The sequence below is a fragment of the Chroicocephalus ridibundus genome, chromosome 11 (genome assembly GCF_963924245.1).
Source record: "Chroicocephalus ridibundus chromosome 11, bChrRid1.1, whole genome shotgun sequence".
Classification (NCBI taxonomy): Eukaryota; Metazoa; Chordata; class Aves; order Charadriiformes; family Laridae; genus Chroicocephalus; species Chroicocephalus ridibundus.
The window spans coordinates 1,462,547-1,520,588 of record NC_086294.1 but is presented as its reverse complement, the minus strand read 5'-3'; the positions used below and the strand labels follow the sequence as shown (position 1 = coordinate 1,520,588).

General features: G+C 56.6%; 5 protein-coding genes across 6 annotated transcripts; 3 read left to right on the top strand and 2 right to left on the bottom strand.

The window, feature by feature from the left end:
- Nucleotides 1–3,454: 3,454 nt before the first annotated feature.
- Nucleotides 3,455–9,106, bottom strand: LOC134522166 (protocadherin-10-like). The gene is made up of 4 exons (XM_063349499.1): nucleotides 6,574–9,106; nucleotides 5,322–5,380; nucleotides 5,128–5,216; nucleotides 3,455–4,904 (listed from the first exon to the last, which is right to left on the bottom strand). Exons 1-4 carry the CDS (start codon nucleotides 9,058–9,060, stop codon nucleotides 4,645–4,647), a joined length of 2,895 nt encoding a protein of 964 aa, XP_063205569.1. The 5' UTR covers nucleotides 9,061–9,106; the 3' UTR covers nucleotides 3,455–4,644.
- Nucleotides 9,107–20,056: 10,950 nt separating this feature from the next.
- Nucleotides 20,057–32,411, bottom strand: ZMAT2 (zinc finger matrin-type 2). Its single transcript, XM_063349112.1, has 6 exons — nucleotides 32,321–32,411; nucleotides 29,215–29,308; nucleotides 28,587–28,710; nucleotides 24,769–24,842; nucleotides 22,599–22,744; nucleotides 20,057–20,900 (listed from the first exon to the last, which is right to left on the bottom strand). The coding sequence occupies exons 1-6, from the start codon at nucleotides 32,336–32,338 to the stop codon at nucleotides 20,757–20,759; spliced, it is 600 nt and encodes a 199-aa protein (XP_063205182.1). The 5' UTR covers nucleotides 32,339–32,411; the 3' UTR covers nucleotides 20,057–20,756.
- A 53-nt stretch (nucleotides 32,412–32,464) lies between these two features.
- Nucleotides 32,465–39,219, top strand: LOC134521957 (histidine--tRNA ligase, cytoplasmic-like). Of its 2 annotated transcripts, XM_063349111.1 has the most exons (12): nucleotides 32,467–32,733; nucleotides 32,828–32,947; nucleotides 33,549–33,644; nucleotides 35,281–35,406; nucleotides 35,587–35,694; nucleotides 35,872–35,970; nucleotides 36,281–36,374; nucleotides 36,523–36,650; nucleotides 36,752–36,994; nucleotides 37,779–37,895; nucleotides 38,167–38,313; nucleotides 38,560–39,219. In XM_063349111.1, the coding sequence occupies exons 1-12, from the start codon at nucleotides 32,518–32,520 to the stop codon at nucleotides 38,614–38,616; spliced, it is 1,551 nt and encodes a 516-aa protein (XP_063205181.1). In that variant the 5' UTR covers nucleotides 32,467–32,517; the 3' UTR covers nucleotides 38,617–39,219. The 2 variants fall into 2 exon arrangements, with proteins under 2 accessions (XP_063205178.1, XP_063205181.1); XM_063349108.1 differs by having other exon boundaries at nucleotides 32,465–32,947; nucleotides 35,273–35,406.
- A 136-nt stretch (nucleotides 39,220–39,355) lies between these two features.
- On the top strand, nucleotides 39,356–54,187 carry HARS1 (histidyl-tRNA synthetase 1). Its single transcript, XM_063349241.1, has 13 exons — nucleotides 39,356–39,473; nucleotides 40,687–40,776; nucleotides 42,652–42,771; nucleotides 42,962–43,057; nucleotides 43,593–43,718; nucleotides 45,799–45,906; nucleotides 47,350–47,448; nucleotides 50,045–50,138; nucleotides 50,291–50,418; nucleotides 50,520–50,762; nucleotides 52,009–52,125; nucleotides 52,574–52,720; nucleotides 53,686–54,187. Exons 1-13 carry the CDS (start codon nucleotides 39,396–39,398, stop codon nucleotides 53,743–53,745), a joined length of 1,506 nt encoding a protein of 501 aa, XP_063205311.1. The 5' UTR covers nucleotides 39,356–39,395; the 3' UTR covers nucleotides 53,746–54,187.
- Nucleotides 54,188–54,557: 370 nt separating this feature from the next.
- Nucleotides 54,558–57,809, top strand: DND1 (DND microRNA-mediated repression inhibitor 1). The gene is given in 6 exon segments (XM_063349077.1): nucleotides 54,558–54,659; nucleotides 55,701–55,818; nucleotides 55,940–56,401; nucleotides 57,102–57,590; nucleotides 57,593–57,634; nucleotides 57,637–57,809. Coding segments are annotated over 6 exon segments (1,164 nt in total). The 5' UTR covers nucleotides 54,558–54,647; the 3' UTR covers nucleotides 57,678–57,809.
- The last annotated feature ends 233 nt before the right edge of the window (nucleotides 57,810–58,042 follow it).

Below are 58,042 nucleotides of genomic sequence, written 5' to 3'. Positions count from 1 at the left end.
AAATCATTAGTCAAAATGCAGACTGCACTAGAGGTCATATTTAATTTATTTTCAAAGCCTTCATTCGTGCTTTTTGGTCCAGTATGTCATAAGTTATTCAATACACAAAGGTGTCTACTTATCTCTCACAATAATTAAGCTGATTAAGTCATATTATCACTAACAAGAAGCATTAATTCCACTTGAGTGAATGCTGCAAAGAGAGTCAGTGACATTTCCACCACTTAGATTGAAAACGCATTACAGGCAAACTGGGGAGGCAAAAGCCTCCCTTAGCCCAGGCCCGTTTCTTCATCTGATCTCTGCGGAGGAGTCAGCAACTGATGTTTTCAGAGCAGTAAAAAAAAAAAAAAAAAAAAAAAGTGCAAAGGAGCAGAGAAAATCAGCACGTGACAATCATGCAGACCATTTTTTTCAGTGTGGCAGAGGCTAAATTATTATGACAAAAGCTAAAGGATATTTATTTCTCCAAAACATCCACTGAGATCAAAAAGGAAGCGGGAGGAGGGGAGCCGGCCAAGAACAGCAGGCTGCTCTGTAGGCTGAGTCCAGGGAGATATTTAAGACACTGAGGCAATTTGCAAAGAAATCAGGATGGACCTCGACCCAGTCCTGGCTAAACTGAGGTATGTTAATTCCAGTCGTCTTTCAGTGAGAAGAGAAGAAAAGAAAACAAAGACCTAGCATCTTTGGAGACCGTAATTAACCACTGAGTGCCACAGACTTCAGACTGGATCCAGAACCCTCCAAGGTCAACATGCCGACTCCCACTGCTCCCCATGGATTTTAGCTCTGTCCTGCCGATACCAGCCCCTCTGGGGAGCCGAGACTGCCTGTATCCGTGGCTCTGCCCAGCCTCACCTGGCTGTGTGCAGATTGCTGTGTCCCCGCTAAGGTTTCCTGGGGGCTTCACTGGCTGCTACTTGACTCCACACATGGCAGAGCGGAGTAGAGCTGAGCACCAGTCCCTCTGGGTCCTCTCTCTCTGGCCTCTTTTCCCTTTACCTCTGGATTTATTTTGTCTCGCTGGTAAATGCTTTCAAGTCATTACAGAGATATAAGTGATGTTTCCAACCAAAGAGTCTATTCAGCAACAGCAAGAGCACAAAAACCTCCCCTCTTTGTGCTGGTGCCCAGCAGCACTATGTGCCTGCCTAGCATGCCCCGCAGCATTTTGCAGCCAACTGCACCACATGGCAGCTTTCCCGCTGTTGGAGAAGCAAATCTCAAGCTGGCTGGCAGGTCCCTGAAAGCCAGATTTGCCTCTGGATCTCTGAAAGAGTTGGAACAGATGAGAGGGGTATATAGAGAGCTCTGCTGAGTATCTCTCCAGTGTGCTCCCTGCCCAGTGCATTATCAGAATACAGAAACTGGCTAATGCTCACGAACTGTGCAGGAGTGCAAGCACAGGAAGGGCTGTAAAAATAACTGGTTGGAGGGCAAAGACCTTGCATTTTTAATGACGCCCTGTCCCTGCGGGAGACCTTCAAAGGAGATCTCATCCGTTACGTGGACGATTCTGACCAGGCATGCCCTTTGAAGAAGGGATAGTAGCGTGGTTGAATTAGGTTTCAGCAAGTGCTCTCTCCCCTAAAGCAAGTCCCATTTTATTGTCCTTTTTATCAATATGTTGATTGAAAAGAGAGAACGAAATCAAGCTCTTGCCAATGCAGGACTTCCTTTAACTAAGCAAAAGGAGATCCTCAGGGCACGTGGGGTGTTGGGACCTGGGGTGGGCACTGTGTTGTCCCTCAAATCCCTTTTGGAAGAGGCTTGACCTGTATTATGACACAAACCTAGGGATCAGCAAGAGGAGCAGAAGTGTGCACATATCGATTTCATCTCCTGGGCTGAAGATGGCTGGGAGTAATGGAAAGAAAAGGGAGGCAATTTTCTGAGGGTCAAATGAGCCTTGGTAGCAGAGGTTAAAAAAATACCAAGAAAATGCACTGGAGGGTGACACACTCATGGGGAAGTGGCAAAAGCTGGCCACTGGGTTGCTCAACCCCGTGAATTTCCAAGGACAGGGCTGCAAATTGTCCATTTAAAATGTCTGTGTGTTTTCGGGGCTCGATTTTGAGACTTCCCTTTGGGAAGCCACACCTGGGACTCTAACACAAAGCACCAGCTCCACGCGTTTGTTTAGATCCTGGATACTATGAACCACATGTACTGTGTCCTTTTGCTGTGGGAGCTAAAACACAGCTAACGGCTTGGCCCTGCTGCAGAGGGGCTGTGCCTGAGCCCCTGTGGGCTCGCTGGAGAGGGGCTGCAGTCCTCTCCTAACGCCTGACCAGCACCGCCTGGAAACGGCAGGGAAGATACTGCCAGAGCTAATCCAGGAGAGAGCAATGCTTTCTGCCCCCGCAGAGACTCAGGTCCATCTCATGCTTTTATTACTTCTTGAGGCTGTTATTAATTTTACTGTATCACTTTACGTAATTCTCCCGTTCTTTTGAAGCAGTGAAACAGGCTAATGCTGCACAGGGGTCTCAGGCAGTGGCTGTCTGGGGTTCTTCTTTTACCCTTAACACTCTGCAGAGACCATTGAAGAACGCAGTCGGCAGCATAAAACCCTTTGTCCTACCGTCTAATTGGGACAGGGAATAATATTTCATCTACTGACAGCCAGGCAGATGTGGGCTGGGACTGAAGTCACCAGAAGCAGCCAGGTCCCTTTCATGTCCAAAGCACTGTCCTCCTGGGTCCCTGGCTCCCATGGGCCCCTTTGAGTGTTCCCTGCCCCCTGCTTCCACCAAAGAAGCACGTTACCCGCTTGAGACAAGGACTTTTCTGGGTTAATCCCAAAAGCCGCATTGCAGCCTCCCCAAGCCCGTCACTGAGCAAGCGGGGGGTAAGAGAAGGACAGCCACGGCGTGTGGCTGCCTCAGGACTTCATCCGAAGGTGAACCACTTCCCACATCGAGTCATCCCACCAGCACATACTGGCTTGCCTGTTCCCAGGCAGTTCGTCCCTACGCCCGCACAAGCCCAGGTTATCTCTGCAGCTCCCGAGGCAAGCTGGTGGGTGACGAGCATCCAGGGGAAAGCTTACATGAACCATAGAAAGCAATGCGCAAAGCCAACAATAAGCCGTTACTGCCAGCCCCAGCCCCTCTCCCCAGCAGTTCAAAGCCCTTTATGCCCATGCCTTGGTACAAATGCCTGCGGAGTCTCTGCCCAAGCTGGAGCATGGGGCAGGGAGCTGTGTGACATCTCTGGCCATGACCTCAAAGTGATCCCACGTACAGGGAGGGAGGGAAAGGCACCCTGAGCCCCAAGCATATGGGTGAAGTGAATAAAATGAGCTCTTCTGGGCTGCTCCAGCAACTCAGGAGGCCAGAGGGACACGCATGTCTGCTGAAGCTGAGAGCCCTCCTCCAAGAGCTGAGCATCGATTCCCGCTTTCTTGTGCAGCTCAGGGAGAGCCGGGAGACAGGGTGAGCTATTAAAATACAATTTATTGGTACAAATCAGACATTGTGAAACAAACTCGGTTTAGAAAGAGCTGTCATGTTCTGCACAGATGGATTGGAAATGAACTGTCCCGTGACCGGAGCGATTGGCAATGCTGGCAGACAGACCGGGTGGACAGGTGTAGGGCGAGCAGGGCAGGGGGAGAGACTGTTCTGGGGCTGGAGTCCTGCCCGTGAGGGCTCCTGACAGCCAACTAAAAGTCCTCAAAGAGAAGCAGGGCACAGCGTGAGATGTCTGTCCCATGCAAGTGGGGCTCCCAGTGGAGTGATTCCCCAAGGCGTTCAGGACTTGGGGAAAACAGAGATCCAGGTGAGGGCAGGGGGAGGAGGGAAGAGGACTGTCACCTGTGTCAGGGCCCCTACAATGGCTGGAAACTCTCTTTCCTTCAGATGATGTTGCCTTGGGCTAGAGAGTTACCCAGCAGGGCCTCACCTTGTGCATTTCTGAGCCATCCAATCTGTGTGTGTGCTCCAGCCCATGCTGCTCCCAGAGCAAAGACTGGCTGTGTCCTGGACCCTGGCTGTGTCCTGGACTTTGGGTCTCCAGTCCTGCAAGTGTCACGTCAGGGTTTGAAAGGAAGCACTCACAGTGGTTGGCTTTTGCACTCACTTCCTGGAGAAGCCAGACATCAACGGCTGCTCTGGACATGCAAAACATCCCACTGGATCTCTGGGACAGAGCAATGGGTCACTGCCCCAATATGTAGGGTCAGGCTTGACTGAACCAGGCTTGGTCTGCGTACGTCTACCATGCCTACTGGGACAGAAATACAGGCATGCAGCTCGGTACATTCACACAGCCAGACAAGACAAAGAAGTGACAACGTTTACAGAGATGAATGGTCCCTAAGGGGACGTGGGAATGGATAAACTCAAGGCAGATTTGCTTAAATCTGGTTGTATGGGCCCCCACCAGCACCTGCTGCCAACACAGCTTTGCAGGATGAGGTGAGAGAAATGCCCCCCGCCCCCCTATCCCTATCACTTCTCAGTATCGTGCTCCTTAAATCCTTTCCGCATGCCCTGGTGGGCCACTATCTTAGCAGCCCCACAAAGTCCTGAGTGGTCCATACATGGAGCTGTGTGCTGCGGGGGGGACCTGGCAGCTGAAATAATGCAAGTGATTCCCAGGGCCTTGGGCAGAGCCATCCAGGCCCAGCTCTGGTCATTATTTCAGGTCGTTGTTGATAACCACACTGTCGTGCATGTCAGAGTAAGTTGTCATCTTCTTCCTCTTGCCAAAGGTGGAGAAGCTGTTCTTGTTCTCCCGGCCTAGGAACAGAGGCCCATCTTTGCTGGAAAGCAGAGTAGGGGTGCCGGGGATGTAGACATTGTGCTGATAATCCAGGGCTGGGATGTGCCCTGGGTACAAGGAGCTGTACTGTGGTGTCCAGATGCTGTTGGTGCCTACCGAGGCCTTCTGAAACTCTGGAGGAAAGATGAGTGGGAGAATGGCTCAAGGGAGGTCACATCCATGTCCCAGGGTGCAAGCCCATGGCCGTGTGTCGCCAAACTCCCTTCTGGAGCCTGGACACCCCTTCCACCCGGCAAAACTCTACCACTGCTAGGAGCAGGGCTGTGTCCCCCTACTGCACCTCCACCAAACGACAAGAAGGTCTGGTCCTCCCAGCCCCAGTGCACCGATACTAACCCGAGACAGGGGTCACCAGCGTGCACAGCCTCTCGTGCTCCTTCTGAAGGGCTCTGCGGATTTCCCCCACGTCCTCCAGGCTCTGGGAGCTAAAGAGAAAAGTTGGGTTCAAAACTGCGTTGGAGATAACCTCCCCATCCCCACATCCCCCCTTCCACCCACTCCCTCTGTTCCCACAGGGCCGGATTTGGTACCTCTTTAGAGCAAGTCGCTGCGTGCTTGGAGGCAGCCAGTCCATGTTGGGCTGTTTGATCTGGAAAACACAAGGAAGGGCAAGGCTGGTTATTGGGACTGTTAATCAGCCCAGCCCTGCCAGCACAAGGCTTCAGCAGCCAGGGATGCAGGACCCCGTCTCCTCCTTTGTGGAGAAGCACAGAGCACACTCCCATTTCAAGGAAACTGAGGCAGTTTTGAACCAGCCTGTTCTCTTCTGAACCTTCCCCACCCTCCTGAGACACTGGGATTGTCTGGGGCTTACTCTTCATTCTCTGGGAGTTTAAATGCCCAGGTCTGTCCTTCTGGGGAGAGAGAGGGGCTTTTCCTATTTCCGTTAATTTTAAAAAGCCTTTTTTTTTTTGCAGGTGTGATGGTAACTTAGCCCAGGTTTCAGGCACCAAAGGGTGAGAGGTGCAGAAATTGGCTGCAGACCCAACATCCCAAGGGGGGTTGCAAACAGCTAGGGGAAAATCCCATTAAGGTATTAGAGAAGTGAGTCCAGCGGTGCAAGGAGACGTGCAGGAAGAGCCTCTTGGCAGCGAGTCTTGGGCTCTCCTTGGAAGGGCTGTTTTATTAAAAGTCAGACGTAAGTGGATTAGACGCCTCATCACTCTCCATCCTTGTAATCGCGTTTCGGAAAGAGTCTTTCATCGGGAAAATTAGACGTTCCTCATTTCAATACCTAACAAATGTTGACATCAAAATCCCGCCCTGAAGACCCCACTCCCTCCCCGCTGGCACAGGCTGGTGCGGCACAGCGGCCAGGCCTGGGTGCCAGACATGGGGACACGAGCAGTGCCAGCGGGGTTGGGACCAGCTCTGGGTGCAGCAGTGGGACACCGCGGACCCCCGCCGGCACGGGGAAAAGCGGACCGGCAGCGACGCTCAGGCTGTCCCAGCGTGAATTGCTCACCCACAGAGAGGAGATGCCACCTCCACCATCCCACCCCTCCAGGGCACGGGAGCATCTCCATTGCCTCTAATGGGTGCAAAAGGTGTCAGAAAGGGATTTCCTCTCGCCTCAGCCAAGCCTGACGCTCCCCCAGTAATTAGACACATCGGGAAGCTCGATGGAGAGTTTCCCGCTGCCTGATGGCTCCTAATTCCCGCACTGATCAAAGGCGCCAGTTATTCTCTGCGAAAAGCCGTTTCTCTCACGGCACAGAGGCTGACAAAGGGGGCTGGGGAGACCCTCAAAGCACTAGTAGTCATCGCCAGACATGACATTACCTGCTTGGAGACCTGGAGATGCTGTCCTGGCCGGGACCGCTTCCCAGGGTCCTTCTCGTTGTTCCGGGGCGGGCTGCAGGGTTTGAGGAACATGAAGTCGCTCTGGGCAGACTCAGGACCTAGGCAGACCTTGTAGCAGTAGCCCGGGGGGCCACCCCCGGGCACATCGAGGCAAGTGGCAACCGTGGTCCCTGTGGGGGGCTGCGCCGTCAGGTTGGACGTCTTCAGGCTGTCAGAGGTGGGTCTGGACCCAGGGCAGCAGTGGCAGCGGGGCGGTGAGCAGCCATCGCCTTGGTCGGAGCGGTGCTCTCCACGGCACCGAATGGCTGTGAGGATGAGGATGGCGAGAAGGAAGGTGAAGGAGATGGAGCCCAGGGAGACAAGGAGGTAGAGAGTGACCGGGGAGGATGAGGAGGCCTCTGGGGGGAGGCTGAACTCACTGAAGTCAGAGAGAGTCTGCGGCATGGTCTCCACCACCGAAAGCAGGAGGGACACGGTGGCTGAGAGGGCTGGCTGCCCACCGTCACGTACCTGCACCAACAGCCGCTGCCGGGTTGCATCCTGCTCTAGAAAGGAGCGGAGGGTGCGCAGCTCACCTGTGTCTGGTGCCAAGCTGAAGAGGGTGAAATCAGTGGCCTGGAGGAGCTGGTAGGAGAGGCGTGAGTTTAACCCCGCATCCGCATCCACTGCCGACACCGTGCCCACAAGGTAGCCAGGCCCGGCTGATCGCGGCACCAGCTCGGTGGCCACGGAGCCATTGCGCGGCATGGGGGAAACGATGACTGGAGCGTTGTCGTTCTGGTCCAGCACAAAGATGTGGACGGTGACGTTGGCGCTGAGTGGCGGGAAACCCGCATCCTGTGCTTGCACCTGGATCTGGAAGCTGCGGATCTGCTCATAATCGAGGGAGCGCAGGGCATACATGTGCCCGCTGTCCGAATTGATAGACACGTAGGTGCCCACAGGCATGCCATGGATGTGCCCATCGGCAATGGAGTAGGACAGGTAGGCGTTTTGTTGGCAGTCGGGGTCCAATGCGCTGACGGAGCAGATGGAGGCACCTGGCGCATTGTTCTCCATGACATAGACGCTGTAGGAGGGCTGGAGGAAGCGTGGGGCATTGTCGTTCACATCGGACACCGGGACGGTGAGGGTGCTGCGGGTCAGCAGGGCAGGGGAGCCCATGTCCCGTGCCGTGATGCTTACGTTGTACTCGGATACGACCTCCCGGTCCAGCGCCTGCGTGGTGACTAGCGTGTAGTAGTTGCGGAAGGAGGAACGGAGCTCGAAGGGCACGTCGGGGCCGACCTCGCAGCTCACACGCCCATTGTCCCCAGAGTCCCTGTCCAGAACACTGATGACAGCGATGACGGTGCCTGGTGGGGCATCCTCCAGCACAGGTGTGGACACTGAGGTGAGGGTCACTTCTGGCGCGTTGTCATTCACATCAAGGAGGTGGACAAGCACTCGGCAGTGCACAGCCACAGCCGAGGGCCCACGGTCCTTTGCTTGCACGTAGAGCTCATGGAGGCTTGCCCGCTCATAGTCCAGAGGGCCCTTCAGCAGCACCTGCCCACTCCGGGGCTCTATGTGGAAGAGGTCCCGGACACGTGGTGGCGCATGCCCACTGAAGGAGTACTCGATCTCTCCGTTGGGGCCCTCATCCAGGTCAGTGGCATTGAGCTGGATGACCAGGGTGCCGGCAGGGGCATCCTCAGGAAGGCTCACACCGTACGAGGGCTGGTCAAAGGCAGGCACGTTGTCGTTCGCATCCAGCACGGTGACAAGGATGTGAGCTGTGCCTGAGCGCTCGGGGACACCGCCGTCGAGAGCGGTGAGCAGCACCCGGTGCGCGCGTTGCTGCTCCCGGTCGAGGGCGCGCTCCAGCACCAGCTCTGCAAACTTGCTGGCGTCACTGCGCGTTTGCACCTCGAGCGAAAAGAAACCGTTGGGGCTGAGCCGGTAGGTGTGCACCGAGTTGGTACCCACGTCAGGATCCTGGGCGCTCTCCAGTGGGAAGCGGGCACTGAGCACTGCAGACTCGGCCACCTCCAGCACATACTCTTGCCAGGGGAAGGTGGGCGCATGGTCATTGATGTCCAGTACCTCCACCTCGACACGATAGAGCTCCAGCGGGCTCTCGACGAGGAGCTGCAGGTGGAGCAGGCAGGTCCCCCCGGCCTCGCACACCTCCTCCCGGTCGATCCGCTCGTTCACAAAGAGGATCCCATTCTCCAGGTTCACCTCCAGGTGCTGCCTGGCCCCGGCCCGCGACACGATGCGGAACCGCCGTGCCGACAGGGTGGACACGTCCAGCCCCAGGTCCTCGCCCAGGTTGGCCACGAAGGCTCCGTGCTCCAGCTCCTCGGGCACGGCGTAGCGCAGCTGCCCGCTCGCCGGGCGCGGTGCGGGGGGCCCGGCCAGCAGGAGGAAGAGGAGGGAGCGGAGGAAGAGCTGTCCCCGCCCGCAGCCTGCCTCGGCCCCCATGGCCCCCCAGCCCTCCCGGGGACGCCGGATCCCACTCGCGCCGCCGCGTCCCTCCTCGCCTGTGCTCGCCCCTCGCACTCCCAAAGAGTTTCGGGCTCCCGGGGGCGGCGGGGGAGGGCCCTGCCCGGAGCTGGGGCGGGGGGGGGGGGCGAACCGCGGCCACCGGCGGCCGCTTAACCCCTTCCCCGCTGGCCCCGGGGAGGGAATGCAATCCGGGCCCCCGGTGCCACACCGGAATCGTTCCACCGGAGCCGGGGGCGGCTGGGGAGGGGGCTAGCCCCGGGGAGGTCCCCTTAAACGGCGGTGGGAGCCCGATCGCCGCCGGGGGCACCGATATTACCCCGCAGATGCTGCCCTCGTCCCCGCGGTAGATTAAGAGGAGCCCGGATCGCGGCGGCTGCCAAATCCCCCCGCCGCGTCCCCCGCCGCGCCGGTCCTAACCTTTACCAGATGGTTAAGCCCCTCCAGACTTGATTACATTTCCCTGCACACCGTTTTCCTTGTAATGCGGAGTTTTTAATTACCGGAGCAGGGGGGATTACAGCTCTGGATAAAGCTGAGCCCATCAGCGCGGAGGCACAGAGAGACCCCCCCCCCCGCTCCGCTTCTTCCCTGCCTGCTCCCACCCCCGGCACCCCGCCCGCCCACAGCCCCGCGCCCCTAATCCCGGTCCCCCAGCAGGCACCCCAATGCCAGCCCCCTCGGGCTCGGGGGGCACGATCCCGCCGGAGACCCGAGGACCTGTTTTCCCCCCCCCCGCCCCCTCCACGGAAGCTCCCCCCGCGGGCACAAACTTTCCGCCCCCCGGGGAAAGCGAGGGGGAGGCGGGCGCGGAGCGAGCCTCGGGTCCCCCACCGGCCCCCGGAGGGCGACAGACGGAGCCCCCCGCGCCCCCCCTCCCCCTCGCCTCCCCGCCCCGGTACCGATCACGGTCCCTCCGCTGGTCGATCCGTTCTCTCCGCAGACCCGTCTCCAGCCGCCGCCGTGTCCGGGCAGCTCCGAGCGTCGCCTCCCACCGCCGCCGTCCCCGGGGGCGCTCGGTAACGGGACGGGGCGGCCGCTCCCCCCGCCGCGCCCCGCGGCCGCTTAGGATGCGGATAATCCCCTAACGATCTAGTTAAGGGCTCGGAGGGGCTCGGAGCGGCTTTAGCCGTGCGGTGATATTCCGCCGCCTTTGTCTCTGCCTCCCGGTCCCCGGTGGGAAGGGAACAGCCCCCCCCCCCGCTCCTCCGCTACCCACGGGGGAGGCAGGATCCAGGGGCGACCGGAGGAAGCGGGAGGCGGCGGGGCTTGGAGGGGTTTGGAAAAGGGATTTGGTCCCTGGGAGCGCAGCGCGCCCCACGCGGGACCGGTTTGGGACAGGGGCGAGCGGGTGGCACGGCGGGGCGAGCGGGTGGCAGCAGCGGCGCGGCCAGGTCACGCGTGGCCCCGGGCGGCTCCCGGGTGGAAGCGGGACGGTTGCCGGTAAGTGAAGCCCAGGCTGCATCGGCAGCGCCCATCACGGCCGTCCCGTCCCCCGCACCATCTCCCACGCCAGGGCCACCCCTGGCGCCGTCTTTGTCACCCCCCCGCCCCCGCCGCCCCGATCTGTTTCCTTCTCATCCCACAATTCTCCCCCCTCCACACACGATCTGTGTCCCCCCCGCCAGCCCTGCCTCACCGCCCAGCGCTGCCCGGGGCTGGGACCCCGGCGGTGGCACGGCCAGGGTAGGGTTGCTCCGGGAGCCCCCCCGAGGGTTGCTCAGGCCGGAGGGGGATGTTGGGGGGGGGGACAAGACAGGGACGCTGGACAACGAGATTTTCCGGGGTCTCGTTTCCCGCCCCCCTCCAGTCCTTCCCCGTCTCCGACCAAGCGCGTTCCGGGAAAAATCCTCGGAGCGGCTCTCGCCCTTTTGTTGGATTCAGATTAAAATATTCATTCTCCCCCCTCCCTGGTGCAACATGCTCCCGGCAGGAGCCGTGGCCCCCCCGGCCCCCCTGCCCGGTCCTGCCTGTCCTTTTCCCAGTCTGCTCGGCGATCCGCCCCCCGCAGCTCTCCATCACCCCCTCCTTGGGAGGGGATCCATCCGAGTCCCCCCCATTGCTTTCCTCCCCTAAGAGAGGTCACAGGATAGTCCCATTCTGTTCCTTTTCCTCACTTCCCCAAATGCTGGGGTCCCCCGAGCCCCCACGATTCCAGGGTACCAAGTTAAAAAGTTGGGGGCTTGAGAAAGGGCACGGGCTTGTCCCCAGGATCCCTTTCCTGAATGAAATGGCACAGGCTGGGGGGGAGGCTGAGGATGCTGCAGAGGGATGTGTGATCCAAAAAACAGCTTTTTTTGGGGGGAAGGGGGGGCATAGCAGAGGAGGGTGGACAGCAGAATGGGGGAGATGGCCTGGGGACAGCCCAGCACCCCAGCTAACGCCCAGTAGATTTTAAAGTCTCCCCTTGTGACCCAAGGGAGCATTCAGCTGCCACCGCTGTTCTCACCGGGTAAGGAATCAGGACACGGTTAGAAGCTTGGTTTTGGAAGATGCTGGAAGCTAGGAGAAGCGGGGGCGGGGGGGGGGGGTGTCTCTCTGAGATGTCTTGGCACAGGCGGGCGGGTGGCCGGTTGCCGCAGGTCGGCACTGATGTGGCTTGGCAAGGCCAGCCGGAGAGATCAGGGTGGGATGTTAGCAGGAGACGCCGCAGGTTGAGCCGCCTTGGAAAAGCCACGCAGAGAGAGCAAAGGGGTTTGGGGGGGTTGGGGGGGGAAGGCTGTCACCCAGCTGCCTGCAGGCGCCAAACCTTGCCTGGCCACCACCGTCACTTTGTTTTCCTGCCCGTCGCGTTCTGGGCCAGTAGAAGGGTCTGCAAAAAACGCTGTCCCTGCCAGCCCGGGCGTCCCTTCCCCCAGCTCCCCAAGGCGCCCGTCTGCCCAGCCGTGCATGTGGGTTTGCTGCTCCCTTCTTGCTCCAAGCGAGAGCGGTTATAGTTCCCAGTGCCCAAGAGGGCAACGGTGGTGGGAGGGGGCGGTGTCTCCTGACTGAAGACGAGATCAGCTCCGGCCCCGCGGCTGGTAAATCCTCCCCAGGCTCGTTGTGCAGGGTCAGGAGCTGGGGGCTCGGTCTTTGAAGTCCCAGAGCTCTGTGCAGCGGGATGCCCAGCTCAGCTCCCCTTCCCCGCCGAAGCTTTGACTCCCTGCCTCCCCTTGGGAGGAAAAAAGTGCCCCGAGGTGGGTGGTGGCTGTCTCCGTGTGTTTGTCAGGGCTGGTGGGGCACTCTGCCTGCCTTTGGGTGCTGGGATGAAAACCAGGAAACATGTCCAATCTCCTTTCAGAGGCGCACAGGGATGGAATGAGAAGCTACAGGCATGAGCTGAAGAAGGGAAATTCTTGTTAGGTATTAGGGAAAAAAACAATCTTCACTGTGAGGGTGGTAAAACACTGGCACAGGAACCAGACTCAGGCAGGAACTGCCATTCTTGGAGATCCTCCTGAGAAACCTGATCTACCAGCCCTGCCCTGAGCAGGGACCTCTGGACGTCCCAACTGATCAAAACCATCGTGTGATTCAGAAAGCCCCAATCCGTAGCAGCCCCTCTGAGCAGAGGTGAAGTAGTCACCAAGGTGACAGAGACCGCTGCCCAGAGAGCCATGGTTTCAGGAGAGTGCAGGTCCGATGTTTGTCAAGGAGGCATTTCTTTTCACAGACACCTTGCCCAGAGGTGGGGTATGGAGCAAGGAAGGATGCTGGGGCTCCATTCCCACTGGAAGTCCAAGTCCCTGGGTTCTGTCCTGCAAGGTGCCTGAGTTGCTCAGCACCCTCGTGTTCCCTGGCGGCGGTGCAGGTAGACCTCTCGCACCAGGCAGGTTTGGAGCCAGGGTGCGTCAGTAAAGTTTTCCTGAAGTTCCGGGCGGTTTGTAGGTGAGAAGATGTAGCTGAGGTGGCCAACTCAAGGGCCACTACTGGTAAACTGGATTCTCTTGGCCAGCGACACACAGCAACACATCCCCCAAGGCCTCCTGCTGGGACAGATGGAGGCTGAGGCAAAGGCTCAGCTTCACATGGACCCTCCATAGCTATTATCTACTTTTGAGCATTTTCAGGACACGGGGGTCAGTCTCCGCTCACTTCTGGGTGAGCCAGTTCTGGCTCCCTGCAGGACACAGCTCAGGGAGCCAACGTCTCCGCTCCGGCTTCAGAGAGGCGGGGGGATCTTCTTGCAAGCCCAAGCCTGCAAAGGGAGCTGCTTCCATGGCCGGTGTCTTGTTCCTCTTGAAGGAAGAGACCTTGGAGCCAAATCCGAAGAAGGGCTGTGTTCCCGTTATCCTCAGAGCTGGGACTCGTACTGCCCTGGGCATCCTCCTGGAGGCTCTTCCCTAAAATGTCCTGTGGGGATGTCTCTCCTCTGGGAAGGACTAAGGAGCGGGGGGGGTCTGTGAGGAAAGTAAGGGTGGGCAACGGCGTGATGCTTGCATGGGGGGAGAGCAGAGGCTTTGGGAGAGAGGAGGTACCTGCTCTCAGGCACCAGTGTGACTGATCTGGGAACACCGCACGCAGCGCCGGCGTCTGAACTTTTGAAAGAAGATCAAAAAGCTGATTTAAGGCTTGGAAAAATACCTTACAGGGAGAAGCGTAAGCGAACCTGCCTGAACTCTCCGTGCAAAAAGAAGCTGGAGGAGGTTTGACGGCAGGGCCAGGGAGGCGTCACAAGGAGGAAAAGCTGGGGACAACAGGACAGATAAAGGCATGTGGACCCGCAGCTTGAGCCGGACGGCTTCGTGCTCTGGGCCGTGAGAGGGGATCGAGCTGTCAGACCTGTGGATGGTGTCTCTGCCTCTTGGTGCCTGCAGATCCCTGTGAACAGAAGATGGGGGTTCATCAAGCCCCATTTCCCCAGCATATCTTGATGAAATGGGAAGACTGGCCCTGGGAGAGGGGTTCAGAGTGACCCCCTCCCTCCTCCCGCAGAGAACCGCTGCAGCTCTCCCCTCCATGCGGGTGATCCTACAAGAAATTTGACCTGCTCTTTCCTATGAGAAGAAAGCCCCTGTTGCCACCGGGAAGTATCTTGTCAGCTCCAAAGGGCTCCAGGGAAGGGGTGATAACCTGAACATAACCCCAAAATAACCCTAACAGCTTCCTCGCAGGACTCAGGATCCTATCCCCTCTCCTCTCCTCTCCTCTCCTCTCGTCTCCTCTCCTCTCCTCTCCTCTCCTCTCCTCTCCTCTCCTCTCCTCTCCTCTCCTCTCCTCTCCTCTCCTCTCCTCTCCTCTCCTCTCCTCTCCTCTCCTCTCCTCTCCTCTCCTCTCCTCTCCTCTCCTCTCCTCTCTCTCCTCTCCTCTCCTCTCCTCTCCTCTCCTCTCCTCTCCTCTCCTCTCCTCTCCTCTCCTCTCCTCTCCTCTCCTCTCCTCTCCTCTCCTCTCCTCTCCTCTCCTCTCCTCTCCTCTCCTCTCCTCTCCTCTCCTCTCCTCTCCTCTCCTCTCCTCTCCTCTCCTCTCCTCTCCTCTCCTCTCTCTCCTCTCCTCTCCTCTCCTCTCCTCTCCTCTCCTCTCCTCTCCTCTCCTCTCCTCTCCTCTCCTCTCCTCTCCTCTCCTCTCCTCTCCTCTCCTCTCCTCTCCTCTCCTCTCCTCTCCTCTCCTCTCCTCTCCTCTCCTCTCCTCTCCTCTCCTCTCCTCTCCTCTCCTCTCCTCTCCTCTCCTCTCCCTCTCCCTCTCCCTCTCCCTCTCCCTCTCCCTCTCCTCTCCCTCTCCCTCTCCCTCCTCCTCTCCCTCTCCCTCTCTTCTCTCCTCCATCCTAAATAGCAGCTGGAAACGTTGGAGTTGGGACCCCGAGGAGGAGGCCATGGGGCGGGAGTTGGGGTGGATGGTTCCTCGTCCTCTGCCAACACACATCTTGCCACCAACACCCAAACAACAATGGGTGCCTGCATTTCGCTTTGACGTCCCCGTCCCGGGCTGGGTTGGTGGTTTCAGAAGGGAAAGGTAGAAAAAGGCACGTTCTCCTTTGTCCTCATTTCTGGTTTTTAGCCATCTGCTTCTGTTGAGCCATCCTGGATCTCCAGGGATGCATCTCTGGAGAAGAAATTCCCATTTCCAGTTCTGGACAGATATGGGATGCTCCTGCTTCCTGCTGCGCCCCCCCCGCCCCGGGCCTTCACTTCATTTCTCTGTCCCAGTTCCCAGGCTAGGGACCACCTCTACCATCCCACCCTCCGCCGGGGGCTGCGTGACCCCCTGAGACACCCCCCCAACATCCCCATCTCCTCCGGGAGCTTTGCGGATCCTCCAGGTCTCTCTTTCTCCCTCCCCCACCCCGCCCCCCACCCCCGCTTCCCCCCCAGCCCTACTTCTTTCCTCTCTGTCTGGAGATCAGTCATCGAGGGTGTCGACAAGCACGCACCCGACTCCCCCGGGAGGATGGGGAGCGCTGGAGCTGGGGGTGGTGTTCTGCTGCGAGAAGGCACAGCTGCCATCAGCAGGCGCTTTGATCTGCAGACAATTACAGACGAGTGTAGGACCTCGCTCCGCTCAGCAATAAATAATGGAATTTGTGCGTTGACACAGACAGATTTCCCCCCAAACTGTCAGAGAAGGGGAGACGGAGAGTGAGCGAACGGGGGGCCCGAGCGGCTGGAGGGAAAGGGAGAGGAGCGGGCAGGGGAAGGGCCTGGGGGGAAAACAGGGAGAGGGGGCAAGGGAGGGGAAAAAGGACAAAGTTTGGGAGGCGACGCTGATGGGGGAAGCTGGGCAGGGAGGAGAAGGAGCCTGAGGACACATATTTGTTGAGGGAAGGAAAATCAAGACAGGAACTGTGGGTGGAAGGCGGGGGGAGTGCTGCATACGCAGGAGGCTGGAAGCAGAGGGGGGGGGGAAAAAATAATATCTGAAGGTGGAAAAGAAAGAGAAGGAGGAACAAAGGGATGGCAGTGCCCCCGGGGCTCCCCGGCTGCCTGGCAGATCACACGCTCTCCGAGCAGGGGACCGTATTCCCGCAGCCCCTCCGCAGAGCGGCCCTGACCCCCCCTGGGGCACCCCGCGCACCGGCGGGCGGGGGGGAGGCACGCGCGGGGCGGCGAAACGGTGCCGCTGGTGCGCAGCCACCAGCAGAAATTTGCTCTGAGATCACAAGTCCCCGAAAAAACCTCCCGCGGACGCCCCATCCCCATGCACCCCCCTGTCCCCACACACCCCCCTCCTCCTCCCCGTCTCCCTCAGCCTTCCCCAGCCCGGGGCTGTTTGTTCTCCGGCTGATGATGGTTTTTTAACTTTGCCGGCAAGAAAGAGGTACCTCTCCTTTGGTCAGGAGCCCCATCACCCAGCCTGGCAGAAACCATCCAGCCTTCCAGCAGCCCTCCAGTGGCAGCAGATCCAACCGGGATGGGGGTTCCCACTGGGGCCCTCTCCTTCCTCCCAGTTTGGAGCACTCAAGAGCGTTGTTTGCTCCCTCTTGGCCCCATCTGCGGCCCGACCATGCTCAGCATTGAGAGTGGCCCAACTTGCCAAGGTCTCCCGGCCAAGCACCACCTCGCTGTAGGCGGCCCCCGCTCCCTGCTTGGCCCTTCGTGGAAAATGGGTGTCCAAAAGTTTCCCATCCAAGCTCCGGGTGGGAAGCAAACACCTCCCAGCCTAGGGACCACCCCCCCCACCCCAAGTCTACCTTCCCCTATCCCAGCCTCCCATCCCTTCCTGATCCCTTCTGTGGAAACACCACTCCAACCAGGGGCTGGACCTTTGCCCTTGCACAGTTTGGGGACACACCGTGTCCCCCCGGGTGAGAACAGCAAGACAGTGACAGGTTGGGCCAAGGGTTGACCGATGGGGGTGGCACCTAGGAAACAGGGTGTCCGTAGAGCTGGCGGGGGCAGGAATACCGTCCGCAGGGCTGTGTGGGACGGTGCTGCAGCAGAAGGTCGGCTGATGGGGTGTGGGAGACCGAGGAGCCTCGCAGCCCGTCCCCGGCAGAGTTTGGTGGTCCATCCTCCTGGCACCACGGCACCAGGTCAGAGCAAAGCAGGAGTCGGGGGAGATTCCAGGGATATCGCCCATGGAACCTGTTTAGCTTAATGACGGCAAACGGCGAGAACGGCTGCCTAACTGGGGCAGCGGTAGCTTATGGCCTGAGCAGTGGGAGGACCGGAGCTCCAGCCAAGCTCTTACACCTCTGTTTTGGGAGGGTGGAATGTAAAACTGGCGTAAATCGCTAAAAAGCTGTGTCTTTTCCGGTCAACGTTGCTACTGAAGTGACTGCAGCAGGTAATGATTCAGCTGGCCAAGGCAGAGTAACGCACACAGGCTGGAACCCCTTCTTCTCCAGGATCCCTCTAGGTCCCTGATCCCAGTCATTCTACTTGGGAAGGTGGGAATGCTGGGCTGGATCTGGCTGCTGCTGCTCCGGTCCCGAGCAGGACCTGAAAAGAGGGACGGGAAGGTGGGAGAGCAGGAGAGGGAGGGGTTGAGGGGGTGCACAGCAGCCTCCCCAGGTCCCTCTGAAGGAAGGAAAACGGGGGGAAAAGCAGCTTCACGCTGAGGTTCTGATGCTCAGCCCCTCCATGAGGCTCCAGCCCTCTCTCCCTGGATGAGGCCAGGGAAGAAGACGGCTGGGAGAGAAAAAGCGGTGGGGGCAAGATAGATTCCAGCTTTCTTTAGGGTCTGCTGTGACACCCCAGCGCTTCTCCAAACACTGCCATCAATATTTAACGGGCTGGAGCCACAGTAGCGCGGCTCAGGCTGAGCATGGTCCCCAGCCTGGCTGGGACAGGGGGTGCGCAGGGAGGTCTGATGGAGCCGGAGATGCTCCCCCCAGGTCTTCCCAGCTGCATGCCACGAGGAGCGGCTCCGTGGCCAGGGCAGAGCCTTGAACCCTCTGCCCGGGCGCTGAGAAAAAGCACCAAGCTGCCTCCAGGCACCTCAAAAACACTTTCACGGTGAGACCAGGCAGGAGACCCCAGCCTGGATGTGGGAACCACGAGAAACGCCCCTCCTTACTCCACCAGATCCCAGTTTGAAGCTGTGGAAGAGCTGCGTCCCCTTTTTGGCAAGAGCGAAGCAGGAATCAGCAGGCACAAGGGCAGCCCGTGGGGGGAAGCAGGCAGGGCAGCCGCAGAGCCGGGGCCTCCCTCCCTCTAATTAAAACCCCCAAACCCTGACCCAGGCAAGCAGGTCCAGCACCAGCAGCCTCACAGTTCCACATGGAGATGGAGCGCGCTCAGGAAGAGCCACGGAGCATCGCTGCTCCAGGGCTGGGGGCGTAACACCCCCCAGCAGCGGAGGGAGCAAAGGGTTAACACGGTGGATGCAGGCAATGTTATCTGTCTCTTCTCTAAATATTATTTCCTCCCATGAAACCAGCTTTTCATCCTTGGCTAGAGGCAGCTCCCGCTGCTGGGAATCCAGCAGGAGCTTGTATCTGCGGCCGCACACACCACTGCTCCCAGCAAGCCGCCCAGACAAAGAGCCGCGCTCCCCCGGCGAGAGCAGCCCCAGCGCTGGGAGCTGGGACCGGGCGGCAGCAGCGGCGCAGAGATGCTGGGGCTTCAGCCCAGAGGGTGCAGATGGCCTCGGGCTGGGGTTTGGGTATGGCGGGGCGTGCTACCGAAGAGGAATCTTGTTAATGAAAGGCCTCTCCCGCCCCGCTGGACCGCGGAGGGATTTCCTCCCCCGTCCCCCAGCATGGGGGGCAGCAGGCAGAGGCACAACAGGCTGGGTCGGGCTCCAGGAGGCTGCACGATCCCGGCCGTCTCGCCGGGGAGGTTTTTCGGGGGCTGCCCATTTCACATCTCGCCCCTCGGGTGTGCCGGGATGGACAAGAAACGGTGGGATGCTCCATAGGGAAACCAAGGCAGCAGCCACTGGCTCCAAGGTCACAACCTGGGGAAGAGGGAGGGGGTGCAGGGCAGCCCCCTCCCCAGAAACCCAAACCCAATTCAGGCTGCAGCGAGGGTCTGGTGGCTGCAGAGCTGGTGGCTGGGATAAAATGGCTGCTGTTAAATCTTCTCTGAAACGTCCTAAACTTTTAATGTGTATGAAACCACGGCAACATCCCTTTCGCACCCCGGAGGGCACAAAGGCACAAGCGTCTCCTGTTTCCCATTCAGCCGGAGCCACGTGCCGCAGTCTGAACATCGCTAGGTACGTGGCTGGAATGAAAGTCGCCTTTCCAGCTCGTGTGCTCAGAGAGCGTTCGCCGAAGTCAAAGGATTGCCAAGTTAAAAGGGTCAAACCTCCAAGGACAGTTGTATCTGACTGGCTATATATCATTTCAATAGCATCTTCAACGGGGATTATAATCTGAATTGAAGCGGAAAGACCCGAGGCAATGAAGCTGTCAGCAGTCTAAGATTAAGGAATTAAAACAGCAGCAAAGCATTACAGGATTTGTTCTAGATGTATTAGAAAGAGCAGGCTAAACACGCTGCAGCCTTCCTCGGGTCGGAAATTTCATACGAGTACAGAGAAGGGCAAGAGCAAGGATCTCATCAATATACATAAAAAGAGAGAGGGGAGCGAGACAGAGCTATGAAAACCCAGCCACGCAAAATATAAATCCTAACTGTAGAGGGAAATGAGTCACACACGGTTTGACTGAGGTAAATAAAAGCAGAAATGAAGTGGATTTAGGGGAGGGCAGAGGTGAGAAGACACCGATAGCCAGCAGACAGGAAAAAAAATGGCCCTTAATATACTAAGGCTGGTAAATTCCGCAACGCAGCCCAGCCTGCTCTTGGATCGCCTAATGGAAATGCAGGTCCCCAGTCCTGTCCTCCCTTCCCCTTCCCCTTCCCTTCCCCTCCCATGTTCTTATACCCATCTCCAGAATCACTTTAAAAGGCCAAGGATGCCGGCAACTGCCTGCCTAGGGGAGCTGGCAGCTGAGCCGAGAGGGAGGGGGTGACAAGCCTTGCCTTTGCCTCCACCGAGGTCCCCAGAAGGCCACCACCAGCTCTGCGCCGCTTGGGAGACATCAGCAGCTCTTCTCGGTGGGAGGCAGCAGCTCTCCAAACACAGACGGAATCAAACTCCCACCAAAGGACACATTAAAACGATTCATTTATTTCTGGCAAATTGCACGCGCCTTTCTTTCATTTGCTCTATCCTACACCAGTGGTGGGGAGGAATTTCTCCCCTGCCTTAAAGAGATCAAAGTTATGGGACGAAACACAAAGAAAAGCAGGGAAGTATCCCTTGCAGACAGGGACACAGGAAAGTTTCGGCAACCCAGACCCCACGCAGCCACCAGCTCTGCTCAGCACAAGCCGGGAAGATGCTCAACCCCGCTGGCCATGGCACGTTTCCTTCGGTTACGTGATCCAAAAAGAAACTGCATCACTCCCTGCGTCTCAAACACACAGCCCCGTTGACAACTAGAAGAACTAGGGCCCGGAACAACGATGCCTGGTTGACAATTAGATTAATTCCGAACCAGGCCACCTGTACAGAACTGTTGCATTTTATCGACACAAAAACGTACCCAGCAGAACACTTCCCTGCACGCACAAGGCCATAGAGCAGTGATGAGCAGCCGGATCTGGGACGCAGAAGGAGCTGGGAAGCTAATGACAGGCGGAGCTTGTTCTGCAGCACAGGTAGAGCATGGAATCGCTTTTCGACTCCTCCAGCCAACTTCTATCGGGAGATTTACACACAAGTCCTCAATCAAGTCTTTTACGAGTTATCCAGAGTCCCCTGGGTAAAAACAATCTGTTTCAAGAAAGAGGAGAGTCCAGAGCTGCTCAGTGATTCTTTTTGGTTGAGCCGAAACCAGAGAAACCCATCACAGCTGCCATTTCATCATCCTCTTCAAATGTCAAATCTTCCTCCGCCCGCCTTTTCTTCTCTCTCTGCTTCTCCTTCTTGTAGGCCTTGGCCTTCTCCTCCTGCAGCAAGGGACAGAACAGCAAAATAATTTGAACTTCCTGAGCCAAGCAAGCTTTTGAGATACCGGGCGCTGCACAGTTAACCCAAGTCCTACCGAGAGCACCCCAGTTGTGTCTGAGGAAATAAAGTGGCCACCTGGAAAGAAATCCTGGACCGCAGCCTCCCAGGAGGAGGTTTCCCACTGTCTCCACCCCAAGGGCAGAGTCACACAGAGGATGTAGCCAAAAAGAAGCGTTATTGAAACTCTCTCTTCTGCACAAACGTCAGAAGTTTCATCTGGAAACAACACTGAGACAAGAAGGGGCTGTTTTCAAAGCAGGAGGCCTCTCCCTCGCACGATGCCCTGTTCCAGCGACTGTGGTGCCGAATGTCGCTGCCTGTTGGCTTCCAGCCTGGCAGAGTGACAGCTGCTCACTGGAACAAGAAGCTGAAGCTCTGAGCTGCTCTGGGGGGGGTTTTGGCATCAAAGAGTCTGCGCTGCTCTAATCAAAGTGGTTTGCTCTGCAAGGATCACAAGCCCTGGAACAGCGCCAGGCTTGTACCGGGCGACGCAGAAGCATGGCTTCGGCTCACAACTTAGCAACTGCTCCTGCCATTCCCATCACCGGCCGCTGCCGCTGCGCCGCAGCTACTCGAGACAGCCGTGCCCTGGAGAAAGCTACACCAGGAGGTGCTGCTGATTTCTTTGTGGCCATACGTTGACTGGCAGATTCAACCCACAGCCCTCCCCCGTGCTGCCGGGGCACCTGTCTCCGACCTCCCCCGAACAGATCGAGCTCAGCAGCAGCAAAGCCTGTTGGAGAGCAGAGCATGGGGCTGCTCTCTGCGCACCCTGTGGTGAAGCAAAGCTCAGGGTTTGAGCAGGGAGACTCAAACGGGCAGCAAGTTTTAACGTTTGGTTGTTCTGTGACTGCTGATGGAGGAGAAGCATCCACAGAAGCTCCTCAACTGTCAGAACTTTGTCAGGTTTTCAAAGAAACTTGACATTCGTGTCAGGGAGCTGACACCTAAGCCCAGGTTTCAGAAGAACCTGCTGTCTTTCATTGCCTCCAGGCACATCTCACACCACGGCACACAGCTCACAAAGCCCTTCCGCACTCGGTGAGGCCACACAGAAGCAATGTGTCACATGGAGAAGGAAGCCCTGCAGTCCTAAGAACCATGGAAGATGAGAATCATAGCATCACAGAATAGCAGGTTGGAAGGGACCTCGAGGATCATCTGGTCCAACCTTTCTCGGCAAAAGCACAGTCTAGACAAGTTGGCTGAGCACCTTGTCCAGGTGAATCGTGGAAGTGTCTGGTGTTGAACAATCCACCACTTCCCTGGGGAGATTACTCCAATGGCTGATAAGGGACAAAGACACAGATCTGCTTATCAGAGCACACAAATTCAAACACAACTAATGGGAGACAAAAACCAGGTGCGTTGTCAGGGCTGTGCTGCTCTCAGTGGAATTCGGAAGCATCGTCAGCTATCCTCACGCAGAAAGAGGGGAAAGGGGCTTCCAGGGACAGCAGCAGAAGACTTTTAAAAGAAGCAAACAACAAAGAAACAAAACCCACTCATAGCAGCAGACAAGCAGCCTGTGCTTCCAAGAACAAGGCTTCTGTGGAAAAAGATTAGGAACCAGGGTTGACTTCCTCAGGAGACACGTTTCTGGAGGATTTGCTTCATCAGCCATTGCCCAGACTCACCTCCTCGCGGAGTTCCTTCATCCTCTCCTCAAAGTCATAGTCCTTCTGCTTCTCCTCCATTTTCTTCTTGTTCACCTCAAAGCGTTTCTTCACCTGGTCCAGCGTGGAGCGCTCCACCCGCATGGACATGCCCAGATTTCTCTGGTCTAAAAAGAGGAGAGGAATCGGCCATGTTCAGCGATAACCTTAGCCTTGGAAGATCTGCACATAGCCCTCCGTCCCTGACCCCAATTTAAACACCTCAGCACGGCAGCCTCTTCCTCCCTGTCACCCATCCCCTCAGAGCAGCTTCCAGGGCCAGACTACACCCATGCACAAGACCATATGTCCTCGAGGCTCAGAGCTCCAACCTGACGTAACCGCACTGACTCATGGGCCGCCCATCACTCAAAAGCGCAGGGAGCAGCGTTGTCCCCCGCGCTCCCGAGCGGCAGAGCCTGGCATGGCCCAGCCTTCAGGGACTCCTCTCCACACCAGGTCCCACCATGAACATGCCAGGTAAGCCAGCCTGGGGAGCGTGATGCAGCAGTGCCTCCTCCCCCAAAAGAGACACGTGCTTTCTGGCCTCATCTGGTCCCATGTTCTTACACAGACTGGGATTTCTTATGTTAAAGGGGATGTTTAAGCCCCAAAATAGGGCTTTAGGGGGACACCATAACCTAAATCAGGCAGTGACTACGATGACAGATTACAAGGAGGAGGATGCAGCCTCTTCTTTTAAGGTTCCCTATTAGGATGCTCCTCACCACGTTGGTGTCCTGACGCTTCAGAAAATTTAATCTCGGACCAGCGGAAAGGGTTGGAGTGTTGGAAAAGGGGCTAGAATAAAACTGGCAGGCTGGCATCTCTCAGCTGTGGGAGATGCTAAACAAGACATCAGTGGTTCTCAGTAAGAGATCCTGAGTACACAGGACATTTCTAGCTAAAGCAGAGACATGGAATATTACGCCAGCCTCTGATTCAGTGGCTGTTTAGAGCAGATTCATAGAATCACAGAATGGTTAGAGTTGGAAGGGAACTTAAAGATCATCCAGTGCCACCCCCTGCCCCAGGCAGGGACACCTCCCACCAGACCAGGTTGCTCCAAGCCCCGTCCAACCTGGCCTTGAACCCCTCCAGGGATGGGGCAGCCACAGCTTCTCTGGGTATCCTGGGCCAGGGGCTCACACCCTCACAGTTAAGAATTTTTTCCTAATCTCTAATCTGAGTCTCCCCTCTTTCAGTTTAAAACCATTCCCCCTTGTCCTGTCGCTCCACTCCCTGATCAAGAGTCCCACCCTACCTTTTCTGTAGGCCCCTTTAGGTACTGAAAGACTATTATAAGGTCTCCCTGGAGCCTTCTCTTCTCCAGGCAGAACAACCCCAACTCTCTCAACCTGTCCTCATAGACCTGATTCCCAGGTTTCAGCTCATGAGTAAGCCATGGGTGAAGGGGCCATCCCTGGCAATGTCTCCAACCCACGCTGCCTGATGGATCCAAACAGCCCATTGATTCCAGTAGCCATGCACAGGTTTGTTCCAGGAACGCTGCAGCACTTGGAAGCTCAAACTACGCACCAGGAGGTATGTAAGGGGGCTGCCAGGAGAGCTGTATGGGACAACAGCAGGAGCACATGGCAGCTCTGGGGTCAAACTGACCCACTTCTGCCCGCACTCATCCCCAGCCTCCATCCTTGTGAACTCCAGTCCACACTCTGGAGCTCAGGGACCAGCTAGTTTTGAGTTTCATACTCTACTTCTACAAAGAGAACCTTCTGATCCCAAAATAGTCTAGTCCCATACCTTTTACTTATCTAAGAATTTCTTTCAAATTTCAATGCTGTAAAAAAGCCTATCTCCAGGTGTTCAGAGGAGACATCAGCATTTGCTGACCCTGCAGCACAGACACTCTAAGTGGGGAAAATATGTCCCCCTAACCACGCTAAACCAATCACTATTTCTTCTGGGCTTATTCCATACAAACGGTCCAACACCCCGGAGAAGTGTCAGGAGATAAAGGCAGCACCTCCACAGCTCTCATGAGCAAACGCTGCCTCCCATCCTGATCTCCAAAGCCCACTTCGTGGTCAGCACTCAGACGCTGGTGACGTGCGAAGGGAACAGCCCAGAGCGCTGCAGCAGCCCTCCAACTCAACCAACCCTCCAACAAGGCAGGAAAAATTATCCTTACGTTTTTTGCCATTGATGTGATCCAGGAAGTTAATGGAGTCTTTCACCACGCAGTCGCATACGTTACAGTAATACCTGGCAGGAGACAGAGAAAACATTAATGCCAAAGCATGAGTCAAACCTCATCTCACACAAAAACTATTTGAGACAATCTAAATCTGCATGTCACTTGGGATACGGCTCCTTTCTCCGAGGCACGAGGGAAGCTACTTCCATCACAGAGAGCCCCAGTGAAAAGAAATGTGCAAGGGCATATCTTGGATTGATGGAGCCGCCCCGGATAACACTGGAGGTACCAACCCTTATGCCGACACCACTCCGACAGATGACAGAAACCAAGACATGAGCTAATCTGTAATACATCAGCCTTCCAGTCACAACTAACAGGGTGGGACAGACTCTGTGACACCGCAGGGCTTGGCTGCCCTCCTCCACGGCAGGACACGCAGGTATCCAAGCTGCAGCCTGCTGAAGGCTCTCACCTGGCTGCAGGGGAAGTCCTTCCATCGCCTCGCAGCAGCAACTCCCTGCTTTACACAGCAGTGCTCTGCCCATCTTAAGAGCCGTTGCAAAAACCCAGCCAGGGCTCGCACTTCCATCCCTGGATGCTGTTCTGGGCCGCGCATCCCCCGCAGAGGCAGGGGTGCGGCTCTGTACATTAGGGAATGTTTTGATTGTACAGAGTTAGATTCCAGTGATGATAAGGCCGAGTGTTTATGGGTAAGGATGAAGGGGAAGGCAAATAAGGGAGATCTTGTGCTGGGAGTATGCTATAGAACACCCGGCCAGGATGAGGAGACAGATGAAGTATTCTACAAGTGGCTGGCTGAAGTCTTGCAATCGCCAGCCCTTGTTCTAGTTGGGGACTTCAACCTGCCGGGTATCTGCTGGAAACGTAACACAGCGGAGAGCAGGCAGGCTTGGAGGTTCCTCGAGTGCATGGAATAGAACTTCCTGACACAACTGGTAGGGGAGCCTACCAGGGGAAGTGCCTCGCTAGACCTACTGTTCACAAACAGAGAAGTACTAGGGGGAGATGTGGTGGTCGGAAGCCGTCTTGGGTTTAGTGATCATGAAATGGTCAAGTTTGCAATTCGTAGTGATGTAAGGAGGGGGGTTAGCAAAACCTCCACCTTGGACTTCTGGAGGGCGGACTTTGGCTTGTTCAGAACACTGCTTGAGAGAGTCCCTTGGGAGACAGTCCTGAAGGGCAAAGGGGTCCAGGAAGGCTGGACGCTCTTCTAGAAGGAAATCTTAAAGGCCCAGGAGCAGGCTGTCCCCAAGTGTCGCAAGTCTAAAGGGTGGGGAAAATGGCCAGTCTGGATGAATAAGGAACTTCCGATGGGACTTAGGAATAAAAGGAGGGTTTACTGCCTTTGGAAAAAGGGACAGGCAACTCAGGAGGAGTACAGAGATCTCATTAGGTTGTACAGAGAGAAAATTAGGAAGGCAAAAGCCCAGCTGGAGTTCAACTTGGCCACTAACATTAAGGACGACAAAAAAAGTTTTTATAAATACATCAACAAAAAGAGAGCCAGGGAGAATCTCCATCCCTTACTGGATGCTGGGGGGAAAGTTGCAACCAAGGATGAGGAGAAGGCTGAGATACTTAATGCCGCCTTTGCCTCCGTCTTCAATAGTCAGACCAGCTATCCCCAGGGTGCTCAGCCTCCTGAGCTGGAAGATAAGGATGGAGAGCAGAACAACCCACCCATAATCCAGGAGGAAGTAGTCAATGATCTGCTTCTGCACCTAGACGCGCATAAGTCGATGGGGCCAGATGGGATTCACCCAAGAGTACTCAGGGAGCTGGCCGGGGAGCTCACCAAGCCTCTCTCCATCATTTATCAAAAATCCTGGTCAACAGGGCAGGTACCAGATGACTGGAAGGTGGCTAATGTGATGTCCGTCTACAAGAAGGGTCGGAAGGAGGATCCGCGGAACTACAGGCCTGTCAGCCTGACCTAGATACCAGGAAAGATCATGGAGAGGATCATCTTGAGTGAGCTCTCACGGCAAGTGCAGGGCAGCCAAGGGATCAGGGCCAGCCAGCATGGGTTTAGGAAAGGGAGGTCCTGCTTAACCAACCTGATCTCTTTCTATGACCATGTGATCCGCCTTCTGGACGCAGGGAAGGCTGTGGACGTTGTCTGTCTGGACTTTGGTAAGGCCTTTGTTACCGTCCCCCACAGCATTCTCCTGGAGAAGCTGGCGAATCATGGCATAGAAAGTGTACTCTTTGCTGGGTTAAAAACTGGCTGGATGGCCGTGCCCAGAGTTGTGATTAATGGGGTGAAGTCCTCTCAGTGGCCGGTCACCAGTGGTGTCCCTCAGGGCTCAGTTTTGGGGCCAGTTTTGTTTAATATCTTTATCAATGATCTGGATGAGGGGATTGAGGGCACCCTCAGTAAGTTCGCAGACGACACCAAACTGGGTGGGAGTGTTGATCTGCTTGAAGGTAGGCAGGCTCTACAGAGGGCCCTGGACAGGCTGGATCCATGGGCCAAGGCCAACTGTATGAGGTTTAATAAGGCCAAGTGCCAGGTCCTGCATTTCGGTCACGACAACCCCAAGCAGCGCTACAGGCTTGGGGCAGAGTGGCTGGAAAGCTGCCCAGCAGAAAAGGACCTGGGGGTGTTGGTATACGGCCAGCTTAACATGAGCCAGCAGTGTGCCCAGGTGGCCAAGGTGGCCAACAGCATCCTGGCTTGTATCAGGAACAGCGTGGCCAGCAGGAGCGGGGAAGTCATCGTGCCTCTGTACTCGGCACTGCTGAGGCCTCACCTCGAGTACTGTGTTCAGTTCTGGGCCCCTCTGTACAAGAGGGACATTGAGGTGCTGGAGCGTGTCCAGAGGAGAGCTACCAGGCTGGTGAGGGGTCTGGAGACCAGAGCATATGAGGAGAGGCTGAGGGAGCCGGGCATGTTTAGCTTGGAGAAGAGGAGGTTGAGGGGAGACCTCATTGCCCTCCACAACTACCTGAAAGGAGGGTGGAGAGAGGTGGGTGTTGGCCTCTTCTCCCAGGTGAACAATGACAGGACCAAAGGAAATGGTCTGAAGTTGCGGCAGGGGAGGTTTAGATTAGATATTAGGAAGAATTACTTTACTGCAAGAGTGGTCAGGCACTGGAACAGCCTGCCCAGGGAGGTGGTTGAGTCACCACCCCTAGAGGTATTTAAGAAACATCTAGATGTGGCACTTCAGGGCATGCTCTAGTGGCAGAGATTGTAGGGGTTTTTTTTGTGTGTGTATGGTTGGACTCGATGATCTCACAGGTCTTTTGCAACCATGAAGATTCTATGATTCCATGATCTCCCTGGCACTGCTGGCTGTTAGGCTACGATTGTGAGACACCAACAGCCTTACTCTTATAATGGTACAAACCTAATGCATTCTTCTGGCTTCGGATGTGCTAAGAATCCTTTCAGCCTTTGCCCAAACATGAGCCACACAAACAGTGGCCATACACCATTCCTAAGGACAGGTATCTGGATGTTTTTCCCATTCCCAGTGCACAGATATCCAAATCAGAAACTCAAATCAACAGCAGAGATCTGCCTCAGCTGTTTCTACCGGAGAGCAGAGCAACACTAATAACAACTAACAATGTCCAAAGGGGCTCAGCCTGCTGCGTTACTTCCATACTTTACCCCAGTAGACCCAGTTTCGGTGTAACACAGCGCAGCACCATCGCACCAGGCTCGAAACACGGGAGGAAATCACCACCTGATGCACCGTAAGGGCCCACTGCTGTATCACAGTCCCCTGCTCTCACCAGCACAACTCCAAGACTCCAACAAAACGACGACCACAACCTACCCTCCCATCTCTGACTGAGGGGTAGTTTTGGTGATGACGATGGTTTTCCCCAGCTTCGATTCCAGGTCCACTTTGTAGTCTCGGTGCCGCAGAAGTTCCCTTTTGACGGGCTGAGCTGGTTTGCCTAAAACACATGCAATAAACCAAACTGTTTATCAGAAAAGGTCACGCTCAACATGTTGGATTTCATAATTTCCTTGATGAAGAGGCAGCTGCTGGGACCCTGGGAACTACCCGATTCAGGCAGAAATTGTACCTTTTTTTTTTTTAAATCAGTAAATAATATAAGTTCTTCCTCACGATTCCCTGGTTCCTGTTAGAACCAGTAGATCTGTGAGGTACCTCCATCTCTGATGTGGGTCATACTCTGAGATCTCCTTGTTTCCAGGGGCCGATTGTTCCTCTCCCTCCCCAAAGAACAGGCAGACAGAGGCAAAGGTTCTCAGTAATTACTTTGGTCAAAAAAATCTATTCAGTGGCAAACACAGGAAAAAGGATCGGTGCAAGCCAGCCTTGAACTGCTGCTATTTCCCTTTGGGATTTCACTTCTAGCTGCTCTCTCCCTCTCCAACTCAAAGTGTTTGGGTGACTCGTTGCCAAATGAGCATGGAGTCAGTACACTACGCACCATCTTTCTTTTCTCTCTCTTCCGTGAGCCGCTTCTCTGCGAGTTTCTCATATTCATCTTTGTCCCACTTTCGGCGGAAGTCCAAGTTCTTAGTCTGGGAAGAAAACAAAATGTATTAACGTTTATTATACAGTTTGACTAGCTGTGAGGGGAGACTGGGGAAAGAGGTGGAATCACTCGGCGTGTGCGGCCACAGCTGTAAATTAGGGGCACTACGTTATATCCCCATGTCCTGTTTTCATATCTAGCAATTAAGGACGTAGCTTAAGAGAACAACCCTCAGCACGCCCATATCTACTTCTTCTAGAAGGATATCAAAGCACTGAGAAAAGTAACGACTTTATCATAATAGCTCCTGAGATGATCACCCAGGCTTTCGTTTTGAAAAACCAGACACCGATGGGATTTAAACCGACTGATCTAAGACCTCATAAGCGCCACCTGAGAAACACAGCACAGTCATTAGCACATTACACACAATTCCCAAAGTCAATTACACCTGAGCTGCAAATATCAGATGAGGAAGCCACAAAACACAACACGAGCTGTAAAGAGTTTGATTAAGATGCAGGAGTACGGAAGGCTGTGTAAGCCCACTCTCAGCAGTACGTCGGCGCATTACAGGAATCAAAGCGCCGAGTTTGCTATGAAATCACAGGAACCAGTACCGTTTTTTCAAGTGAGACACGTGTACAAGCAAACCAGAAAAAGCTCTGAAACCCCAACTGTCAAGGTGAGGCGTGGAGATACCAGGGAAGCACCTGTACGAAACGCACCGTGAGCCGCCCTGCTCCTGCAGCTTCACGCTGCGGACAGGCAGGGAAGGGAAGAAACACCTCTGAGGCAGACGGGCCCTTCGGCAGCCCCCCAGAGCACTCTACATGGCAGCGACAGGGTAAGTTGCGTGAAGAGAAGCTGAATTCAGGTGAAGCTGGCACTGAAGAGTACAAAGGCTATTCTTTTCAGGGGGGATTTTTACCTAGTCACCAGCGCTGAGGGCAGAAGTGACTGGACAAGAATCCCTCTTCCATTCCATGTGCTCACCAGACCAGCACAGCCTCTTCCCCCTACGCAGTTAAGGCCCCTGCGCCTGGTGTCGGTCACAGCTTATAACTCGGACACTTCTTTCTTGAGAAGGTAACTCTCATTTGGTTAGAAAACTGCATTTCACTCGGCATGGCAGTGCGAGGCTCTCAGTTTCATATTAAAAGAAAAAAAAAGACTGATGTATTTTAAAATATCTCCGGGAAAGAAGGACCCCCCCTACGCACCCCACCGCCTTCTCCGTTCAGCCAAATCAAGAATCCAATCACAATCCAAAGGAAATAAATCCCATTTGAAGCTATAGCAGCAGCACAGTCATTTAACGTTTTCTCCTCTGGCAATCCTTCAAATGGAACGAACAACCACTGATAGGAATGAAAATGCCTTAGGGAGGCGTAGAAAAATTCTCATTTATTCCCAGAGCTTCTTAAGCACTTTAAGCATGTCATAACAGGTTTTATTAACCACCCTGAGCAAAAGAAAAGAAAATATCATGGAGTGTAAATTAATGTTTGGGGGTATTTTCCAGAATCTAGACTCTCCTGCAAACCAACGCATTATCACAAATCATAGCTGGTGGGAGCCCAGGGAGGAGGCGATTTACTTGCTGCTTCGCTCTCCTGTTGTAATAAAAGGGAAAGAGTCTTTCACAGCTCTTTTACCAATCTCCCTCGTCCAGGCACAGGGAAAGAAATTAAACCCAAATGCGTAACAAGATCTTGGCTAGACATTATCCGAAGAAACTTTTCTTAACTGGCCTGGTGGATGCAAACGTGGCTGCAAGCCCTGAAATCTTTACCTAATGACTACTTTGGGTGACAGAGAGTATTTCCCGAATAAGTAACAACACTTAAAAAACAGAAGCGCCCCACGGTTTCCCATTCCCTCTGCAGACAGGCACCGAATGATCTGCCCAGTACCAACATCAAAGCCTATAAAATAACACAGAAGCCTCAAGTCTGGCTCGACCCAACACGAACGCAACCGCCAGCAGCTGAGAACAAAGCACAGGTCCCATCTCACTCCTGGGCAGACATCCTGCTCCCTGACCTCTCCCAGCACTCCTCGCTTCTCAGCAAGGGGCTTCAACTGAAGGAAAGATCAGCCACAAACGCAGAAAAACACAGCCCCTGCGCTGCTGATGGCTCTCTGGGGTATTACTGGAGGTTTTTAAACTGGTCCGGCTCTCCAGTCAGACTACGCCAATGGCATCCACCTCACTGATGAGATGGGATGCAATCTTGGCATTCCCAACACCAAATCCCGCGGGATCCATAAAGGCAGAAAGACTTCACTGCCACGTTACACAAACTGAGCAACGCCAACAAAATAATCAAGTTACTTGGAGCCTTCCGAAACTCCAGGATTACAGTCACAGAAAGAGCGGTTTCTCCATGAAGGGCAGATGGCAGCAAGCAGCAATTTCAGCAGGACAACGTGAGAGCCGTCCAGAAACAGGTAACCCCTTTCCAGGGGAGCCAAGAAGCCAAGGGGCAGGACAAGATGGACAATGGAAGGAGGGAGCTGCCTCCACCCCTACGGCCCAGCCCCAGGAGGCCCCTGGTATGGGCTGGTCCCCCCGGGGAACTGAAGGCGGGTGGGCATCCCCATCACGGGGGCTGGGGCAGGTTCGGATCTCCTCACACCGCCTGGATGAAAAAGGGGCTCCCATGGGGGAGGCCTGGCCTAGGAAGGGGAGACCGGGGTGAGGTCCACCCCCTTCTAGCCCTGAAGACACCGGGGCCTCTCAGGCGGCCCCAAATCTCCCACCGCCCACACACACAGAGGGCACAGCGCTGTAAAAAGCAGGGATGGGGCCTCCCCGCGGGTCCCGGTCCTCTCAGGCACCCCCGGCCCCGCCACGTCCCCCCTCCGGGGGGTCCCTCACGCCGCGGCCTGGCGTCAGGCCCCGACCGAGGCCCAGCCGCGGCGGGGCGACCCTTCCCGCCGCCCGCCCCTCCGGAACAGCCCCAGCCGCCCCGGCCCTGCCCGGGGCACGGCCCAGGGCCCACCGAGCGAAAGAGAAAGCAACGGGCGCGGCCCCGCCGCCGCCAGCACCTACCCCGCTGCCCGACGCCATGTTGAGGGTGCGGGCGACAAGGGAACGGCAACTGTCGCGCGGTGGGGCCCGGGCCGTAAAGCGAGACAGTCCGCCTGAGCACCACCGAGTGCCCGCCGCGAGGGCCTAGAGCGCCGTGAGGCAGCGGTGCCGGGCGGTCACGTGGAGCCCGTTCGCTTCCGGGTTCCCCGGGACCGGCCATGCTGCGGCTGGGCCCGCTCGCCGCTGCCGCCGGGCGCCTCCTGCCCGCCGGGCCCCGCTTGGGGTCGACGCGCGCCGCCAGGGGCTGGGTGACCCACTCTCGGGCCTGGCCGCCGGGGCCGGGGGGTGACCGCGGCCTCCTGTCCCGGCAGGTACGGGCGGTGACGGGCTCGGCCCACGGCGGCGGTCGGGGCCCGGTTCTGAAGACGCCCAAGGTAACAGCGGGGGAGCGGGGGCGGCGCCGGCGGTTACCGGGCGTTGTTCCCCCGTTGTCCCCGCCGCTGACGGCCGCTCTCCGTCCCGGGGCAGGGCACCCGCGACCACCCCCCGGCTCAGGCGGCGCTCCGGGACCGGCTCCTCGCCGCCGTGGTGGCCTGCTTCAAGCGGCACGGGGCGGCCGCCATCGACACCCCCGTGCTGGAGCTGCGGGTGAGGCGGCGCAGGGGGGGCCGCGGCGGGACCCTCTCTCTCCTTCGTGCGGGCGGTGACCCCCACCGGGGCTGCGGGAGAGCCCCCTCTGCCCCCCCCGCCCCCCGCTGTGGGGCGGTGGGACCCGCTACTCTGCCCCCCGCCCCGTGGGGCTCTGGGACCCCCCTTTGCTTCCCCATGGAGCTGAAGAAGGGGGGCTGGGGGACCCCTCTCTGCCCCCCCGCCATCCCTGGGGCTGTGGGCTCCTTCTCTGCTCCCCCCCGTGGGGCTGTGGGGTCCCCCCTTTTCCTGCGGGACTGGGGAGCACCTCCTTTCCTTGGGGGCAGGTGTGGGGCAGGGCTGGGGGATCCCCCCATGTGGGGCATGGTGGGGGGGGGCAGCCATGATAGTCCCTTGCGGGTCCCCGTTGTGTGGGGGGGACAGGGCTGTGGACCCTTCTTCTGCCCCAGGTTGGAGGGGGATGTGTGTCATGTCCCGTCCATCCTGCCCCACTCTCTGCTCAAGTTGTGGGGCTGAGGGGGGGCCTGGCTCTGTGCTCTATCCCTGCACCTCAGAGCCCGCCCCCCCCGGGTCCTTCTCCAGCCCCTTTGTCTCCCCGCAGGAGACTCTGACAGGGAAGTACGGGGAGGAGGCGAAGCTCATCTACGAGCTGCAGGATCAGGGAGGGGAGCTGCTGGCCCTGCGCTACGACCTGACCGTATCCTGCGCTGCCCTCGCTGAGGGGACGGTGGCACACCGAGGTCACTGCCACCTCCGCCTTGTTGGGTCACCCTTCATCGAATCACAGAATGGTTTGGGTGGGAAGGGACCTGTAAAGGCCACCTGGTCCAACCCCCTGCCATGGGCAGGGACATCTTCAACTAGAGCAGGTTGCTCAGGGCCCCGTCCAACCTGGCCTGGAATGTTTCCAGGGATGGGGCAGCCACAGCTTCTCTGGGCAAGCTGGCCCAGGGGCTCACCGCCCTCATCGTGAAAAAATTATTCCTTATATCTGGTCCAAATCTCCCCTCTTTTAGTTTAAAGTCATTGCCCCTTGTCCTATCACTACATGCCCTTGTCAAAAGTCCCTCCCTATCTTTCCTGGAGCCCCTTTAGGGACTGGAAGGGGCTCGAAGGTCTCCCCGGAGCCTTCTCTTTGCCAGGCTGAACACCCTCAACTCTCTCAGCCTGTCCTCACAGCAGAGGGGCTCCAGCCGTGGGTTCATCTCCGGGGCCTCCTCTGGCCCCAGCCTAACACCTCCGTGTCCTTCTGCTGTTGGTGCCCCAGAGCTGGAGGCAGCACTGCAGGGGGGTCTCCCCTGAGCGGAGCAGAGGGACAGAATCCCCCCCCCCTTCACCCTGCTGCCCACGCTGCTGGGGATCCAGCCCAGGATGCGGGGGGGCTTTCTGGGCTGCCAGTGCACATTGCCAGCTCACGTTGAGCTTCTCATCCACTAAGGCCCCCAAGTTCTTCTCAGCAGGGCTGCTCTGCATCCCTTCATCCCCCAGCCTGGATTTGTTCTTGGGATTGCCCCACCCCACGTGCAGGACTCTGCATTTGGCCTTGTTGAACCGCATGAGGTTTACAAGGGCCCACTCTCAAGCCTGTCCACATCCCTCTGGATGGCATCCCATCCCTCAGCTTGGTGTTGTCCAAGCTGTCTATGTTGTTGATGAAGATATTGAACAGTATGGCCCTGCCCTGCCTGCGGGTCCCATCGCCGTGACAGAAACCCCCTTCCCACCGAGCAGTGGACACCACTGCTGTCATTTGCATGACCCCACCTCAGACCACCCCACAGCCAGTCCAGGAGCTGCAGCAAAGCGGCCATTTTCTTCTGTGGACATGCATCAGTATGCTCCACTGTACTGGTTTTACCTCCTGCTGGTTAACAGTCCCCATGTCTGTGTGCTCCTGTCCTGCCCATCCCACCTTTCCAGTGTCTTTGTAGCTCTTCTGAGAGAGCAGCGGTGTTTGCTGCAGGTACAAAGCAGGTGTCCATCCTGGGCCTTCTCCATCTCCACATCTCACCAAGAAGCTCTCCACTTTAACGTCTCTATGACTCCCATATGTGGAATTGTCTCTGATTGCACCGTGAGAGGGCGAAATGACCTAGCAAAGGTCTGTGTGTGTGAGGCGTTGACATACTGTGGTTCAGAAGAAGGAGATGGAGGTGTCCTGGTGTTGGAAGACCTCAGTGTGGTTTCATCATACTCATCAGCCACAGTTGATGATCTCCCTAGAGATCAGGGAGCAGCTGGCAAAGCGGAAGGGGGACAGGGCGCTTTGAGGTTCAGGTTTCTGCAGCTCGGGGCATCTCCACGTTCCCGTCCTTAACTCCTCAGCCCCCCAGGTGCCCTTTGCTCGCTATTTGGCGATGAACAAGATCACCAACATGAAGCGCTACCATGTCGCTAAGGTCTACAGGCGGGACAACCCGGCCACGACCAGGGGCCGCTACAGGGAGTTCTACCAGTGCGTGAGTGTTGTGGTGGCTGCCGTGCGAGGGGACAAGACTGCTCAGGGTGGGAGGGCAGGGAGGACGTGTGGATTTTACCGGCTGGGTTGCCTTCAGCTGCTGTGGGGCCATGTGTGGTGCCTGGGGGTGCCAAAGCACCTCAGCTGTGCCAGGAGGCTCTGCCGTTTCTTCTGCCCCCAGGATTTTGACATCGCTGGGCAGTTCGACCCGATGATTCCTGACGCCGAGTGCCTGAAGATCGTGCACGAGATTCTGAGTGACCTGCAGCTCGGGGACTTTCTCATTAAGGTGAGATCAGACCTGAGTGGTTTTCACACTTCGGTGCCTTCCCTTCCTGTGGGATTGAGGTGCCGGTGAGAAGACACGAGGAAACACCAATAGCTGCAGCTTCCTGCACCCCTGGGGCAAGAAGAAGTGGTGGCGGGGGGAACTCCCCTGAGCTAAACGAGCCTCTCCCACCCCCAGGTCAATGACAGACGGATTTTGAATGGTGTGTTTGCCGTCTGCGGCATCCCAGAGAGCAAGTTCATAACTACGTGCTCTACTGTGGACAAGCTGGACAAGGTGAGCATTGTGCCCCTGGGGAGGGTGGATGTCTCGGGCTGAGCAGTGTCGTGGCTCTGCTCATCACGGAGAGGTTCACAGCAGCTACACCACCGGTGTTTGTAAAAGATTCGGGGAGCTCTTGTGCATAGTTAAGAATAAAGCCTAGCGTTTCCAGTGGTTTCTGTTAATAATTCCTGGGAGAGACGCGGATCACTAGTGAGATGGCTGACTGCTGTCTTCCTGTGCGTGTTGTGAATACGTGGGCTGGTGGAGACAGTGGGTGATGAGAGTGTCCTGCAGCAGCAGAGGCTCTTGTTTCCCCTCGCAGATACCATGGCAGGACGTGAAGAATGAGATGGTAGGAGAGAAGGGGCTCTCTCCCGAGGCTGCGGATCGCATTGGGGAGTATGTCCAGCTTCACGGTGAGCACTTGGGGGGTCAAGCCTTTAGCCTTGTCCTTCCAGGCCGGGCAGGGCCAGCGATGCAGGGGTGCGAGGCGCACACCCGGCCGGGCCCCTCATCGCGGCTGCTGCTGCACTGGCAGACCTGAGGCATCGCTTATTCCCACAGGTGGCCTGGACCTGATTGAGCGGCTTCTGCAGGACCCCAAGCTGTCCCAGAACAAGCTGGCCAAGGAGGGGCTGGGGGACATGAAGCTGCTGTTTGAATACCTGACCCTGTTTGGCATCACAGGGAAGGTGAGGAGGTGCGGAGGCAGGAGGGGGTGCTGCCTTCGTGGCCGGGCAGCCTGGGCCCCCCGCGAGTGCGCCCAGTGACGGGGTTCCCTCGTGTCCTACAGATCTCTTTCGACCTGAGCCTGGCGCGGGGTCTGGACTATTACACGGGGGTGATCTTTGAGGCTGTCCTGCTGCAGCAGGAGAACGACCACATGGAGGAGCCGGTCAGCGTTGGGAGCGTGGCTGGAGGCGGTCGCTACGACGGGCTGGTGGGGATGTTTGATCCCAAGGGACGGAAGGTGCCCTGTGTGGGGGTCAGCATTGGGATCGAGCGGATCTTCTCCATCCTAGAGCAGAGGGCGAAGGTAGGTGGTGCATGGCATGGGAAAGGGCTCTAAGAAGCCATCTATTGTTTACTACAGAGCTCTGCAGCTCCACGGTGTTCAAGACGAGAGGATTTGGGGGGAGAAGATGGATTCTCTCATGCCCGAATGTCCATGCATAGAAGATGGAGCCCTTTTCTGCAGCCCGTCAGGATGCAGGCGCGGGCAGCTGTAGGCAGCATTTCGTAGCAGACACCAAGGAAGCGTTAGAGACAGGCCCTGAGCTCTGTTCCTAGCTCTGAACTTTGTGCCCCAGTCACTTTGCTCTTGGCTCTTGCCTGTGAGTTTTTCTGTCCTGGGGATTGTGAAGTGATTAATTCGGTAACAGCTGTGGCACCCACTCTGTAATGAGCACCCTGGGAAAGCCTGTGAGGAAATTCATCAGTATGCATTTAGTTCTGAGCTTGTGATTCGTTGCAAGTGAGGCTGAAGCAATATGTTTGGACCTGAAGAATCAAAGGAGCCATCAGAAAGCCGTCCAGGTCCCATCCCGGGGGGAGGAAGGAAGGCCAAGGTCTCACGGGAAGAGCAACACGCGATTAAGTAGCTTGTCACAATGCAGATTCTGTGGGGGACTCATTAAATGTGTCCAGGTTGTCTTATCTGTGCACTCTGGAAGGTTAGCCTTGCTCAGTAACGTTCACTAAAGGGTGATAGTTAGCTTTTAAGTATGCTTGGTTTGGGGAGCTAAGTTAAGGCCTGAAGATAAGGTGAGGTGAGCTTGTTGTGAGCTGCAGATTCTCTCAGAGCCTGTCTGTCCCTGCAGGCTTCTGGGGAGAAAGTTCGAGCAACTGAGACAGAAGTGCTGGTGGCTACACCTCAGAAACAGTTACTCGCTGCGAGACTGAAGCTCATCTCCGAGCTGTGGGATGCAGGGATCAAGGTGAAGTAAGGACTCGGGCTTGGCGTTGGTATGGGTGAGGGAGGGGGGAGCCTGAAGGAAGCTGTAACACAGCAAGACCAACACCATTAGTTGTGTGTCTCTTCAAGATGCGGGCCTGACTGAGATCTAGCAGGCAGAGAAGGAGAACAGCTGAGAGTGCTAAAGGCAACCGCTTGCTGCAGGAATAATGAGTCAGTTTTCTGTGGGGTTTTGGCGCTGCCTGGTTTGCTCCAAGATTCATCAGAGCAATTTTTTTTCCCCTCCCTCCTAGGCAGAGATGTTCTACAAGAAGGATCCTAAACTGCTGAAGCAGCTGCAGTATTGCGAGGACACGGGGATCCCCCTTGCTGCCATTGTAGGAGAGCAAGAGCTGACAGATGGAGTCGTCAAGCTGCGAGATGTAGCAACAAGAGAGGAGGTGAGAATGTCTTTTTAGACCAGGTTTCAAAAGTGCTTCCAAAAATCTAGAGATTACTGAAAGGCTCTGGGTTTTCCCTCAGCGACATTGTTCCTTTGGGGAGCTGTCGCACAGATCTGTTGGGTGACTGCTCCAGAAAACCAGTCACAAACTACGTTGGTGCCCACAGCAAGTCCTTAGGGCCAGATCGAATGGTCTTCTGCTCAGGGTTCCACTGCTGCTACCTGCTCTCCTTTTGCTTTGTAGGTTGATATCCCAAGAGAAAAGCTTGTTGATGAGATCAGAAGAAGGCTGGAGCCCTAGGACTTCTCTGGCCAGAGCTGCTTGACTGAACTGTACAACTGGAACCCTCCAGCGCCCTTTGCTGTTCACTTCCTGCTGAAGTCGGTCATCTGAGGCTCATCTGCCTGGGCTAAGGCGGTGTCAACACACGACATCTGCTTGGAAAGGAGCCAAGCGGGTTTTAAAAGTTACGGACAGTGCAGTCACCGGGTTAACCTTCTGGTTAACTGCTCTGAAGGACGGGTCAAACTCACGGGTTCCTAATATTGCGGTACCTGTGACTGCGCAGCTGTTGCCGTCCGCCGTAGGCGGTCGTGGTGATGGCCCGGGCAGACATGGATTGTGGTGCTGCTCAAGCAGGATCAGGCCGAGCTCCAGAGCACGGGGGGGGCAATCTGTGGCGCGGTGGGCGCCTGCAGGCTCAGGATGTAGGGAGAGGGTGGAAACGAAAGGCCAGCCCTTACCCCTCTGAGGGCCAGACCCACCCGGACGGGCCCAGCCTGTGGGGAGCACGGGCCCCCTCAGGGAGGGACACAGCAGGGGGCTGGCTCCGGCTGGGGCGGCCGTGGAGGAGCTCTGTATTTTTTTTTTTTTTTTTATATATATATATTAAAAAAACCCAAACAAAACGCAAAAACCCACCCTCGGGCGTTTATTCGCGCTTCGCGGCGGCGCTGAGGCGAGGCGAGGCGCGGCACTGCGCGGGCGCGGGCCCGCTGCGCCGGCAACGGGCGGGGAGCGCGCAGTGCGCAGGCGCGGGGGCGGCGGGGGAGCGCGCAGTGCGCAGGCGCGGGCCGGCAATGGCGGACGAGGCGGCGGTGCGAGCCCAGGCGGAGGCGGTGCGGCGGCTCAAGCAGGATAAGGCCGATCCCGACGAGGTGCGACCGGCCCCGCGGGGCTTCGGGGCTTGCTGGGAATGGGGTGGTGGAGGAGGCCCGGTAGGACTGGGAGCGGGGTGCTGGGGATGCTGGGAGGGCCGGAGCCCCTCTGCTGTGGGGACAGGCTGAGAGAGCTGGGGGGGTTCAGCCTGGAGAAGAGAAGGCTCCGGGGAGACCGTAGAGCCTCTTCCAGCCCATAAAGGGGCTCCGGGAAAGCTGGGGAGGGACTCTGGATCAGGGAGGGAAGCCATGGGACGAAGGGGAAGGGTTTTAAACTGGAAGAGGGAAGATTGAGATGAGAGATGAGGAAGAAATTCTTTGCTGTGAGGGGGGTGAGCCCCTGGCCCAGGTTGCCCAGAGAAGCTGTGGACGCTCCATTCCTGGAAACATTCCAAGCCAGGTTGGACGGGGCTTGGAGCAACCTGGGCTGGTGGGAGGTGTCCCTGCCCAGGGCAGGGGGGTTGGAACTGGATGATCTTTAAGGTCCGTTCTAGCCCAAACCATTCAGTGATTCTGTCACTGGGAGAGGGGGAGCTGGCCTGGGGATGCTGGGATGGGGAAGAGGGGATCGGGGGGAACTGGGGTTGCTGGTGCTGGGCTGGAGGGGGGGCTGGTGAGGTGATTGGAGGGGGGTTGGGGTTGCTGGGTTTAGGGGGAGGGTGCTGTGGGGTACTGGGAGTACTGGTGTAGGTGTTGCTGGGCTACAGGTGGTGGCATTGGGAAGAGGAGTGTTGGGGAGGATGAGGGTCTGTGCTGGTGAACGGAGGGGCTAAGGTGCCCGGGGAGACTGGTGATACTGGTGTTGGATTGGAGAGAAGGATGCTTGGGGGTGTTAGGATTGGGAGGAGGGTGCCGGAGGTTGCCGATGCTGGGGTACGCGTAGCAGGAGCTGGTGGTGCTGGGCCTGGTGCGGAGGCTGGTAGGACGGGAGGTGTGGGAACCAGGGAGGCAGGTGCTGAGGGTGCTGGAGGTCGTGGGAGTCAGAGGGTGGTGGAGACATTGAGACTGGGGTGCTTGCAGCAGAAGTGGGGAGTACTGGAGAGGAGCAGGGAGTGCTCCTCTGGTTGCTGTGGGAGACAGCGAAGAGTGGATGTATTGAGGTTGAGGAGTCTGGGTGTACTGGGAATGCTGAGGCTGAAGGTATTGGGGAAGGACTGTGGGCTGGGCCTGGCAAGTAGGCTTACCCCCAGTTCCCTCCTTGTTCTTTCGCCAGATTGCGAAGGAGGTGGCAAAACTGCTGGAGATGAAGGCGCAGCTTGGGGGAGATGAGGGGAAACACAAGTTTGTGCTCAAGACCCCAAAGGTAACTTCCCCCAGTGCACGCGCTCGCGTGTCTCTCTGTATGCACGACCTACTCCCCTGCGCGCGCACAGCACCCCCCACGCACCTGCGTGTGCAGAATCTCAGCACAGACTTGCCTGTAGTTCTCCTTTCTGTTTCCCTTTTCACTTCTAGCAGCAGGGAAGAGGGGGGCGAAAACATCCCTGACAGCATCCAGCCCAGATACCCTACTAACTTAAAGACTTCTTGGTGCTTCTGTGACAAGCCACCCACTAGCTGGTGTGGTCAGGAAATTAAATTCCTTTTTGGTTAAGCTTTATCGTAGCTGCCCAGTGTAAGAGGGCTCATATCTGGTTGGATTGCGCTATTTGAAGTAAGGTCATGACTTGCATCGCCCTGATGAGTTAAGGGCTAGGACTCTTGAGCTTTTGTAGCGCTGACCCCACTAGTGCCTGCAGATGTTTGCTCTTGTGGATCGAGGATCCTCAGGCAGGTCCTGTTCCCTGTTAACCTGGATGGAGCTGCTGGTAGGTTGGGTGAGCACAGAGTGCCGCGAAGCGCAGCTCCGCTGCTGCAAGGCTCATTGCAGGGGAACTGCAAAGCATAAACCAGCCAAAAAAACCCAGATGCCTGGCGGTGTTTGCCAGAAATGTTCAGCACCTGTTGAAATGTGAGGAGCAAGAGAGCTCTTGTGGCTTTTGGTCTTGCCTTTGTCCGTGGAAGTGGGTAATCCCATTTACTGAGCAGGTCTGGCCAGCCGCTGACGTTTTTGTGTCTTCCTGCAGAAGGACCCTTCCTTCAGGCATAGCTTTTCAGTCCCCTGGCCCCTGAAAATAACGTCCATAATGCAGTTTATGCTGAAGTTTTTTGTAACCTGAATGTTTTGTCGCTATCAGCTGACCAAAGACCAACTGCACTTCCATGCTGCGGTGTGGAGACAGTTATGAATGTTGCTCACAAATACAACAGGTTATGCTAATGCCACTGACTTAGGAAATGCCTCAAACCTGTCTCCCTTGTCCATTTCCTTTATTGTATGCTTTGGTAAATGTAATTGTGATGTGTGACCTGGAAAGTGGAAGGGTATTTTACTGTTTAAAGGTGTGGAGAGAGGATTTTGCAGCTCTGTGAGTGCCAGGGAAACGCAGCTTGGGTTTCCAGCCTGTCTCAGCCACGTCAGTGTACTGCTGAGAGCTGCTCTTCGCTCTGCGACCTGCAGGTGGGGTGTTGCGAAGTGCCTGCTCTCTCTGCTTCCTCCTGCCTTGCTGCTGGTCACTAGAAAAGGAAAGAGGGAGGTCTCGTTCATTAACAGTGATTTATGTTACGCCTAAAGGTGGTCATCGAAGTAATTCGGTGACCCTTAACAGCAAAGAAATTAAAAGGGAGCGCATCCCAGTGAACAGTAGCTGGGCACTTTGCAGGTATCACACTCTGAAAAGATGATTTCTCTCTATGTGTGTTTGGAAATTGGAGAACTGCTGGTTGTTTCACGGCTTCAAAGTGTGTCTGTCCTCTGATTCCACCGCTCAGGGTGGCTTGTCGTGCAAGCGTCTGGCTAATAACATTTGATTTGGAGCTGTGGACAGCTATCATCCTTGGAAGTTCTGAACTCTCCCAAGTGTTGGATCTGCATCAGCTCCTTTGTTTCCTGCATGGTGAAACTCCTGAACTGGATTTAGCTCTGCAGACCATGGCATGTCTGAGCTGTGTCCTGATGTTTTCCAGTATTCTTTGGTGCTGCTTTTTACCAGCTCTCCCGATATCTAGTGTCCTGACCTGGTCTCTCTGGCTTTGTTAGCAGTATGATGGCTTCTTCACGTCACCTCTGACATCTATCTCTGCCGCATGCCTCTAACCTAGTGTGTCGTTTGCTCTTCTTTTCCTTGTCTCACCCCAGGGCACGCGGGACTACAGCCCCAAGCAAATGGCCATTCGCGAGAGAGTCTTCAATGCGATCATCACCTGCTTCAAGCGCCATGGAGCAGAAGTCATTGATACTCCAGTGTTTGAGCTGAAGGTGAGCGAGGACACAGCAAGTTGGCTGAGCTGATAAGGATCCTGCAGTCAAGGCTTGCGATGCGTTGAGGGCTGAGTTATCTTCTTCCATCTCCTAGGTGTCCTCCCTTTCTCTCCTTGTTTTCTGTGTGCTCTAGGGCTGATCCCCTGTCACTGAAGATGCTGTTTGTTCGTGTGTCCTTTTGTTGTAGGAGACGCTGACGGGGAAATACGGTGAAGACTCGAAGCTCATCTACGATCTGAAAGATCAAGGAGGAGAGCTGCTGTCCCTGCGCTATGACCTGACAGTATCCTGCCACAGCCAGTGCTGAGGGGTCTTGTCATCCCCTTTTGGGGAACCGCTGTCCAGAGGGCCAGGGACATGCCCTTGGCTCTGACTGCATGCCGACTGGCAGTGTGGTTCAGTGGGTGCAGAACCCTTGCTCGGTTATTTACTGTATGTTGCTTCTGTTTGGCAACGTAATGCTTGTATGTGGAGGGAAGGAAGATCCGTATTGAGTGGGGTTTCTCCTACAGCAGGGTGCCCAGACTAGGCTGCTGTGCTACACGGCCCACGTGAGACCGGGATCCAACCTGAGATGGTGCTGGAAGATGCCTGTAGGGACCCTAAATGGCAGCACGCGTGGGCTGTGTCTCGGACAGTTGTGGAGGCCCTGAGAAGCTGCGGCAAGTCCAGCTGTCTCTTAGGAGTCGCTTTGCTCCACGCGTGCGCACCACACCATGCTGGGTGTTGGGGAGATAGTGAGGACGTAGTACTGCCTGTGACTGATAACTGGGTGGGGTGATCCCTCCCTGTTCCCATCCTTAACCCTACCATCTCAGGTGCCCTTCGCTCGCTATTTGGCGATGAACAAGATCACCAACATCAAGCGCTATCACATCGCTAAGGTCTACAGGCGGGACAATCCGGCCATGACCAGGGGCCGCTACAGGGAGTTCTACCAGTGTGTGAGTTTGGCCATTGACAGGGACAGTGCTGAGCGGGGCTGTAGCTTGGGCAGCGCTCGTGGGGATGTAGCACCATAATAACTTAGGACCAAAGGCTGTGTTACCCTGCAGCGGCCTTCCCTGTGGCTGTGGAAAGCTCAGGAGGATCCACTGATATTTTCCTTGTGTGGCCTTATGGGTGTGAAAATCAGCTGGAGAGTGAGGACTATGGCTGGGACACGGGGTGCTGGTGTATCAGGGAACTTTGCAATACAGCCCCCAGGTGCCCCAGGTACCTGGCCTGCTTCCCGCTGTGGAGGAGAGCAGCTCCTTGCTCCATCCCACAGTGCTTGCCAGCCTGGTGGAGGGGAAGAATTTCCTTCTGATCCCAAATCTGGCAACAGTTGAACTCCTGGGTGTGTTAGCAGGACACATGAACCAGGCAAGCGACCCAGCCGTAGCATATGCTGCTTCTGTCTCGGGCTTAGTCAATCTTTATTTCAAAGGAAGGGAAAAACCCAGAGGCCAAATTACAGAACAGGTAAGAAAGCAATTTCCTTTGTGGCTTTCTCAGACGAGCGTGGTAGCCCCGAGGAAGGGCTTTGTTCCACTGTACTAACACAGTCCCCAGGGCCTCATATTGCAAATTCTTGTTTGAGAATCTTCCTGTTTCATCATACAGCCCCTGTGCATACCTTCCAGATCCAGCTTGGTGAATTCCTGTTTCCAGATAACTTGGGGTCTTTGCCTGCTGTCTCATCCGAAAGAACGTTCCAAGATTTCGCTGCTAGGATAGCTAGAAATAGTCTTCTAATAGCCAGGATAAACTTACTTGTGTCTGATAGTTTACTTCTCCCTGTGCCAGCGCAGCTCTTTAAATGGTAGCTGTCCTCCCTTGATATGGATTCTTCCCCATTCCCAAATAAACCACGTAAATCAAGCTCTGATACCGTCTCTCCCTGGAGATGCTTTGCTCAGCATAGTAGCTTTGCATCTTTTCTTAAATACGATACACCAGTCTTTGGTTGGGTTTTTTCAGTGAGATTTCACCTGTACCAGGCACAGTGGTGTAGCAGCACTTTCCTGGCTGTACCAGACCTCACCCAACTTCCACAGGGATTGCATCAGCCTTTCTTGCACTCGGCTGGTTGGGGATTAACTGATGTGACTTTATCTCTTTCCTCCTCCATTGCCCGAATTTATTTTGGAAGCCTGGTGAAGTTGAAAGGTACCCATTTAATTAAAATTATTCTTGTACTCAAAATATCATTGAGGACTTTGCATTTGGGGATTCATAAATGAGTCGAGTAAGAGGTCTCTTGTTGCTGTGGTGTTTTATTTCTCTCTGAGCGTTGATGTTGTCTTTGCTGTTTTCCAGTCACGGGGTACCAGCCTATTAAAACATCTTGCTGTTGTGCTTTAGTTCTACGTGCTAGTTCATCTGGTAATCTCTGGTGGAGACCACTCAGGCGTTCTGATTTCTTTTTCTGTCTTGGCGGTTGAAACTGGTTTTGCCTCAGTTGAGATTGCTTCTGTTGTTTTCTTCCCCTGATCATTAACTTGATCAGCATGTGTATGAAAAAAAAAGAATATCCTAAGAATCAAGTTGAAACATGTGGCATTTAGGTCATACCAAATAATAGGTAGTTTTCTCCTCCCCTTACTGGTTCCTTTGTTCTATTTATTTAGTGACGATGATCTCTCTGCTGTCTCCTTTTTGTTGTTTTTCAAGTACCTCTGTTTTCAAAGCACATCACAGAGTAAACTGCTGTGTCAGAGGCAGGGAGGAGGTCACACACCTCCAGGAGCAGAAAGCAGGGAGAAGCAGAACGGCTTCTCGCAAACTGTCTGCGCTGCCCACCACACAGTATACAAACTCCTTGCAGTGTGGCGGACACAAGACCACTGTTGCCTTTGATGAAAAAGGGTCATAACCCACATCTTGTCCCCTCTGGATCCTACTGGGGAGGGCTCGTGCTCCCTTACACCCGTTTCTGTTGCTTTTTGTAAACAAACTGCTGTTAACAGCAGAGTTGAAGCTGTGTTGCTGCAGTCATGCCAGTGGTCCTGAATTGCTCACTGCCTTTTCCTGTGCCCCCAGGATTTTGACATCGCTGGCCAGTTTGACCCGATGATTCCCGATGCTGAGTGCCTGAAGATTGTGCATGAGATCCTGAGTGATCTGCAGCTTGGGGACTTTCTCATTAAGGTGAGACCGGGCAGGTTTCTCTTTGCCACGGTGGGAAGCAGTGGTTGTTGTTCCTGTAGTTTTACGCAGTGGCACCTGTTCCCACTCTAACACCTGTTTCAGAAGTTATAGTTCATCTTTCCTCTCTGCCTCCTTGGGGTGTATATGCTAAAAGGCTGGACCTCAGGTCAGACTTGCCTCTAGCTGGGAATGCACGGAGGTTTCCTGAGGCTGCAGTTAGCAGACTTCTCTCTAGCGCTACCCACAGTCCCCTGCAAAACCAACCGGCAGCCAACTAACCAACCAGGTGATTCTCATATTTACTGCCTGCAGTAAAGCACAGGTTCTGGCCCAGGATCGCTGCCTCGTCCCAGCTCCCAGTGCCAAAAAAATCCTAAATGACATCTGCTCAGTGTGTGCTGCGCTGTCTGCAGACTCCTGCCTTCCCACCAAGTCCTTTCTGGGGTTGAGGCCTCCTCCAGAAGAAGAGTTGTGCCCTACTGTAGGCTGAGCTTGCGATTTGCTTCAAAACACCTCTGTTATCGTGGTGTGGCAGCAAAAGGTGCAGGTCCGGCAGGAAAGGGAAGGGTGTAGGAGAGCAAGGGGTAGGAGTGCCTGGTGTACAGGAGGGAGGTGGGACCTCTGAGAGGGTCATCGCTGGGCTCTGCAGGGGAGGTGAGCAGTGCGGGCTGGGTGTTGCGCTCCGATGTGCAGCCCCCACTGGGTAGGGGGGCAGTTACCTGCCCTTGAACCTGTCTGGGGGGAGGTGAAGAGCTGAGCACAGGAACTGCCTGTCCAGCTACTGTGTGCTTGGGCAGTGGTGAAAGCGGATGCCTTTGAGGATGAGAAGGCACCTCTGCAACGGGGAACAGCGGAGTGACCTGCCTGCAGTTATTCTTGTCTTCCATGAATCATTCTCCGGTTCATGTTGATGCCGGAGGATTGCAAACTCCCGAGCATTCTTTGTTTCTGTCTAATTTAATTGGAGATGTTCTCACGACCCATGGAAAGGTTGAATCTGGCTAAGCCTTTGCTCTCAATGACCTACTATTACAGAGCATAATTAAACTATGCTGTAAAAATAAAAAAAAAATCCTTAGCGGGTTTTAACATAATCGGATGTCTCCCTTTGTTCTTCCATTGAGAGGGCAGGGTAACGCATTGAATTCATCTCCTTAGTCCGTGGTCTGTTCCTGAGCTGGTTTTACCTGTCCACATGACTCATGGGCCCCATTGGTTTTTCTTCTCTGTTGAGTGGAGGTGTCTGTGGCTCTAGAAGGAGAATGTGGTAGCTCTGCCCAGGCTTGGTAGGAGTCAGTTGTGTTAGCTGGCCTGCTGTGGGCAGAGAGGCAGCTTAGCTCCCCAGGAATGGGAGAGAGACTTAAAACTAGAGAGGAGAGAAACTGGACACAGCTGAAGCATCTGTTTGCGTTCATAGTTACTGACTTGCTCCCTCTCTCCCAGGTCAACGATCGGCGCATCCTTGATGGGATGTTTGCAGTTTGCGGTGTCCCAGACAGCAAGTTCCGAACGATCTGCTCCAGCGTTGACAAACTGGATAAGGTACGGGCTGGAGCCCTGGGCTGCAACTGCCGCTGCTGGAGTTTCAGTGAGTCTCTGTCCTTCTGGGCTGCTCTTACCACGGTCCATGAGAACTGGCTGGAAAATGCTGATAAACATCGAGTTCTCCCCGTTCTCTGGAGGGGAGGCATGCAGGGCACAGGAAAACTGGGTCCTATGCTTTCTTCTCCGATGCTTCTCTCTATCCCACGTAGTCCTGACAAATGGAAAGGAGGGAGGGAAAAATGCTCTGCATATGGTAGGTTCAACATCCCAGACCTTTAGCCTTCTTAAGATGCTGCTGCTTATGAACCAGGGTCATGAAAACCTGCCCCCAGACTGGGCCAGGGCATTGAAAAGCCTTTTCAACTGCATTAGGTTCAGTCAGGTGGTGCACGGAGTCACAGTCGTGTCCTGGATAGAACAGCTCAGACTGGAAGGGATCTTGAAAGATCATCCGGTGCACCCTTTACTAAAATTTTAGACGTCAGTTGCAAGGCGAGCGTGACATAAACGGTAAATCTCGGTGGTAATGCAGGAGTAGAGAAGTGCAATCCTAAGTGACAGTCTCTAATCGCAGTCTGTGAGGCAGTTAGCTTGCGGGTGACAGGGCCGAGTTAAATGGAAATCCAAAGGTGAGTAGGCTGCCAGAGCGGTTGTGTTGTCCAGGACCCTATTCATAAACACCGTCCTGCAAGTTGGTGCTATTATTGATCGGCGATGCGATGTCTGACATCCCGGCTGAGGACACGGAGTCTGCAGCATGTGCACGTTACTGGCCAGGCTGTTTCAGCATGATCAGGGCACCGCTGGACACTGTGTGCCTCTGGCTGCTCGAGGGACCCTCGAGAGATGATGAGGAGCAGGGAGACAGCAAAGAGAAGTGAGGTGGACGTGTACGGATGAGGTTTCTGTATTTTACCTGGAAGTGAAGAAAAGGATTTGGAGTGAGAAGGAGTAAGAGATCAGAAACACAGACTTGAAAAATAATCCCAGCAGCATGTTCCTGTCTCCTGGGCAAGGGAAGGCCGGTCTGTTCGGTGTTGTGCTGCACTCTGTGCCCCCCCAGCATGTCTTCACACTCTTGTGTGGCTGCCATCAGTGCCAGCATGTTTTTTCTAGGAACAGGGCTCCTTGGGGCTGGCCTGGAGCGTGCAGCATTCTAGCAGGGTGGACGCGGTCACAGGGACATCATGTGTGTCGCGTCTCCTGCTCACCCCACTCACACCTCTGCTGATCTGGGCACGTAGCACGGGTACTTTTATAAAAACATGCTGTGTGTAGACATCGCTGTTCGTGTGGCTGGCTTAGGTTTGGTGTGACGCAGGACGGCCCCCTCTGTGTGCAGCTGTGCCTGTAAGACACAAGGCAGGAGGGACCCACAAGTTTCTGCTGAGGAAGCTGCCTCGAGCACCGGCTGCTGTGAAGGTCTCTAAGGGATCTGGGGCCTTGTGCGGCCCTTTGGGAGGAGGGAAAGGTGTCCGTGTAGGTACAGCTTTTTATTTGCAGCTGATTGTCTTGACTGTAGGCCCTAGTCAGGTATAAAGATGCTGGAGATCGGTCTATAAATGTGTATACAGTCTTCTGCTAATAGCTAAGGGAGAGGAATCTTAAAATGAAGTGCAATCTAAAACCTCCGTTTTCTTGGCTCAGGATCCGAAGCCGAATTTGGAGGTGAATTTCTGTGTGTGTTCAAAGTCACGTGGGGGACGCTGTGGGCTGACTGCTTAAAGGCTGACGGCTCCTAACCTTCCTGCGAAACCCTGTTAAACAACGCAGCCTCATATCCTGTCTCCTGCGTTCGCTTTGCTTTGTTCAAGGATGAACTGCATTTTCCCTCGGAGGCCTCATCTGACGGTCAAATCAAGTCAACTAGAGGAAGGCTCACTTAAAGTCTTGTTAGAGCAGGGAGATCTATTTGCAAAGGCATGACCAAAGTGTAGGTTTGGGGGCTGTGTGCGCGTGGAAGAGCAATAGGAAGGGAGGACTGGGCTTCTTTAGAATGGGATCATTTCCTTGTTTTCATACCGAAATGCTGTGATTTAACCCTGTGCAGCCGGATGTGATCAAGACTCCGGTTCTCTTTGACCGTTTGGTCAGTGGGAAAACTGGGCATGTTCTGCTTAGTGGCTTTTGCACCACCCAGCCATCTCCTCGCACCTTTCCAGGTGGTAGGCATGACCAGTAACCCTTTTTTGTTTTCGTATTTACGACTAAGTACCTAAACCGGGAAACCACAGCAGCAAGACATCTCGCGAACTCAGTGCATGTTCGATTCTGGCCAGAAATCAAAGCCAAAGTATTTGACCTGGGGCTTGAAGTTCTTGGCCAGCTTTGCTGACTGCAGGGTTGGGATACAGACTACGCAGAGGTATAAGAAATGGAGTTATGACCGTACGACCATGCTCTGAGAGCATTTGATCTGCTGCTTCTCTCATGCACCTCTTAACCATGCTGACACTGATGAGATTCTGCCATGTAAAGATCTGTTGAGGGCAGATATGTCTGTTCGTCTGTACTGGGCAGGGCCACCGGGGACCTTCCCCAGGAGAGAACACATCCCTGGAGCAGTGGCTGATGTTCTTCTCTCTCCTTGCAGATGCCGTGGGAAGAAGTGAGGAGTGAGATGGTAGGAGAGAAGGGGCTCTCTCCCGAGGCTGCGGATCGCATTGGGGAGTATGTCCAGCTTCACGGTGAGCACTTGGGGGGTCAAGCCTTTAGCCTTGTCCTTCCAGGCCAGGCAGGGCCAGCGATGCAGGGGTGCAAGGCACACACCCGGCTGGCCGGGCCCCTCATCGCGGGTGCTGCTGCAGTGGCAGACCTGAGGCATGGCTTGTTCCCACAGGTGGCCTGGACCTGATTGAGCGGCTTCTGCAGGACCCCAAGCTGTCCCAGAACAAGCTGGCCAAGGAGGGGCTGGGGGACATGAAGCTGCTGTTTGAGTACCTGACCCTGTTTGGCATCACAGGGAAGGTGAGGAGGTGCGGAGGCAGGAGGGGGTGCTGCCTTCGTGGCCGGGCAGCCTGGGCCCCCCGCGAGTGCGCCCAGTGACGGGGTTCCCTCGTGTCCTACAGATCTCTTTCGACCTGAGCCTGGCGCGGGGTCTGGACTATTACACGGGGGTGATCTTTGAGGCTGTCCTGCTGCAGCAGGAGAACGACCACGTGGAGGAGCCGGTCAGCGTTGGGAGCGTGGCTGGAGGCGGTCGCTACGACGGGCTGGTGGGGATGTTTGATCCCAAGGGACGGAAGGTGCCCTGCGTGGGGGTCAGCATTGGGATCGAGCGGATCTTCTCCATCCTAGAGCAGAGGGTGGAGGTAGGTGCCTTTGGTGCTCAATTAAGCATGGAGAAAGAGCAAGGATTTACATCCCCCCTGTGTACCCCCAGTCCAGCAGATGCCGAAGTGAGCTGAGCCTTCCTTGCTGCAGTTTCTGATGGAGAAACCAGCCAGGCCTCTGCTGTGCTCTGCAGCAGGAGTCTGAACCAGGATGTGATCTCCTGTTTTCTCTGGCTTGGGAGGTGATCTGTGGGGCTTTCACTGCAGCCCTTGGAGGCAGCTTGTTCGGCTGCAGCTGGTGGGGGCACTTCAATCCTCAGCAGTACCGGGTTCCCAGGTCAGGCGCCTTAGTGTTCCCCACTGCATTAGGCATCCGTGTGACCCCCACCTCCTCCTGGGCAAGCTGGCACTGCTCTGCAGGGAGACAGCAGCCTCCCACGTCTACTCATCCTGCCCAAGGCAGAGACCAGACAGGGATCGGATGTCCCAGGGTAGGGAGCGCAGTGCCTCTGGGGGTTTTCCGGTTACCTTTTCCCTCCTCCCCCCTCCACAAGGTTGCTGTAGCAGCGTGTTGTCCTCCATCCCAATCAATGGGTGTCAAGTAGGTCTTTGCAGGCTCCCAAAACACCGCCACACGTTTCCCTCCCCCAGAGATGTGTTGTGAGGAGTTCTCTCTCGGCAGCCAGACACAACCGGGATTTCTAAGTGGAAACTGAATTATTCCCCCACCACCTACAGTCCTGGCCGGGTTTGTTCCTCTGCAGGTGACCTTTTAAAGGATTCTCCCTTCAGCGAAAGCAGCGGCTGGAAAATGCCACTTTGAGTATCTAGCACCTGCCCCGGGAGCAGGTGGCTCCTGACAGCACCGCAGCATCTCAGCTCGCCGCTGTTAAATCTCAGCCATAGTTAGAGTAACCCTGGAGAGCAGGCAGCTGCCTCTGTCCTGCCTCTGCCGGGCTCGCTGCTCCTGAGCTGCTCCGAGCAGGTCTCTGGGAGGCCCCTGGGTGTGGAGGAGCCGTCTCTAGGCAGAAGCTGGCAGGGAAGTTGCTCTCTCTCAGGAGGGCAGCTGTGTTAAGCCCCTATCCTGGAACAACCGCAGAAGATGAGATTCTGCTCCAGGATGGGGGTCTGTGGGGCCTCCCCGACTCTCCTGAGTTCCTGCTGTTTATCCCACTGAGCCTAATCCCCTTCACTGCTAAATTCATGGGCCTGGGGTGGGGATCCGTCCTGCTCTCTCGTATCTCTGTATGTCCGTGGCATCTTTTGAGTCTTGTCCATTTTCTAGGCCTCTGAGGAAAAGATCAGGACAACGGAGACACAGGTGCTGGTGGCCTCCGCCCAAAAGAAGCTCCTTGAAGAGCGGCTGAAGCTCATCTCCGAGCTGTGGGATGCCGGAATCAAGGTATGAGCAGGTGATGGCCAAGTCAGGAGCTGCCTGGTCCGCTCTCTGTGGCCAGGAGGAGCCTGGGCTGGTTTCGGCAGGCGGAAGGCACGCTGTGTGGCAGGGCCCTGCTGCAGGCAGAGTCCTTTGATGGGGGAGCAGAGGAGAATGTCTGGGCGCTCTGCGGGGCTCCTGACCCTGCAGGGACACCGCAGGGGTCAGCCCTGCTCTGACACGGACTAGAGCTAACGGCCCGGGGTTTTCCCAGGATAAGCAGTGTCCTGTCAGTACCTTTGAGCTGTGTTGTGTTACTCGTCGGCTGTAATGCCCGGCCTTTTCCATTAGCCCATCTTCTCCCCTACCCTCACCAGACGGCAATTCGCAGACTGGCCCAGCAGTGCCTGGTTTGAGAGGGAGCAGAGCAGCGGGCCGGTGCCGACTGTGACGTTACGCTCTCGCCCTCTCCCAGGCGGAAGTGCTGTACAAGAAGAACCCCAAGCTGCTGAATCAGCTGCAGTACTGCGAGGAGACGGGCATCCCCCTCGTTGCCATCGTGGGTGAGCAGGAGCTCAAGGATGGAGTCGTCAAGCTGCGGGTCGTGGCAACCAGGGAGGAGGTGAGGCCCGTTGGTGGCTTGGCGTGAGGGGGGTGGCTAGCTGACCCTCCAGCTCAGGCCAGACCCAGCCGTACCCCTCGGGTTGTACGCGGCGAGGTGGCTTTGCTGCCCCACATTTTGGGTGTGGTGCCCAAAGGGGACATCAGAGGAGTAAGGTGCTTCCACTCGACGTGACCAGCCTCCAGGGCTTAGCAAAGCTGCTGCGGCAGAAGGTGGGGCGAGGGGCAGGCTCTCCACACGCAGCAGGCAGGGGGGCACCAGCCAGGGCGGGCAGGCTGGAGGTGAGGCCTGTGGGCTGGTGGTGGTGACCTTGTGGGGGCACCTTTGGAGACTGGGGGAGTTGAGTTTCCTCAGCCCCTCTTGACTTGCTGTGGAGCACGTGCCCTGGTGTCATTTTGCCACCGAGCCCCCTATAACAGGTTCTCAGGAGCTTATACATCAGCTTCATTAGATTTTTTTTCAAGCACTGACTGGTCTCTCCAGGAATTTCTGCGGCACCCCACGGTCCCGTTCCTCGCCCCGTGCAGTTTCCTGGAGCTGTAGAGCACTGCTGTCTCCAACTCTGGAGAGTCTCCCATTGCGTGGCCTCCTTGAACTCCCAGATATTCCTCAGTTCTGGAGCCTGGAGGGAAACGCAATGGGCTGTATGACTGCTCTGCTTTCCATCCGGGGCATGGGACCATCGCCTGTCTCCGTCTCAACAAGCGGGACCGTTGCTGATCTGTGTCACTGGTCTTGGCTTTGGAACCAGTAGGGAAGACTGGGAAGAGCGTTGATATCGCAGTGGTTGGGCAGGAGAGGGCTCGGTGGGGCTGCAGAGGGACTGGTGACAGCACCACGGCGTCATCTCCCGAGACGCAGGGCCACGAAAAGCGGGTGGGGGACATCGCTCTGGGACCAGAGAAGGTCACGGTACGTCAAGCCGCTTGTGTTGTATTGAAGCAACCTTGTGCTCCCCTGTGTAGGTCAACGTTCGCAGGGAGAGCCTGGTGGAGGAGATCAGGATGCGAACGAGCCAGCCTTAAACCCCTGCGGGACACGTCGGCTGGTTTGTTGGATTCTGGCTGACACATTTCCTCCTGTAAATGCCTTCCACCAGGCCACGTGGCAGCGGGTGCGGGGTCGGGGTGGGGGGGGCCTTTGAAAGCTGTATTTATTCTTGTCTCGTGCCCTCGCTTTCCCGGCGGGAGCAGAGAGGCTGCACTGACTCCTACCATGTGCCCCGACCCTCGAGTATGTCACTGGAAAGATGTTTTCAAGTGTCTCTGGTGAGTGCCACGGCGGCGGTGACACGCGGAGCCCTGTGCTGGCAGCAGACCCCGGGGTCTTGGCTGCAGCTTCTTGTCCCCGTCGCTTTGAATCAGCATCCCGCCCCGTCTCTCCGCTCCGGCCGCGGGGAGGTGACCTTAATCCCGAGCGAAATGTAAAGGCGCTGCTCCCGGAAACGTAATAAACCTGTCGCTCCCACTCCGTGGCTCCTTGTCCCTCGCTTTGCGCTCGGGGCGAGGACTGACGTACCTGCCTCGCTGGCCTTTTTAAATGTCGCATTTTTAAATCGTGGTTGTGTCTCCAGCTGCCACGCTCCCTCCTTGCCTCCGCATCCCCTGCAAAGCTCCCCCTGAGCCTGGGTGGGCTCTCCCTGCCCCGGTCCCGGGTGGAACGAGGGGGGGGCTTCGGGGGTGCCCTCGCTGCTGTCCCCCCCCCATCTCGCTCGCCATCCTGTCCCCCCCCAAAACCGCCTCGTTTTTCCTAAATCCACGGGTTCTTCGCGTGGAATTGCCGGGGGAGCGGAAGGCGGGGATGGGGCGGGGGGTGGTCGCTGCTCCGGCCCCTCCCGGGGCGGAGCGGGGCCGGGGGCGGAGCGGGAGCCGTGGAACTTTCCAGATCGCGGTCGGGGCGGCGAGGAGGAGCGGGGCGAGCGGCGGCCATGGAGGCGGAGGTGGGCGGCAGCGGGGTGGGGGGAGCCCCGGTGCGAGGCACGGCTCACGGCGGGGCGGGGAGGGGGGGGGGGGGCGGAGCTGGTGTCTCTCGGGGAGTCCCCGGTGCCATCCCCGGCCCGGGACCCCCCCGCGGTGGGCTGGTGGCCACGGTGGCCCGGGGAGTGAGGATGAGCGCCCCCCCCCCACCCCGGCCCTGCTCGGCCGGGGGTTGCCGGGGAGGGGCCGGGTCCCGTCTGGCCCCGGAGCCCCGGGACCCCGCTCCGTAGCGGGGGGAGAGGAGGTGCCCGGTGCCGGCACCCAAGAGCCGGGCAGGAGGGTTTGCGGTGGCCCGTCTGCGTCCTCTCAGCAGAGGTTTCTCCCAAATGGGTCCCCGCCTGCATCCAAAGGTGTTTTCCAGTCTTCGGGAAAGAGGAAACCTCTTGGAGGTGCCACCAGCTGGGGATGCACCTGGAGATGCACCAGAGGAGGGTGCAGCCAGGCTGCACTAAGCCTGAGCTCGGGTTAATCCCACCCAGCGTACGGTTTCAGAGGCCCTAATGAGACTTTGCAGTACTTGAATGAGCTACAACCTCATGGTGTTGCCAAACATGTGGCTCCAGATCTTCCTTGAAACCTGAGGAGGTGCTGGTAGAAGACGGCTGTCTGTCTTGGGGTCCTAGCCCACCTGGGGTCTCATGATGTGATGGGTCGCCTTGGCTCTGTGCTCCAGCCCCCTCTTGCAGCGCCAGCACGGCTGCCTGTGTCTTGGCTTTCCAAGCCCTCGCAGGCATCCCCAGAGGAACCGTTGGCGTCCTTCTGCTCTACCAAAGTTGCTGGACTCAGTCATGTGGAGCAGGCTTGGACTGTGAGCAGGGTAGTCCTTTGGATGTGCAGTGTTGAGAGGCTCCTCAGGTTTCCTGAGGCCAGAGAGGTTCAGCATTTGCTCCTCCGTGTGCTGGCTGCTGCTGGGCCCTGCAGTTGCTTCATGGGGTTGGGTTGCTCCCAGTTGGGAGGTTGCTTCTCTTTGCCCAGAGAAGTGCCAACGTCACCTCCCTCCTCAGATGTGGACCAACAGCATCAACCAGGCCAATAAGATGGCGCTGCTTACCTGGACAAAAGAAACCGGCATCGACCTGGTGCAGGTCAATGGGCAGAGGCGATACGGTGCCCCCCCCCCAGGTAGGTGAGAAGAGCATCTCGGCGCCATGGTGCCCTGGGAGCATGGCACGTAGGGTGCCCGTCGGGCACGGAGGCAAGGTGGGTCTCACCCACGGCCACCATGTCTCTTGTGTGCCTGCAGGCTGGGTGGGCGACCCACCGCCAGCTGGCACAGAGGTGTTCATTGGGAAGCTGCCGCAGGACATGTACGAGAACGTGTTGATCCCGCTCTTCCAGAGCGTGGGGAAGCTCTACGAGTTTCGCCTCATGATGACCTTCAGTGGGCTCAACCGGGGCTTTGCCTACGCCAAGTACAGCAACCGGCGCGGCGCCAAGGAGGCCATTGCTGCCTTCAACAACTACGAGGTGCAGCAGGGCTGCGCCATCGTGGTCTGCAGGAGCACAGAGAAGTGCGAGCTGAGCATGGACGGCCTGGCCGCCTCGGTGAGCCGGCGGGAGCTGGAGGCCGTGCTGCGGCAGGTCACGGAGGGATTCCTCAGCATCACCCTGTATGCCAGCCCCTGCCAAAAACGGGCCCAGCTTGCTGTGCTGAGGTACAGCTCGCACCGGGCTGCTGCCATGGCCAAGAAGACCCTGATGGAGGGTAAGTGGGAGGCCTGGGTGCTGCTTGGGCTGGTCTTCCCGGTGTCCCTAAGGACTGATCCCAGCTCCACGCTCAACTGCGGGGTGACTTCAGGCTTGAGACATCCCGTGTTCTCTCCCTGTTGTCCCCTGGGAGGCCATCTGTCCTCAGTGGGGCTGATCTCCAGCAGTCCTTGTGCAGACCTGGTGGCGGTGGGGTGAAGGGGCTGCTGGAGGTCTTCAGGCACTGCCTGCTCAGAACAGGAGCATCACCAGTACCAGTCCAGGGCAGACAGAGCTTTGGCCAAGTTATTAAATCCTCCCGATGGAGATGCCCTACCCCTCAGTGCCCCGTCCCGTGGTTGCACTACCCTCTGATGGGATGCATTTCCTAGACATCCAGCTGGAACCTCCAAAGTCCTGATTTGTACTTGTTTCTGCCCCGGCTGAGAAGCATTTGGCTTTGACATCTTTTGCTCCTGTTCCTAAAGGCAGGCGGCCCCTAAAATCCCCAGAGCTTTGGCAGCCCCAAGCCCACCTCGGTGGCAAGAGGAGCTGGAGAAGCTCCAGGTGGTGGAGGCGGAGGGGTGGTGGAGGCAGGGGAAGGATGCTGTGGGTCAGTGCCGCGCCACCCGCGGGGATCGCTGTGCCACATGCTGGGGGGCGGGATGGGGTGATGCCGGAGGGCTGGCGCCTGAGCATCTCCTGTCGGTCTCTCCTAGGGAGCACAAGGCTCAGCGGGTTGGAGGTAAGGGTGGACTGGCTGAACCCCAGTCTGAAGCAGAAGCTGCAGTCGGGCAAGGAGAAGCCGCCGTCCAGCTGGGTGCAAGGGGGCAAGCGCCTGGGGGTCCCCAAGCCAGCGCCCCTGCCCCCGGTGCTGCGCGACGCGCTGGACCGCCTGAACGCCCTGTGCCAGAGGCGGTACCTGGGCGCCCCCCTCTTCCTCACCAAGTGCATCCAGGCGAACCCCAACGGGTGGCTGATGTTCTGGTGCCGGGTGGTGATCCCGGGGTGCCCGGTGCCTTTCAGTGGGTTCACGTGGGTCCGTCTGGCTGGACCAGGCAGGAGCGGCCATGAGGAGGCGAAGGTGGCGGTGGCTCTGCAGGTTCTCCGGCTGCTAGGTGAGTCCTTGCAGGGCGTCCGTGCCAACCCCCTGCCTTTCCCAAAGTCTTGGAGCTTCTCCTGGGAGCGTGGAGCGGCGGTACGTCTGGGGTTGGGGGGGGAACCCAGCCTGGCAGGGCTGAATCACTGTCACCCCCCGCCCCCCCCCACCGCCAGTGTGGCCCCGGTGGCTCTGAGCTCCGGGTGGGATTCCTGGTTGGAAGCGGAGGAGACAAGGGGAGGGGGTTTTGGGGTGCTGCTCCCCGCAGCACCGCGCAGAGCCCCATGCTGTCCTCTCCGCTGCAGGGTGCCCGCTGACGTAGCCAGCCCTTCTGCCCCAGCCACGAGTTGAACCTCAACCGCAGGAGCGGCGCGCGAGCCCCGCTGGGGACCCGGGCCTGTTCCAGCTTTGCTTTGAGTTTGTTTGGGTTTGTTTCGAGAGCCGGCTCTGGAGGATGGGGCTGCTGGCCTGGTCCGTGACAGCTGCCCTGTCCCCGGCTGGCCTTTGGGGACGGTTCTGTTTTTCGGGGGCGTAGCCGAGTTTGGCTTCTTTTAAGTTGGT

What these genes read in the sequence shown, in the direction of transcription:
- LOC134521957 (XM_063349108.1), top strand. Translation starts at nt 32,518, where the DNA reads ATGCTGCGGCTGGGCCCGCTCGCCGCTGCCGCCGGGCGCCTCCTGCCC. An exon ending in GGAGTATGTCCAGCTTCACG is followed by an intron (nt 36,375 to 36,522) that starts GTGAGCACTTGG and finishes TTATTCCCACAG; the next exon opens with GTGGCCTGGACCTGATTGAG. An exon ending in ATGTAGCAACAAGAGAGGAG is followed by an intron (nt 38,314 to 38,559) that starts GTGAGAATGTCT and finishes TTTGCTTTGTAG; the next exon opens with GTTGATATCCCAAGAGAAAA.
- ZMAT2 (XM_063349112.1), bottom strand. An exon ending in CCTCAGTCAGAGATGGGAGG is followed by an intron (nt 24,843 to 28,586) that starts GTAGGTTGTGGT and finishes GTCTCCTGCCAG; the next exon opens with GTATTACTGTAACGTATGCG. An exon ending in TCACATCAATGGCAAAAAAC is followed by an intron (nt 22,745 to 24,768) that starts GTAAGGATAATT and finishes TCCTCTTTTTAG; the next exon opens with ACCAGAGAAATCTGGGCATG.
- LOC134522166 (XM_063349499.1), bottom strand. Translation starts at nt 9,060, where the DNA reads ATGGGGGCCGAGGCAGGCTGCGGGCGGGGACAGCTCTTCCTCCGCTCC. An exon ending in CAGCGACTTGCTCTAAAGAG is followed by an intron (nt 5,217 to 5,321) that starts GTACCAAATCCG and finishes TTTTCTCTTTAG; the next exon opens with CTCCCAGAGCCTGGAGGACG. An exon ending in GCTGGTGACCCCTGTCTCGG is followed by an intron (nt 4,905 to 5,127) that starts GTTAGTATCGGT and finishes TCTTTCCTCCAG; the next exon opens with AGTTTCAGAAGGCCTCGGTA.
- HARS1 (XM_063349241.1), top strand. Translation starts at nt 39,396, where the DNA reads ATGGCGGACGAGGCGGCGGTGCGAGCCCAGGCGGAGGCGGTGCGGCGG. An exon ending in ATAAGGCCGATCCCGACGAG is followed by an intron (nt 39,474 to 40,686) that starts GTGCGACCGGCC and finishes TTCTTTCGCCAG; the next exon opens with ATTGCGAAGGAGGTGGCAAA. An exon ending in TCGTGGCAACCAGGGAGGAG is followed by an intron (nt 52,721 to 53,685) that starts GTGAGGCCCGTT and finishes TCCCCTGTGTAG; the next exon opens with GTCAACGTTCGCAGGGAGAG.